This window comes from Oreochromis niloticus, linkage group LG5, assembly GCF_001858045.2.
Source record: "Oreochromis niloticus isolate F11D_XX linkage group LG5, O_niloticus_UMD_NMBU, whole genome shotgun sequence".
Taxonomy (NCBI): Eukaryota; Metazoa; Chordata; class Actinopteri; order Cichliformes; family Cichlidae; genus Oreochromis; species Oreochromis niloticus.
Window position 1 is genome coordinate 34,376,244 of NC_031970.2, and position 51,596 is coordinate 34,427,839.

The 51,596-nt window shown below is 42.5% G+C and overlaps 1 protein-coding gene across 1 annotated transcript; it reads right to left on the reverse strand.

The window, feature by feature from the left end:
- Positions 1–882: 882 nt before the first annotated feature.
- On the reverse strand, positions 883–21,475 carry LOC109194199 (laminin subunit beta-3-like). The gene is given in 26 exon segments (XM_019355209.2): positions 883–972; positions 1,313–1,470; positions 1,473–1,536; positions 2,487–2,663; positions 2,749–2,825; positions 2,828–2,889; positions 3,190–3,313; positions 3,316–3,396; positions 3,560–3,704; positions 3,812–4,018; positions 4,271–4,434; positions 4,437–4,481; positions 4,589–4,740; positions 4,843–5,203; positions 6,354–6,450; positions 6,942–7,135; positions 12,731–12,886; positions 12,988–13,176; positions 13,445–13,565; positions 14,279–14,472; positions 14,563–14,626; positions 15,014–15,205; positions 15,329–15,402; positions 16,210–16,324; positions 19,156–19,310; positions 19,989–21,475. Coding segments are annotated over 26 exon segments (3,483 nt in total). The 5' UTR covers positions 20,014–21,475.
- Positions 21,476–51,596: the final 30,121 nt, after the last annotated feature.

Here is a 51,596-nt window from a genome sequence, read left to right on the forward strand (position 1 = left end):
AAATTAAAGAAACAATTAAATACAGGCATTTAAAACAAGCAACCATTTCCTCACTAAACCTGTTGTGTTCCTGTTTGTTATGCATGAACAACAGATTCAGATCAGTAAATAAGGGAACATTCAGCCTTTATCCACTTTGGAAAAATGTAGTAATGCGGTGTTGCTGTGAACATGAAACTTTGTTGAAACAAATTGCAGATTAGTGATAAATATACAGGCAGCAATGACTCTAGAAACCATGAGACAACCATCAGAGATGTGACTGACACAAATACAGGGTAAGGTTACATTCAAATAGGACCAAAAAAATCAGCTCAAAATTTGGTGTTCATGATGCTGAAATTCATTTTCATTAAAGCTTGTTGTATGTTTCTGATTCGAAGGCAGCTGGTACAGCGCAGTCTGAGTAACCTGTACACGCTAAGTTAATTTGGTGTCTGTGTCACCATCACAGGGTATTTCAGTTAAACAATCAAGTCTTTCATGCTGTTATTCACCTGCGCAGAATTACATTGTCTAAACATAACACATAATTTTAATATGTGAGCTGGTTTTATTGTTTCTATCTATCTGTCTGATTATTTGAGTTTTAATGACAGCCTCCACTTATTTACTCGGAGCTCATAGTTCTTGTGAACAGCCACTAAATATAAATTTATCATTGGAATCAAATCCAGATCTTTCAGCTTTTTAATGAGCAACAAGTCGCATGCAGCCATGAAATGCCTGTCAGAAACTGTCCAATTATCTTGAGTCTTCAATAGAGAGCATGTTAAAAATGGTTGGAATTCCTCAGACAGTGTACAGTTACTACTAACTGCACTGCTACATGTCAACTCAGCCCTGGCAGGCCTGAGGTCGTCGGCTTTTTACGGAGTTGTGTCAGATGTTTTTAAGATCGACATCGAGCTGTTCAGCTTCGTTGACTTCTGAACTATCTCGTCCTGCAGTCTTTGGATGGAGTCGGCTTTCCTAGAGAAAACAACACAAGGAGCGTTACAGGACACACAGTCTGTGTCAGGACCATAGAACTGTACTCCTGATATATTTAGTAATTACAGACTGCCACACAGATGTCCACAGAAGCAAATATTAGACCACCAGTCAGCAGGGTTAGGTCACGGTAGGAGCACGCAACAAAGTTACACAGCCTGTAAAATTCAAACTGAACTGACTGTTGATATGAAAACTTTCATGCTCCAAATCACCCACGTTTACATGCTGAGGCACAAAACAGTGGAATTACAAGTCAGTAGAAGGTTACTTACTAACCTCACAATCACACTTTATGCTTTATGACTAAATGTCCTACTTTCAGATGAACTGAGGATTTATGAGTGAATTTTTTTCTTTTAGTGGAAATGTTTGTTGAATTACCATCTAGAGCCTGCAGCATGTTTTTGGTTATGTTAGCCAGAGCTCCAGCATCCTGCTGCAGTTTGTTCAGTCGATCCCCGCTGGCTCCGTCTCATCATCTGTCCTGGGAACACCTTTCTCTTTAAGACTGTCAAGGTGCTTCTCCAAAGTCAACAGGTCCTACAAGTACACACATAATATAGCACTCAGTTGTGGCCTTCTTATTCTTAATCCATAGGGTTTAATATGATGTTGCCAAACCTTTGCTTCAAGGCTTATAGGAAGACTTTCCAGAAGGTTAAGGAGTGTGTTTCTGGGAATGTTGACCATTCTTCCAGAAGCACATTAGTGAGGTTAAACACTGAAGTTGCACAGAAGACTCATAGTCTGAGTTTTACTCATTCTGCACCAACTAACTCATGCTTGTGTTTATGGACGTTGCTTTGAGTTCTGATGCACAGACCGTCTCCCAAGTGTTCTCACAAAATAGTCTGAAATGCACTGGCACGCTGAAGCAGGAGGAAGTCCTCCCACTAGAATTAAGGGCCGAACACAACTCCTGAAAAATAATGCTACACCATAATTCCCCCAAACCAAACTTTACACTTGGCACAGAGTTCCTCTGGCAGTCACCAAACCCAGACTCATCCATCGCATTGCCTTATGGAGAAGTGTGATATGTCCCTCCAGAGAACTCTTTCCACTGCTTTAGAGCCTTTGTAGCCTCATGCAGTTACAGTTTAATTTGGCCTCCCTGAAACGTGAATTCTTCACTTTATTTAAATTTGTAATTTTAAAATATAAACAAATACTGAGAAGAAAACGTTTTTATTAAATGTTAGCGGCGATCTCTTACCGAAGATATCCACGATGTATTCAGCAGCATGAAGAACAATGACCCACAAAGCCCAGAATCAGTCTGCGACTCAGCGCATTTACCGCTGAGTGCACTGCATAAAGACAGCATGAGTGCTGACACTCATTTTGCTAATATTCATGTTTACAGATGACTGATAAATGCAAATAGAAGGGCACACTGGTTCTTGTTCTTTGAGTCCTTGTTCTTAACAAATGCCTTATTAAAGTCAATGCTTGTCTGTCAGTCTAGTGCAGCTACAGCAGATCTTTACCTGATTTCCAGCAGCTGCTTCTTTGTCAGCTTTTTCTGCATTTTCCCGTGCATCTTCAGCCAGCTGACCTCCATCCTGCAGCAGGTCTTTCAGCTTATCCAGCTGGGGTTTCATTGGCTTTATCAGTGTTGATACATCGTCCAGAGCCTTCTCTGCTGGCACCAGCTGGTCTTTGGCCTGTATGAAGAAAACCCAGCCAAACTCAGCCTATAAGCAGTTTTGATTGTAGTAAATAGACTATTGTTTTATCTACGCTTTCTACCTTAGTAAGGTTGTTATTCAAGGTCTCTATGACATCCATTTTGTCTTGCAATTTGTCTTCCAGCTCAGCAAGGGAAGGCTCACTGAGCTGAAGCCTGCCAGCAGCCCATCAACATCAGCCTTCACACCCAGTGCTGTGTCCCTGCAACCGGAGAAACCATTAGCTTGAAGGATTGATGGGTAAAAATGACAAAAAAAATAAGGACTGGATTAAAATGGCTTGGAAAAACTAATTTCTGATTAAATGTATGGCACTAATACTTTTCATATTCATGAAGACTTTATTAATCCCGCATTAGGGAAATTCCTGTGTTATAGCTGTACAAGCATGTGTTCTGTCTCTAGCTTGGTCTGTACAAACAGTGGGAGCCTGCAAAGCTGATAATTCTCTAAAAAAAGAGCATCTGATTCAACAGTTTGACAGTGAAGTGCGAGCATCAACCTGGCATCCTGAGCATCCTGCAGCAGTTTCTTGGCTGCATCTAACTGTGGCTCAGCTTCCCTCAGCACTGCTGTGCTGTCTGGTAGATTGGCTGTCAGATCCTTCAGCTCCTGCAGCTTCCTTTAAGCCCTGCCAATCTGGGGGGCAGCTTGGCATTCAGGATCCAGTCACTCACCTTCTGGACATGGGTCAGGTTAGCGGATGGGTCTGGACACCAAAATAGGAAAAGCTAGAGTTTAGTACTGGAGCTGGACTTTACACTGTGGTGGTGTTTAAAGGGGTGACTGATCTCAGCATCACCCTCTCTTACATCCAAAGAAGTTTCAGCTTCCATCTCAAAGTGGTTTCACTCATCCTAAAACAGTCATACCTGACAGGAAGTCTTTGAGCTCTTTCACAACGCTGCGTGTCTCATTTAGGTCGTCTTCGAGTTCATCTCTGGCCTGCTGCAGCTTACTGGACAGCTTCTCTGTAGACTGCCTCACCTGATTGGTCATCTCCTGTGTTTTCTGCAGCTGTGCACACATTAACATTGAATAACTACTTGAGATGTGTAAACAGATTAAGAATGACATGTGTGAATAACAAAACTCATTATTTGTATGTAGCTATAAGTGTCTACCTTCTCTGCAGCGTCGGTGATCCTCCCAGAGAGTTTGTCGAGTCCTTCCTTCACATCCTTGGCATCAGCGTCTGCCCTCTTGCTCAGAGGCAGAGCGCCCACACACTTTCCCCCCTTTTCACAGGGTGCATCTCCCACTGGTGTGCACAAATCTCCAATTTCACACTGGAGAGGTGTGCAGGGCTCAGAGTGAACACTGCCACACACCTGAAAAACAGAGTTAGAGGAGGGCAATGACGATTACTAGTCTGAATGATAGAAAATGAACTTTGTCCAGGACAAACAAGAAAGATTATGATTAACGGCCTGGATTATGCTCACACTGAGAAATATGACATATAGTGATGCATATTTAAGATAATAATCTTTCAGTTTTACTCTTGTGCTGCAAGTCTGCTAAACAGTAGATCAAGAAGTTTTTTTTCTGAAACATAAAGCAAGATCAGTCCTGCTAGTTACTTGTCTGGCAACAGGAGTGAGGTTGGGTTGGGAGGCCATGCTGTTGTTCAGTTTGTCCAGATCTCTGGTGTTGGCTGGCTGTACTTTGCTCTGAATGTCCTCAGTCTTTTCTCGGACATCAGTTGATTCCTTTATGGTATTTTTCCCGGCCTCAACTTTTTGGTGGCATCTGTCGAGTTATCGTAGGCGTTGCTGATGGCAGTAATGCCCCTGCAAAGACAGGAAACGTCTACATGAGTGCATTTCGCGCTGTTGTGGTACAAAAATAGTCATCAGTCACATCTGTAGAACTGCAGCGAATTCTTAGTCTTTTCTGACCTATATTGTTGGGACTGATAGAGTTCTCTGTGACAGCTTTCTTGGCATTGTACACCAGAGTGAAGCTTTCCAGCAGGTCCTGCAGTTTGTCCAGCTCAGAGTCCAGACCAGGAGTTTTTGTCAGGGGTGAAAGGTCATTATCAACCTGGTACCTGGAGATGGTATTATCAAAGAAAAAACAGTGTCAGGTGATTTTATTTAAGGGTGATTCGTATTTGTCAAACCTAGAATTAAGTTCTTCAGCAGTTTCCCACCTGAGCTTCTTCAGCTTAGAAAGAGCATCACGTGTATCAGTGATGGGTGAGAGGGACATGGAGTTCTGGATGATTTTCAAACTGGCCTCCAGGTCACTGATGCGGGGCCCAAAGTCAGCAGCGCCTCCAGACTGAGATGATAATCTGGAAGCAAGTCTCAACAGGACCGACCTGAGATTCTTTTGCTGAGTGTTTAGGTTGAAGAAGCAGGAGGGACACATCTCACAGTCAGGGAAGGAGTCGCAGCGGTCAGGACTGCAGGAGTCGCAGCGAGCTCCAGAGACGCCCGGTCGGCACAAACAGACTCCTGACTGCTTGTCACAAACTCCTGGGAGGGTTCCACTGGCATCACAGTCACAGGCTAAGACAGAGGACGGGCAAACAGCTCAGACATGTTGTAGACCTTCAGCCATGCTCAGAGGGCTTAAATCAAAGTCATGGTAAATTTGGGCTTTTAATGATTTCTTTGAACTCTTCATTTTTCTAGGGTGGATTGATTGTGTTTCATTGTCCTGCCGTAACACCCTGTCGTGTCCAAGATTCAACCGTTCGATTGATTTGAAGTTAATTTGAATAACTTTTAGACTTTCATCTACTTTGTACAACCTACCAATACCACTGGCAGCACAGTAGCCCCAGAGTATGATGACAGCCGGTGCAGTGTTCTTTGGTTTGAACATCTCACCCCTACCCCTCCAAACATATGTCATTGTGACCAATCACATGGAGCTCAATCTCAAAATCGTTTCTCCAGAAGGCATTTGTCTTAACCATGTGGGCAGCTACAAATGCCAGTTAAACTTGAGTCCATCTTCAGTGAGAACTTCAGTACATTTCGAGGCAAAGTGGCTTTGCTGTGGACATCGATGACAGTGTACCAGCAGTTTCCAGTTCGCAGCAGGCTTGAGGCTTGGTGGTTCCTGGATTATTACTGAACATCTTAATTTCCTCTCATGTAATCTGGAGTTGTTTAGAAATAAGTCCAGCAGCCCTCCCCAAGTTGTGCAGATCTATCACTCTCCTTATTATGTCTTCACTGAATTCCTGAGACTTTCCTCTTGTTCTTGGTCAGTTCATGATCACTAACCAAAGTCCTGGCCTTGTCAAGTTAAAACACCGTCAGCACCACATATTAAAAGATACGAGTGAATGCATGTAAATATATCTATCAGCCTGTATCATTTTGAGCATACATGGATTTGAGAAAGAACTTGTTTTTTTAAAGGTATTAAAGATGTATACTGTACAATCATTTCATCTTGGAAAAAGAGCAGTTCAAAGAAATCATTGAAAGTCAACAACTACCATACAAATGAGCGGCTGTTCACGTCTTTGTAAGTGAAGACACTTAGAATTTCAGCAGTGAATCATAAATGATCCCTAATCCATGCTGGGAGACAGCAGAGTTTTCTCTCTAACTAGCAATATTTTACCATTACCCTTGTTGTGATCCGCCACTATGTAAATGATACTGAACTGAAAGAAAACTCCCAAACGAGTGGTGGACTTACGTTGGCAGCCTTTCAGAGGGTCTCCGTACGTATTATCAGGGCACTCTGTACACGTTCGGCCTCCAAAGCCTGATCTGCACTGACACTGACCAGTCAGCTGAACAAAAACAAGATCATTTCATTATTTTCCAGAGAAGACAAATGAACTCGATATAATCTGTGATGATGATACAAAGATAGAATATTTGCATCCTCGCTACAATCATATCTCATACCAACACCAGTACTTTCTGTGTCACACCAGGTGTAAACAACTTTTCAACTGTAATTTTCAGGAGTGAAGATAAACATAATATGGTTAGTCTTTGTAGGCTCTCAGTCATCCAGGACTGTGAAAATTCAGTTTTTAGCTACATAAGCAAACAGTTGTAAACGACATTTGAAGGTCATTAATAAATTTACCTTTAACTAATCTTTTATTCAATTACTAACTATTTAGCAAATCTGCCTTTAACTTAATATATTGTAAAACACTTTTGACTGCTCTGGATGGAAAAAGCTGGATACACACATTTTATGTCTTAGGCTACAGCATTACAGCAGCTGATGGATCTCAGGGGTCTGCACTGAAAGGCCTTTGGGTCATACCTGATCGCAGGAATCAGTGGTTGACTTGGTGGCATCACAGCCGCAGGGTTTGCAGGTTTCGGACATGTTTGGCTTCCAGTAGCCTTTTACACACACGTTGCAGGTAATGCCGTGGAAGTGGGGAAGACAGAGACACTGGCCAGTCGACGGATCACAGACGTCTGAAAGGGAGCCGTGCGGAGAACAGGAACACTCTAGAAAAGAGCAGAGTCAGCTGCATACTTCAAACATTAAATTAAACTAGAAAGGGAAAATTTCAGAAGAAATTTTATGTGTGCCTATGCCGCTGGTAATCAGTGTAGTTTGCCATTCATACAGCTACAGAGAGCAAAACTCAGCAGAGCAGCCATTCTCCACCATGAATTATGATAAAAACAAACACCGCTCGCGCCTCACAGATGACAGCTTACAGTTTTGGGTAAAGATGAAGTGACTTTGTACAGCCCCGATTTGCAGACGCTGTGCACACAGGTTCATGAGCAGAAGTCCCATTGTACCACGGCAGACCCAACAATGTTTGCATGAACACGCTTTGAAGCATTATGTTATGGACCACTTTTCACACATGGTTGGTGTACCCACACAGGCAGCTGTAGCTTTTCAACTCATAGCCCAACACACACCCAAAAAACAGCCAAGAGAGCACAGACTTTACACCCGTGGGTCCACCTCCCCTGCAGCGGCACTGCAGACCACGCCCCGACACACACATCAAACACATAAAATAAATATATATGCACTTTTGCATTCACTTTTTGTTTTTTGTTATTTTTACACAGTGTTCTGAATGATGAACAATGGTCTACAGCCAACCTTGTGTATTATTATACAAACTTTGGTTGTAAGATTCGGATAAGCATTTAATAAAAGCTAAATATTTTATATGAGAGTAAGAAAGAAAAGTATATCTTTATGTCCACCTTTCTCTGTTAATGCCCTACCTGGCCCCCTGGCAAAAGCTTTGCTAGATCCGCCCCTGCACAGTTACCAGCTGTCAGCTACACAAAAAAAGGAGCTTGGTGTTTACAGGGAGTGCAGAATTATTAGGCAAATGAGTATTTTATCCACATCATCCTCTTCATGCATGTTGTCTTACTCCAAGCTGTATAGGCTCGAAAGCCTACTACCAATTAAGCATATTAGGTGATGTGCATCTCTGTAATGAGAAGGGGTGTGGTCTAATGACATCAACACCCTATATCAGGTGTGCATAATTATTAGGCAACCTCCTTTCCTTTGGCAAAATGGGTCAAACGAAGGACTTGACAGGCTCAGAAAAGTCAAAAATAGTGAGATATCTTGCAGAGGGATGCAGCAGTCTTAAAACTGCAAAGCTTCTGAAGCGTGATCATCGAACAATCAAGCGTTTCATTCAAAATAGTCAACAGGGTCGCAAGAAGCGTGTGGAAAAACCAAGGGGCAAAATAACTGCCCATGAACTGAGAAAAGTCAAGCGTGCAGCTGCCAAGATGCCACTTGCCACCAGTTTGGCCATATTTCAGAGCTGCAACATCACTGGAGTGCCCAAAAGCACAAGGTGTGCAATACTCAGAGACATGGCCAAGGTAAGAAAGGCTGAAAGACGACCACCACTGAACAAGACACACAAGCTGAAACGTCAAGACTGGGCCAAGAAATATCTCAAGACTGATTTTTCTAAGGTTTTATGGACTGATGAAATGAGAGTGAGTCTTGATGGGCCAGATGGATGGGCCCGTGGCTGGATTGGTAAAGGGCAGAGAGCTCCAGTCCCACTCAGACGCCAGCAAGGTGGAGGTGGAGTACTGGTTTGGGCTGGTATCATCAAAGGTGAGCTTGTGGGGCCTTTTCGGGTTGAGGATGGCGTCAAGCTCAACTCCCAGTCCTACTGCAAGTTTCTGGAAGACACCTTCTTCAAGCAGTGGTACAGGAAGAAGTCTGCATCCTTCAAGAAAAACATGATTTTCATGCAGGACAATGCTCCATCACACGCGTCCAAGTACTCCACAGCGTGGCTGGCAAGAAAGGGTTTAAAAGAAGAAAAACTAATGACATGGCCTCCTTGTTCACCTGATCTGAACCCCATTGAGAACCTGTGGTCCATCATCAAATGTGAGATTTACAAGGAGGGAAAACAGTACACCTCTCTGAACAGTGTCTGGGAGGCTGTGGTTGCTGCTGCACGCAATGTTGATGGTGAACAGATCAAAACACTGACAGAATCCATGGATGGCAGGCTTTTGAGTGTCCTTGCAAAGAAAGGTGGCTATATTGGTCGCTGATTTGTTTTTGTTTTGTTTTTGAATGTCAGAAATGTATATTTGTGAATGTGGAGATGTTATATTGGTTTCACTGGTAAAAATAAATAATTGAAATGGGTATATATTTGTTTTTTGTTAAGTTGCCTAATAATTATGCACAGTAATAGTCACCTGCACACACAGATATCCCCCTAAAATAGCTAAAACTAAACACAAACTAAAAACTACTTCCGAAAACATTCAGCTTTGATATTAATGTGTTTTTTGGGTTCATTGAGAACATGGTTGTTGTTCAATAATAAAATTATTCCTCAAAAATACAACTTGCCTAATAATTCTGCACTCCCTGTATGAGAGTAAGAAAGAAAAGTATATCTTTGTGTCCACCTTTCTCTGTTAATGCCCTACCTGGCCCCCTGGCAAAAGCTTTGCTAGATCCGCCCCTGCACAGTTACCAGCTGTCAGCTAAATAAAAAAAGGAGCTTGGTGTTTATTTCTCTCAGAAACAGTTCATAACTTCCCTTCAACTCATTCATGTCACCTAAAAAAAAAGGTAAACCTGTTTCTCCATCACCAGTTCAGCTCTGATGATTCAGTAAGGTCATCTCCTGGTTTCGACCAGCCGCTTCTACAGCTGTGGCTCCAGCAAACATCAGCTGATACTAGAAATTAAAATCAAATGAATTCTAACAACAGCTGATCAAGCTTAAACGTGCTGCTGTTGTTTAGCGCGATAAACAAACAAGAGAGAAAAGCCGATCACTGATCAGTTTCATGACTGAAGTTTGAACAGGCGAGAGAATGACAGGGGAGGCTGTCATAAAGTTCAACATCAGTAACTTAGCGCGCACACAGCTGTATAGAAACTCCATCGTGCTAGCTACCACGCAGTACGAGTTATTATAACTGATTGTAAAAAGTCAGCACAACGAAAATAAACTACACCTAAACTCGGTTTATATCTGACCCAAATAGAGTGCAGGTCATAACTTCTTACCTGAAATTCAGTTCACCTCACGCTCCGACCGGCAGCCGCCTGCTTCTCCTGCCTTCGGTTTCCCTGATCCACGATCTACCACCGGTCGATCGGCGGTCGCCTCGCCGCCTCGTTCCCCGCATGTTCTTTCTGACACACACCGGTGGATAGCTGCCCTCGGTTGTAGCTCCGCGTCAGCGACTACCAAACAACTCAGTTATTTTTTCCACATCGACCAGCATCTGGACAATCCACCGCCTTTCACTGTTTGTACCGTTACTAAAAAAAAACCCTCATCGGCTCATAAAAACGAAAAATAAGTCCAGCTATGACCCTGAGTCAAAAAGACAGCCAGCTCGGGTTAGCTAGCTACCTGTCTAGCTCTTTGCAGGCACCGAAAACATCAGAGCTAATATGGGATGTCTAGGTAACACGAGCAGATATTTGAAGTTTACATCTGGCCAATCCACCACCTTTCACTGTTTATACCGTTACTAAAATGAATAAATAAATAAATCATCGGTCCATATAAACGAAAAATAAGTCCAGCTAAAACACATACTGTCGGCGAGCGACCGGGTGCTGACACGAGTTTCACCCGCCTCAATATAAGCCAAGCCTGGGTGCTTTTTCACGAAGGGTCGCTAGCGGTGCTAGCTAACTATGCTAGCGGCGCTAGCTAGCTAGCCGGCTATCAGCAACACATAAGAGAACTGCTGCTAAATAAACTACACCTAAACTCGGTTTATATCTGACCCAAATAGAGTGCAGGTCATAACTTCTTACCTGAAATTCAGTTCACCTCACGCTCCTGCCTTCGCTTTCCCTGATCCACGATTGACCTCCGCGTTAGCAAACACCGGTCGATCGCGGTAGCCTCACCGCCTTTTATGTCTCGTTCGCGGCATGTCCTTTCTGTCACACACCGGTGGATAGCTGCCCTCTGTTGTAGCTCCACCACCAAACAACTCAGTTATTTTTTCCACATCGACCAGCATCATCGGCCCATATAAACGAAAAATAAGTCCAGCTAAGACACAGACCCTTGCCGAGCGATCGGGCGATTAAACAAATTTTAGCCACCTCACTATCAGCCAAGCCTGGGTGGTTTTTCACGAAGGGTCGCTAGCCGCGCTAGCTAGCTAAGCTAGCGGCGCTAGCTAGCTAGCCAGCCGGCTATCAGCAACACATAAGAGAACTGTTGCTAAATAAACTACACCTAAACTCGGTTTATATCTGACCCAAATAGAGTGCAGGTCATAACTTCTTACCTGAAATTCAGTTCACCTCACGCTCCTGCCTTCGCTTTTCCTGATCCACGATTGACCTCTGCGTTAGCAAACACCGGACGATCGGCGGTAGCCTCACCGCCTTGTATGTCTCGTTCACGGCATGTCCTTTCTGTCACACACCGGTGGATAGCTGCCCTCTGTTGTAGCTCCACCACCAAACAACTCAGTTATTTTTCCACATCGACCAGCATCATCGGCCCATATAAACGAAAAATAAGTCCAGCTAAGACACAGACCCTTGCCGAGCGATCAGGCGATTAAACAAATTTTAGCCACCTCACTATCAGCCAAGCCTGGGTGGTTTTTCACAAAGGGGCGCTAGCTAGCTAAGCTAGCGGCGCTAGCTAGCTAGCCGGCTATCAGCAACACTTAAGAGAATTGTCGCTAATATGGGATGTCTTGATAAAACGAGCAGATATTTGAAGTTTACACACCTACATTCTCGCCTGAAAATATCTTAAAAGTGTATTTTGTGACCTAGAAACACGAATAAAAGACATATAAAACGAAGTGGTGTCCGCCATTGTTTGACTCGGTAGAGGCATGCTATGAATTGTGGGATATGTAGTTTTCACCAAGCATGGCACCCTTTAGGCCGTACTACTCCCGGTATACCACTAGAGAGAGCCAACACCCCACAAATGAAGTCTGTTTCTATGGTGCCAAAAGCAGAATCTTTCTCAGGAGCCTAGAAATTGGCCTAAATTTGCACTAAAATCTAAATATTTCAAAAACTATAAAAGTTATAAACACCAAAAGTCGCACCATACTAGCCCAGCTCCAGCCGCACAAAATGATGTAACATATGTACCCCTATTGTCAAAACTGTTTGGCAGAGGAGCGCGGGAAAATTTTCACTAAAATATTAATATTTAAAAAACTATAATAGTCATAAACACCAAAAGTCATAGCACACCATTCCAGATCCAGCCGCACAAAATGAGGTAACATATATGAAGCTTTTCTCAAAACTGCGGGGCGTGATACGTGCCGAAATTTAGGCGGAAGATGGAGAATAATAATAATAATAATAATAAGAATAATAAATCCGACGAATAGTAATATGTGTGCCTCTTGGCATAGGCACACATAATAAATATTAACATCGGTATTCTTAGAGTATTGATATAAAGTACTATATGAACATCAGTGTCAAATCTGCATATTTTACAGGCTTTTAATTAGTCTGAGTAAAAGTATAACAATAAAAGAAAAGAGTTCCGTGTTTGCTGTGGTGCAGTACCAAGCTAAGCTTTGATGTGTAGGTGTTAGGTGACTCACTAGTGCAGCCCAGAGGGTTGGAGGAGCTCAGACCGTGGTATCCCATCTTGCAGCGGTCACAGCGGGGACCCTCTACATTCGCTTTGCATTGACAGGATCCTGTGCTGTCATCACACCGGCCGCTGTTCACTGTCCCCTCGGCACTGCAGATACAGCCTGGAGCCAAATACGTCAACACAGTTTATCCACAAACGTTCAGTGTGACCTCTGCAGTCAGAAACTTGGTACACAGAGATGTTAGGAGGGATTTCACTTACGTATGCAGGCATCAGGGCGATCCATTCGACTGCGGGGGTTGGGCTGGTATCCTGGAGCACACTGGTCACACTTTGGCCCTGTGGTGTGGTGCATACAATTTTCACACACACCTCCACTCCTCTGTCCACTGGCCTCGTACACCGCCCAGTCAAACCGACAGCGCTGTGCGTGGTTGTTACACTCACAACCTGAGGACAAGACAAAAGGGTGGGATAATATACCCAGATAATTAAAATGAAGAACTGTACGGATGAATAACTTTATCTATACTTTTTCATAAGCTGGGCTTTGGTCTGTTGGTCTGCGGTGAGCCAGGATGCACATATTCTTATTATTTACCTTTAAATACATCTCACAAATTATTACAGCTAGAGATCACAAGAGAGATTACACACACACACACACACACACACACACACAGACAGTATAGATTAAAGAGTCTGTAGCAGGTCCTACGTTTGCAGGCATGAGTGTTGCCTTCCTCTGCAGGTCTCCAGGGCAGATCATTGTAGAGATCAGCACAGCGCTCACAGTTCACACCTGCTGTGTTATGCTGGCAGTCACACTGTGCGTTCACCTGCCAAGATCAAATGAGCAGATCAACAAACTGGACCAACACTATGTCGTCACGCTAGGAATAAGCTGATGGTCGCTGATCGGCGATAAAAGTCTATTTTCACAAGCACACCCAAATACTTAAATGACCACTACATGCACACATCACCACAAACCAAAGTACGATCAGGAATCCTCACATCCGTCAGCGTGTCCACGGGGGAAACAATCTCCACATTACATATGAGAAACCACACCAAGGAAAACCAAAAGAAGGAACTAGTGTGGCATCATCGAAACATTTTTTATTTTCCCTGCACACGTGCTGATGGATGTCAGGTTTACCCTGAGCTGGATAGGTGGTCGAGAAATGGATGGATGGATGAATTTCCAGTGACACAGTGAATAATTAGGAACGTACATCCAGTTAAAGCAAAAACTTCTCTGTAATATTAAAACTGTTTTAGAGGTTTTCTAGTAAACTGTGTCATCATTTTGGTTGATGTGTGTTTTGTAGCTGTGTTGTTGATGATACAATCCTCACTGTGCAAAACAACCTGCTTCTATCATACAACACAATGGCATCCTGACATAACACAGAGTAACCATTAGGAGCTTACTGCAGGACTTCTGTATTAAGTCAACAAACACAGTGATCTGACTTTATTTGCTTACTGTAAGCCTTTCTAATGACTAACTGGGATCATGAAAGGGTAAAATGCCCTGCATACAGACCTGTATAGTACTGGGCAACAGGCTACTGCTGTATCCTTGTGGCAGACATCGGTTAGCATGTCCATGGCACATACAGCTGCCCATCACCTTCATCTCTTTCAGGGCGTAAAACCTACTGAGACTCCTGCCTGGCAGATGAGGCACATCACCCAGCTCTGTGAATCTCACCCTCAGCCCTGTTAACCCAGACACATCTGTAGACAAAATAAATATGAGTCACTGAACTACACACTTAAACTGGATGCAAAGGCCAGTGTTGATGTTAAGGATGTTATAAAACTTACCTTCAATCTTTTGGCTTTTGGGAGCAGCGACGTAAGCGTATTGATGTAAAGGACTGTACTCAATCTGGGGAAGTGAAATGCACATATATTAATTCTGTACATACATAGAATATCTTACATTGTTGCAATACTGCATTACATTTATTAGAAACCTTTTGTTGATGAATTCCCAATCCAATCAGAAAGATTCAAACAGTCTGCTATGCTATGTATTTGTCTATTTTTAAAGGATGATTCAAATATAAAAATAAGATCTACACGTTTTAAATATAAATGTATAAAAATCAAAACAAGAAGCAGAAATGTTTCTGTTCTGTTTTAGGACTAAATGAGGTATTTAAGGATGTACTTATATATAAATGTATAAAAAAGAAACAAAGAGGAAACATCATCATTTGGCAAAAATGAAGGTGAAGTAATCATTTCGGAACAACAGCAATTTCTCCCTTACTGTGTGATCTTTATATGGATTTGTGTCTGTAGGGGGCAGTGTGTAGCAGTATGTCTGCTCCATGGCAAGAGGAACTCTTGTGGGTACGCTGGGAAATGCTTTTTGACAGTTTGTTGCCATGTAGAGGGTGGGCTGCCATGTTTTGCCGTTGTCCAATGTCCTCTCTATGACCAAGGCACTGGGACGAGGACCCTGCAGAGAACAATCCCCAGCAAAATAAAGCAAAGTAGCGTACACTCTACAAAACGTTTCTGAATCAAATCATATGGATGCATGGAACATTCATTAAGCTAGAAAGGACAGACTGTGTCACACCTTGAAGTTCAGCACCAGGTTGTCAAGCTGGAACAGGTTGTTGAGGTTGAGCTGAAGGGTAACTGGACTCGTCTCTGCAGGAACAGAAAGCAGAGCAGTAATGAAGCTTAAGTTCAATAACAAAGATCTGTAATCAGTCGTCTCCCTGCATTCTTGGGTTTTGGTTGCTTTCCTGTTCTCTACATCACTACCACTTTCCCACACTGTCAGTCCCAATACTGTCATCATTACTGTAGTCCAATCATCTTCCTGCCCACCTTCTTTCACCTCTTTTTGTCTTTTTGTGCTCAATCATCCAGGTAAGGAAATTCCAAAAAAGTTGATTCTGTTCATCTGGACGCAGCGTTTTCAGGTGGAGAAACTTTTTGTAACTCATCCAGGTGACTTCTTCATGAGGAGTATAGTGCACAGAGGTTGCCAAATTGCTGCAGAGTCAATTGCGACAGACCTCCAAACTCTACTAGCCTTCACATTAGCTCAAGAGAGCATAGAAAGCTTAATGGAATGGTTTCCATGGTTGAGCAGTTGCATCCAAGCCTGAAATCACTGAGCACCGGGGAAAGTGTTGGATGCAGTGGTGTCAAGCACCCCACCACTGGATGCTCCAGAGAAGTGTTCTCTGGAGTGACAAACCACGCTTCTGCGTCTGGCAATGCTCCCAACTTTGTGGGAACACTTCGGGGATCCTTTGCCATCATGACTGCTCGTTCACGAAAACATGAACGAGCTAGTTTGGTGCAGAGGAGCTTGACTGGCTTATTTATTAAGAATGGATCAACACGCACACGCATGTGAAGGCAGATTAGTACTTTTGTCAGTATGGTGTATTAGTTGTGTTATGCATTAGTCCTTCTGTATGACTGCTTGCTTTCATCCCCCACCTTTCTGAGACTGCCACCATCTGTCTGGCCCCGAGGTGGACACAACATCCTGGACAGTGTGGGCCAGTTGACTGTTTGGGTTCCTGGAGTCACACGGACAACATTTCATCTTCCTCTGAAAGAATAAAAACACAAAGACATAAAACAAACCTTTGTTTATCCCAGGAGAGATTCAGTGTAATGTGTGATGTAAGGACAGTGTGCCACTGAGCTGACCCTGAACTCGAGACCAGTGACCGCCCTCTGAATTCTCTGCTGTGCCACATAAGCTGGGTCACTGAGCAGGTAACAGTGAATATCTAACAGTTCTAGCACTGAACCTTTGCCCCAGTAAAATCTTAGTAAAACACAACACAGTTTATTTACTAAATTGAATGACATTTTCAGTCATCTGTAGAACCAACCATATATCCAAAGAATGTGGGACTTTGTAAAAGACAAACAAAATCCAGTTGCATTGGTTTGCAAACTGTATATTTTATTTAATATCGAGTATTGGGATTTTTCACAGTTTATGAAAAACCGTGAATGTACTGTTTATAGCTGAACATTTTCTCACTGACAGCTCGGACCACTGATTTCAGCTGTCAGTATTTATTAACACATCTCAGGAGGGACGGTGTCCCTTTACAGGAACTCGCTGAATCTATTCTTTAGAGGCTGCTTGGCTGCTGATTGGCTAATGAAGGTTCAATTCCCTCTAAAGATTTTATGTAGACTTGAGGTCTGGAGATTGGCCGGGCCATGGGACCATGGATTCAGGGGGCGGTGCCAGGGGAGACTGGCTGACACAGCTGGCAGTCAGCACTCTAATGCTGTCTTCTCTATTTAAGCAGCACGCTGGGAGGACAGAGGGAGGAGAGCGAACAGAGTGCAGTGCAAGCAGCCAGCAGAAGGCTGGAAAGCACCGTGCTAATAAACATTCGCTAATCTGCAATGCTGAGTGTACTGGGTCCTTATATTACAATCACCATAATGTTCTTCTTCCTTAGCCACTTGTTAGTGTCCTTCGTCATATGTTTTGGGTCATTGTCACTGGAGGACTGGAGCACGACCTCATCTCCTGTGACCTGGCTGAACATTCAAGATTTTTGCCCCATCCATTGGCCCTCAAAGCAGTGACGTTGTTCTCTCCCATTAGCATAAAAACAGCCCCAACGCATGTTTCCACCTCTGTGCTTGAATGTTGACATGGTAGGTTTTTCTTAGCATTTCTTGTTTTTTCCACACGAGTCGAGTTGATGGCAAAGATTGGTTTCATCTGACCACAGCATCATTTAGATGTTCACTGGCAAACTTAAGATGGACATACGGGAGCAGGAAGGTGAGTGTTAATACTTCATGCACATATCATTTATTTTCAGGAAACCCGTCTTGGAGAAATAGACAGTATCTCTAAGATGGGTTGGGAAGTGTCTTTCATCCTTTTCCAGCAAATTTAAAGATGTTGCTGCCCTTATTCATTCATAGAGATATTCCCTTAATTCACATTAAAACAGCCTTGGACTCTGCTGGCAGCTTTATAATTGTCTGGGGGCACGTTTATGATGCAAAGATGGCTCTTGTAAATGTGTATAGTTAAATATGTCTTTGAACGTTGGTCTCTTCTAATCTTTCAGTGCCCTCTGGGATCAGCACTGCCTAAATGAATGTGTTTCCATGCTTTTCATATGTGTTTCAATTCATCCTGATCTTGCTTCTTCTCACTTTTTTCTAGAGGTAGGCAGTCTTATTTAGGATGTTATTTGGAACAAGAAGCCTCCCAAGGCTGTGCCGCCGAGCCTTAGAGAGGCCCAGGGTTACCTAATCTCTTGTATTTTGGGGCAACAAATATGAGGAGCCTGAGTTATTGAGTTGGATATGAAGAGTTCCCTCGTGGCCTCCTGTCCACACTCTGTCGGGGCTTTTCACAAACCCTAGTTTTTCTCATCCTTCATTAGATAACAGCTTGTCTATTTGGGCTAAATTTGGGGACTTGTATGTTTATTCTGTACTTGCTTGTTTTCAGCAGTTAGTGAACAGAGTTTTGCTTACTAAGCAAAACTTTTTTCGAGCACCTTCAGCTTCGACACTTTTTCTGCAGCTCTTTTTCATTAGATACAAAATTTGACACCTCCAGCAGTAGAGTGGCATTCCTGGCTAGATCGGACTTGTTTTCTCTGATGACGCCGAAGGCTTTCATCGCCATGTGTGCGTCTTTGTGTGAGCTCTGAAGTACAAGGATACATTTAAATGGATGAACAGAGGACCACGCCTAAGACAGTTATCAACTCCCTGAGGCTAATCCAACATTGCCCATACTGTGATCTATGAAGATAAAGTAACATCAACACAATGGCACTCTAAGTCTCTATGTTTTCGATCTTATGTTTATTTGTATACATTTTCTTATCTTTATGCCTGTAGTGCCAGTGTCCTGTGCTGCCTCATCCCCACGCTCTGTTTTGTCTTTTCTTTTTTTCTTAGTTTGTGTGTTTCACTTGGTTTTACTTCCTGTTTTTGTGTTTTTTGATCAGTTGCTGTTGTCTTTCTCTGTCCACATGAATCTCATCTGTCCTCCTGTCTGTCCGTCTGTGACCTCTCCTGTCAGTCAGCAGTTCTGGTTTGCACTGGCTTAGTTTTTGTACATTTCTGTTCCCTGCCTCTGTGCCTGTTTTCTGGAAGCCAAAGACACTTTGAGTGATTTTGTATTTTCCACTTTTGTTCTGTCAATCCGATAAGCTGCTGCTTCTTCTTTGCCATCTTTGTTTTCTCTAACTCAAAAACTAAAACTGAATTTTTGGATATTTTACCTGAAAAGCTCTTAAACTGAAGTATCCTTTAGCTGCAGAGATATGCCTGGAAGTTCTCACTTGTTTGTTAAAGGGTGATATAAATGTAGAGTAGTGGCACAAACTTTCCATTCGCTCAGAGATAAAATGCCCAAACAGGAAAACACGCTCTTACCTGTTGGTATGGGGTACAGAAGATCTCTGAGCCAGTGAGGCCACAGGTAGATGAAGCCTGAAGTTGGTGAGCCCTGCCAAGGAGCAAGTCATCGGTGGGTGGGTAGCAAGCCCCCCATGAGCAGTCATTTTGGGCGTGTGACAGTATGGCCGAGGCTGTCGGGGCACAATGTGCACAGGTATGAACACAACAACACACCTAACTCTAAGCTTTCTGAGGCTCTCAAAAACTTCTTTCTTTATTATTAACTGCTGTGCAAAATACATGTAAAATACTGAGTAACCTACAGTAAAACTGTTAAATGAGCGTCATGCTGCTTTTGAAGCAGTAACAGGTCAGGAGATGTTGCTCTGCAGCTATCGTACTGTTTTAGTCTATTTTCAGGCCAAAGGCCGTAATTCTAAGAGACAAGACAACCCAAAGCTGCTGGTCAGATGGAACCACGAACATGAAGCACATTGATGTTTGATTAAGGTTTACTTAGAATAGGTAAAATTATAAATGCCTCACCACGTTAACCTGGTTATTCTTAAAGATGTACTGCAGCTCTACACAGTACTTCTAGGCTGTGTTTGTATCTTCATACATGATTTCATGACAGATACCAACATGTCTAACATCACATATTTCAGAGACAGCCTGTCATACACCATCGAACCGTTCACTGCGACAGCTACTTCCAACTCTTTAGTTGGTAAATAAAAAGCTGCAGGCTTTCTATTTCAGGGTGTTTAGGAATGCTAACATCTGGCGTGCAAAGCTGAAACTTACATGACAAACTCAATAACCAGGAAATGAAGCAATAAAGCAGCAGTGAAAATGGGAAATCTTACCAGCTAGTAGTAAAAGTATTCTCATGTTGTGTTCCTCCTGTGAAAACCTCCAGAAGAAATAAGAAAACGGAGCAGCTGTCGGCAAACAAAGAGAGCTGGCTGCTGTGCTCGGGAGTTCAGCTCTGCTGTGTAAAGTTGTGCGCTGCTTCGTGTTGCTGCCTTAAAAACTATTTCTCACCTGGATAGTGTGATACAGCGTGTGTCAGAGTCACGCCCTGCACCACCACTCCCTCCACTCATGAATCAGCACACACACTCACAAACAGAGCCAGACACACACTCAATGAAAGTAGTCATTACTCATTTTCATTTCATTTATACATTATTAATAATGATAATCAATATTTATTAATTATCAAGTAATAAATAAAACTGACTTCAGGTGAAAGCTAAAAGTAGCAAGCACATATTGGAGCTGATAGGATGAAATATTAAAACGAATCATTGTTCAGACTCCATTACCTGCATTTCAGTTTTCCAACAGTTTGGTTTTTAATTAATTTAATTAAACATCTGCAAGTTAATTCAGCCACCTCTGCTACTTTGTGTTTAGTTCTCATTTCTGGCTGTAAACATGTAGGCTTGAGTGAAGGGTGATGATGACTAAGGTACCAGGACAGGGTATGGACGTGGACATGGCAGCTTGCAGTCAGTCAGTCCTCCTCTGTGTAGCCAGACAGTTCAAAGCTGAGCAGCCTGGGTTGTGCAGTAGGGTTACCATCCTAAGCAGCGTTTGCATGGCTGTGTGTTAACTGCTATGTGCTCTGTCCTGTGAATCATCACTGTGTAGAAAGAAACAGCAGCCTGAGGCCAGGTGAACATACACCGTGTGCTTTTCTTCATAGCCTCAGACACACTGACTAATGCTAACTGCAGGGTGTGTTTTCTGACAAATCACAGACGCACACTTCAGACAAGCGTCGTCATGCCTGGACAGTTTCTATGGTTCTTTTGTTGGTAACCAAAACGTTTTATATCTACATCAATCCCAGCCTTAGTTACAGCAAGATGTTTCAACAAGTCCTCCGATCCAGACAACAATGTTAGTCTGGAGCGGAGGACTACCCTCACGACCCATCAGGGCATTTCCAAAATGAGCTACATGTGGCAAGAAGCAGTGTAACTGACACTGTGATGTAAACTGCACGACACCTTTGTGATGTTTAAGCTGTTCTTGTGGCATCTAACACATTTAGTCCCCATACACTTCAGTGTAAAAAGATGGCATGCCAACCTTTGATTAATAATACTGCAATAAAACGTATTTACATTAAACAGGTAACACTGACACCACAGGTGTTCAGAGTATTAGTGGTAACACCTTATAATAACAGCACACTCCTAAACACCAGTAAGATAAGTGCTTCCTTAATATGTTATTTATAACTGCAAACACACAACTTTATTCTTAAATAATAGATTCATATATAACATGTTATTTGTATTTAGAAAAGCATTTAGATGTTAATAGAGGTTTTAAAAATACTTATTTCATATTTTAATTGATGGTTAATTCAAGCAAATACTCATTAATTAAGTATTTTGTGTGACCTCGTGTAAAGTGACTATTTTTGCCTTATAAGGCATGTTTACGGTAAATAAAACTGAAAATACCTCACGTCTTCAACAAGTCGAGGCTTCAAAGCAGAAAAATGACTTATAGTGTCAGCGATCTTCACAACAGACAAACCACAGAGAAACACAGTGTTCTTATTTATCGTCTGAAATGTATTTAGGAGCAGAGTTTAAGTTTGTCACAGGAAATTATGGAGGAAAGACACACTGAGCAGCTGGAGCCACTGGATAGTTTAACTTAAATATACCAAAGCTCCTTCAAAATAAAATATGAATTGAGTTTTCACAAAAAATAGGGAATATTTCACAGAGATTCACAAACAAGTGTAAAAACCATAAAATGCCAACTGAATAATGTGCCCCAGATGTTTTAGAAAAGCACCCAAAATGCAGGTGACAGCTGTGATGCGAGTGAGCGTTTATTTACAAGTGACCAAAGTGGCAAAACAGGGAATGAGGAACAAAAAGCTATCAAAACCTACACTGGGAAACTAATGAGCAAACCTGAAAATATAATGAAACAGGATGAAGAGCAGAGAGACGCAGAACCATGAACAAAACACCATCAAACTCAGATGAGCCGACAAAGAACACAGACCAACACCCAGGATGGAAGCACAGCTGATCATAATTCACAAGACGACAGGAAGATACAAACAGAACACAATGGCTGTGTCCCAATTCAGGGTCTGCACGCTTGAAGTACGCATTTTAAGTGCGATTACGTCACCGCCACGCGACGACGGCTGTCCCAATTCGAAGTGTATGTCACTACCCGATTTCCGGTACGGATCGGGTAGCGACAGTGTACTTCAAATGCATACTCCAAATGCGCCGTCGATTTCCCCAAATATCAAGCGTGGTCCGGTGCACGCTTCGTGGTCCCATATATCCCACAATTCATAGCGCGGCGGTGGGTGTGGATAATTTTGCCGTAAAATACGGCAGAAGGGAGCGGCTGAAGAGTGAACTGTCAAAAGTAAGTACTGAATATTATGTCACTTATTTATGTGCGAATGTTTAATAATGAAGAACATTAAAACATTACTGTTGGCCACATGTCGGCAAAGTTATGTGACAATAGCGATGTTTGTACTTTAAGCGATAATTTGGTTTTAAAGCCTCTACTTCTAAATATATATATAGTCGACCTTAATCTTACAGAGAATGTGATGATTTTATGCGTAATTAAAGTCAGTCATATATCCACAAACACAACAAGCTGAAAGTCAGTGATGCTGCTCGGTTTGCAGTCCTGAATATGACGGCACAAGCAGGATTCACTGCACTGTTAATGTTAGCTATGTTATATTGCTGCCTCTGTTCGGTGGTGTCGAGCCAAACGGACTTTAACGTGTGTTTGAACGAGCTGACGGTTCACTCGTTAAGCTGAAAGAAAGATGCTTTAATCACAGGAGTCACACATGTGTCCACTGGACCATCTGGGAACTCTTCTTGTTTAGCACTCGTAATAACACAAACACTAAATCCTCCTTCTCTTGTGCTGTTTTGTAGCAGTGTGTACACCTGAGACTGTCACCTGTCTGTCTGTCCTGCACTCTCTCTCTGTTTCTTTCTCTCTGATTGTGGAATAAAAGTATGAACATGTATTTATAAGTTACACTTGTGTTTGAATCCTGCAGCTTATCACACATTTGATTTCCATGTGTGACAACTGCAAGTGTCCAGAGTGAGGACAGACTGAGGGACCCACTGCTGCACATCATCTGAGGCTTTGCACCCCTGATGATCCACCAGGACAAACTCAGCAGTGTGTGAGGAAGAGGAGGAGGAAGAGCCAGCAGCAGCTGACAGATGGAGAGAATAGACAGACTGTTCCCTGTTTGTGAAGGACTGCTAGGAAAGTTTAACATAACTAATTGTCTGTCCTGAATCAGTCTTATTAGGTAATGTTCAAATAATGTTGTCATCCCAGTGTTTTCAGTGTGGGAGAAAGTACTCAGGGCCTTCAAGTTACACACTATGAAAGGCAGCAACAAGTTTAATATTCAGAAACCTAAAGTATGTATCAGCAGCAGAATGGAGCTAAAAATAAATGTTTGTTTCAGTTCTATGAAGCTTTGAGTATTTTGGATTAGTAGCACTGCTGTGTTTGTTGCATCATATTGCTGTAATTGTTTATATGCTTTATATATTCTGAGCTAAGTTGATCTATAGTGTTACATCATATTCTATAAGGATGTTATGTGTTTGTAGACTTTCTGCCCAGTTTGACCCATTTAGCAGAAGTCAGCCTGTTTAAGGCTCTGATATCTATTCTGTATGACTTAAAGCAGTTATGACATGGTCTGATTTTCTCACCCAATAAAGGAATATTTCATATATCAGTCTGATCTTCATTCTATCAGAAACAGTTATCACAGCTCGTACATTTTCTTTTTACACATATATGTAAGCATTGAGCCAAATTTAGTAATGCCAACATATTGAAAGAACAATGTTTGTCTCTTATATATAATACATCTGTATATACACTGTCAGAGATACTTGTCTTTGAGTGAAGATTTAAGGTGATAGGAAATATAAATAACTGCAACTTGAATCTTTGACCCAGAGTTCAAGCTCACTGCTGTAATATATCCTGTAATATATGTATATATATATATATACCATAATAATCTGACAATACATATAATATTGTCCATATTATATTAACATTACCACAGTGAGATGATTTTAGTCTCATGAACAACATGAGCTAATTGTTATTTACTAACTAATCTTGAAATGACTGTTCAGTACAGAAATGAAGCCCAACTATCATGTTTTACAGTCCTGTGGTCTCAGCCTCAGATACTCAACTAATCAGTGATGTCATGACAAAAATGAATGACCAACAGAACATTTTTTCTCCTTCATTTCTGTCACACAAAGCTGTATGACATGTTTCTCGCGGTTAGTATCATGGTTGCTAGGCAAACTGAACAGCGCAACGAAGGCTAGACCGTCCCATTTCACAAGCCTCTCACTTCCGCACTTCCCGTACTTGTAGTACGCACCGTCCGTAGTACGCGTAGTGTGCGTACTTCAAGCGTGCAGACCCTGAATTGGGACACAGCCAATGACAGACACAGACCTTCAAAGTAAAACAGGAAATTCACAAACACAAACTCAGGGACACGAACAAAGCACCGGGGGGGCGACACAGGAAACAAACCTGGTTCATGGAAAATCACACCTCACAGGCTTAACATATTCCATCCATTTATACCATATTCTGCCTTTCTTTCTGCACTTTGAGAAAGAATGACAATTTTTCTATTGTATAGATCTCCTGTACAGAATATATCCAGTGTTCAGTCGTTGGTGGTTCAGGCTTGAGCCATGTCCTTGTGAGGGCCTTTTTACTCGTGGCCAGTAGGATATACAAAAGTCTTTTATCATTAGACTTCAATTTACACAGAAATACGGTCTCAAACGTTAAAGAAAAAACAAATGAACAAACATTTTGTAGATGTTCATGGATTAGACACCAATATTGGTGAATAATTTGGCAGTCCCAAAAGTAAAAGGACTGATTCTCATAGTACTCAAAGCGCTCGATACAACAAGCCAAACACTGTTATCTGTACTTTCAGTGCTTTCTAACTGTCATTCATACGCATTCACACTCTGATGGATGCATTGGCGAGCAAGTTGGGGTTAGTATCTTGCCCGAGGATATCTGGCATGCAAACTGGGATCGAACCAGCAGTCAGCAGCTGACCTGCTCTACCTCCTGAGCTACAGCCAACACAAAAGATATGGAAATTGTTAGCACCAACTCCCCGACATCTCCAACAGGTATCACCAGTTCCCCGACACCTTTTCTGAGCAGGGGGGATGAAGAATCTCATGATGCTTTTCCAGCAAAATTCACGCCAGACATTTGACCCAGTTGTGGCCCACTGTGTTTCTCATATGTGGCCCCAACACTCCTCTGTAATTGTCAGATTACCTTCTTTTTCCCACTTCACTTTAATATAGACAGTGCTGTGGCTTTTACACCCCAGGATGCTGTTGTATAATCTAGAAATAATTTTACTTTGTGCTCCAGATTCAGTTAATGATAAAAATGTTTCCCCAAATTGTAAATCGTTTAGATTCACTTTTAAGTTTTGATTAAAATAATCTCTGAACTGTAGGTATCTGAAAAAATTGTATGAGCCTAAATCATGTTTTCTCCTTATGGTTCAAAGCTTTGAAATGCCCCCTTGTGGACAAATGAATAAGTTAGGCCTTTTGAAATCCAGTTCTTGAATCTACTATCTGATTCAGGGTCAAGTCTGAATTATATGCGCACCATCTTAAGACTTTAGAGGCATTTTCCAAAACACAAATTTTTATTGCTTCATTCCAAGCAGATATCATTACATTACAATATGGGTTCATCTGCCATGTGTATTTTGTTCTGCAGTGTCCGATATTAAAGCTGTAACTGATATTCCTTTAACAGTTGTTCCTTCAACACTGTAAAATGTAATATTGTGTTTAATTAAAAATATTAAATAGGCTGAACTCAATTTTTATCAATTTGTTATCAGAACTCGATTTAAATACGTTACCAGTACTTTTTATGCAAAAACGCTGATAAACTCCATTTATTTGAGTTGTCTTAACTTAGAAAAACTGAGGCTACGTCCACACGTACCCGGGTATTTTTGAAAACGCAGATTTTTCTATGCGTTTGCACCTTTCGTCCACACGTAAACGGCGTTTTCGGTCACTGAAAACGGAGATTTCTAAAAACGCCTGCCAGGGTGGATATTTTCGAAAACTCCGTTTTTGCATTTACGTGTGGACGAGGAAAACGGAGAAAACGCAGCGTCATAGGTGTGCGCCTTTTTTGACGTCACACTGTGCGCCACGTTATTGTTTCGGTGAAATTAATTTCTACAATACTGTTACTGTTAATTGTACTCTCTGCGGTGTTTAAATGCTTACATATACACACACAGTTACTGTCCCTCCACACATACGACTCGGTTCTGCTTCTATGCCCCATCTTTATTTACTATTTCCCACCGAGGCTTCTAGACTTCTGATTGGCCAACATTTCTACACGGTTAGTAATATATCGCCACCTGCTGCTTTGGCATGTTCCTAGCAGCGTTTTCCTTCATTTCTGCGTTTACGTGTGGACGGGATTATTTTTAAAAACGAAAACGGAAAATCTCCGTTTTCAAAAATACCCGTGTACGTGTGGACGTAGCCTGAGTAAGCTGGAAGTTTTGCTTCTCAGTGCGGAAGGATGAAAGATGTGTTTTGAAAATGCCACGTCACTACCGTCCTCCTCCCTCGCAGATCAGTCCGCATGTTCGTGGCGCCAGCATTTGTTATGGAATATATTGAGCAAACCTGGAGATATTATTGTTGTCATTGCTGTGGATCTTTACTGACTTGGTGAGTAAATGTTTACTCTTATTCAAACTGATTTGTGGTTTCTCTTAGTTTAGCACCAGGTTTAAAATCTTGCTAGCTAGTTAGTGTTAGCCTAGCGTTGCTGCTGCCGCTGGGCTCATCTTACTTAAAAATTAACACCACAGCCTTAAAAACCTTACATAAAACTATGTGGTGAAATTTTCTGTTGATTGTTTGAAATAAATAAGTGAGATAAGAGCCCAGACAAAATTCTTTGGGAGGTGCAGCCGTTAGGGGTGGGGTGTGGGGGGTATTTTCAATCCATAGCCATAACTAACTAACTAACTAAATATATATATATCATGTTTAACCTGAGTAGTAAAAGACCGCAGGAGGGTTGAAAACAATATGCCAGGAGTTGGCTGTGCTCGCGGACTCTATCAAGCCTTGACCTCCATCGCGCTGGTGGATAACAGAACTCTCCGAAAACGTGGAAGCACTTCTGCAAATATGTGATATTTTGATAAATTAAGTAGATATTTGAACTTTACACAACTACATTCTCGCCTGAAAATAGCTTAAAAGGTTATTTTGTGTTTTGTGTTATTTTGTGAAGATATTTTCAGGCGAGAATGTAGCTGTGTAAATTTCAAATATCTGCTCGATTTATCAAGACATCACATATTTGCAAAAATGCTCCGACGTTTTCAGAGACGTCCATTTTTTTTTTTCATGCTTTGTGGCAGCTTTAGAACATCTGTGGCATCTATTAATGTCAAATCTAGCCTTTATTTAGCAACATAAGCAAACTCTATGTTACAATGATTGCACAGCCATTAAGGATCAAATCAGTTTCTGAAAAATGTTCTGTTTTTTCTCCCTCTGCTTGCTTCTTACTGTCTTTGAGGCTCGGGACCAGCACTCCTGCTGTTGGACAGAAAGACATCAGTAAGTATTTTGGTTTTCCAATATATTAGCAACTGTCAGTGACATTTATATTAATCAGGCTGAACTTTAATCATACTTTAGATCAGCCTGTTTTACTTATTGTTTTATTTGTGCTTTGGTTTGGGGAAGTTGTTTCTTTACTGATCTTTTCCTGTCTTCTGTTATTAGACTTGAGATATGACTGCACTATGCTGTTGCTGGTGACCACAGTTAATTCTACAAGACATGCTGTGTAAGTAAACAAACAACAACAGTTTGGTCTGCATTTCTCGAAAGATCACATCCCCCAAACTTAGTTTAGAGGGTCTACACTGTATATAGTGAAGTCTGCAAGTTTTCTAACAGCAAAATCTGTTTTGTGCCCAAATCATTTTGCACATCATTAGAATGAAAGTTATTGGCCATGTTTGCATAGCCCTTTTTAAAATGATGCTTTCATGACATTATTGTGTGTTGGGTGGTGGTCACGGCTATGCAGACTGACAATTTGGGACATTGAATGTCACCTCTCCGGTGGGGAGGGAGCCTGAGATCGTCTAAATTGGAGTCTGTTTTATACCAAATGCAGAAAAAATGTTTTAAGAAAGCAATTAAGTTCATGTTCCAAAAAATATGATTGTTTGCTTGCAGGACACCAGGAGAGATGAGTCCTCCGTCACAGATGGTGTGGTCAGTGAAGATGGTCGCCTGCAGGTTCAAGCTCATTGCATCTCCAACCCACATCCACTGCCACTGTACTGAAGGGAAGTTAAAGACTTTCTTCTGCACCTACATTTGGATCACCTCGATCCATGACAGTCATTCAGGCAGTAATGCCTGGACTGGAAACAAGCATCCTTAAAATAATACAACATTCCAGCTCATGTGTTGGAATGGAAAACAAATGTGTTGTTTAAATTAGAGACTGCACTTGTGACAGAACAACAAATATTTTATTTTGATTATATAAGTAATGTAAGTACAAAACAAACTGTGGTAGGCCTAAACTTATTTTCAGAATAATTAAATCTGAGACTTTGTTTCATTGTAAGATTATAACAGTGATGGCAATATAATTGTTTGTTGTTCAGCAGAACAGTGTCCAGTATGTTGGCTGTTATACTTTGTTGTGTTTGAAAATAAAAGTTGGGCTGATTTTAACATCATTACAAAAAGTGTTGTTAATTATTTTTAATCATATTCAGGTTACCACAAATTGTTTTTTCATTTAGTTGAACTTAACACGTTTGTCAGTAGGTAAACAATTAGTATTGTACAGTAAAAATATCAAGTTATTCTTAATACTGCAGACTTGCAATTAGAGCTGGGCGATAAAACGATAACGATATGTATTGCAAAATAACTTTTTCTTGATAGAAAAATTAAACTATTGTGATAGGCCTCATCTCTCTTGTCCTCTTAAAAAAAAAAAAGAAAAAAAAAGAACAGCCAATCCAAATTAAGTAGTGCAGAGCCGAACCAATCACGGCCGCAGAGTCACGTCACGTGACTTGTTACGTACAGCACAAACGCCAAGGCGCACATGTGTATTTGTTTTTGCAGCCGTGCAGCCCGGGTAATGAAGGAAATGAGTTTGCCGACTAGAGAAAAATCAACCGAGAGCGTGAGCGAAGGTTACCGAAGAAAAAACAGATGATGGTTCCAATTCCGGAGAGCTTGTCGAACGGAAGGGCCACAGAAGTTCCGTAGTGTGAAGGTATTTCGGCTATTTCAAGTCTGACCAAAAACAGAGTAGCGCGCACTGTAAATTGTGCCGAAAGCAAGTCTGGATATACAATAAAGCGGTGCATGCTCAATCTCTGACTGAAAGCGCTGATTCGTCATTCGGCTTTTGTCAGACTAAAGTAACTGTTAAAACTGTTTGAAAAGCTAAGCTATACAACAAGGAGAGATTGAGAATTTCCTTTTAGTTCTCAGTTTATTTGATATTGACAAAAGTTAGTGTGAAGAGGAGAAATATTTTTCTGCTATTATTTGCTGCTATTTCTATAATCATCATTACCATTTCATTATTAATAGTGATGTTGCATTCAGATGCATTCAGATGTTCAAATATATTGGTATTATATTAGTCTTTATTACAGGTCCAGTAAGAACCACTTTAAACTGTTGAGTTGAATCTATAAGTTTAAATGTTTTTCAATGCTCCTATAATCTTAAATGTTTCTGTGTAGACTGCAGGGACAGGAAATATCCTCTGTGTAAAGACAGGAAGTTATATGTTTTTGAAGTTGCATGCTTCTGCAGAAGTGAAACCGAAAGCACAGTCTCAGTGCAAGTAATTCTGAGGAGCAGTTTGGATGATGCTATTATCATCTTTGATGCATTTATCTTTGATTAAGCTTTGATGAAGTTTTAAGTAGTTGTATTAGATTGAAACATTTGTTTTATACATTTTACATATAAGTCAAGATCATTACACACAGGATGGCCTTAGCCTGGTTGCCTAAGTTGAGATCAACTAAGGTGCAGAGAGCAGATGCACACTCTGTGCACGCACAGACACACATACACCCACATACACACACAGTATTAGACTCATTTATATAGGTAAGAGTTTAATTATGTTTTGCTTGCGACTGCAAAACTGCCTGCATGAGTGACAGTTTGTGCAGAATGTGGACCTGATGTTCCAGAAGATAAGCCTGGGCAGGATGGTGACAGGAAGCACCTGGGGTCGAGCCGAAGACAATGTTCTTTGTTAAAAACTGTGTTCAAAGTTAACTGAACGTTTGTGGTTTTGGAGTGACGTATGCTTTGTTTGAGTCTGCCTGGCAACAGGCAGACTGCCAACCCTATAAAGTCTTTGTTCTGACTATTGTAAGATAGTTCAACACTGCAGAGTGTTTGGACTCCGCATGTGTGTACATTAAAATGTCGTCTAATTGCACCAGCCCGGATCAGTTGTTATTTTTGGATTCCTCCTCAATATTTGAACCTTAACATTAGTCAAGTTTGTCTGTTCTTCTGTAAAACGACCTAAGATTTATTTTTAGAATTAATATTTTGTTTCTAAGTGGAATTGACAATTTAGTGGTCTGTTTTGTTTGTTCTATTTTGAAACTTAAACGCTTTAGCGGCTGCCTTTTGTGTAGTTTGCAATATTTGCCTTTATTTATCTGAAACTGAAGTCTCATGTTCCTTAAGTACATCTACCCTGTTGAACTTATTATGGGAAATAAATATTTTAATTAAAACAAGCTGCTGATTATTTCACATTTTACTTGTGAGCAACGGCACATTTAAATCTTACAAATATAGTTATTTGGCTTATATCATGATATATATCGTTATCGCCTGAAATGAAAAAAACATATCGTGATATGAAAAAATCTTATATCGCCCAGCTCTACTTGCAATGTATAAGTTGTCCTAACAGTCATCTTAAGTAAGCTTTACTTAGTTTTTTGGAGGCAACGAGTTTCCTCAATTTTTTTGAGTTCTGGGAACTAACAAGGCTGTACAGTGTACTCAAAATGAGTAAGTTGCCCTAACTTGGTCATCTTACGTAAACTTGATCCAATTTTTTTGAGTTCTGGGGTCCGTTCTTCGTACCTCGCTTACTACATCCAAGATCAAATGACACATCCAAGATCAAATCATCGCGCTAACTTTGAGCTCGCTAATCCGGTTCTCCGAACACACCTGTTGTTGACGATTAGTATAGCTGGATGAAGTAATCTGAGATCACTGGGTGGCTTAAAAGGGGCTACGCATCGATAGTAGAAACATTGATCGGCAACCCTTTGATTGGTCGGCGAAGATGTCGAAGGAGCGCGCTCAGTATTTTTCGGCAGCAGAGCAAGAACTCTTGATTGAGGGATTTCAGGAGTTTCAGAGTTTAATTAAAACGCAAGGGAACACTGCAAAGGCTGCAAAAGCAAGGAGAGAGGGCTGGCAGAAAGTTGCTGACAAATTAAACTCATGAGTAATTTATTATATTATATTACATTATATCCTCTTTCACATTAGAGCCACAACAGGACCCACTAGAACATGGGAACAAGTAAAAGTGAAATATAAGAATATTCCACAGAATGGTAATATTTATCACTTATATTGCTTTTAGTCTCTTGAAAAGAGACCCTGAAATAATCTGTTTGTTTGTTTATAACAGCAACCAAGAAAAGGGCAGAGCAAATAAAGACAGGTGGTGGTCCTGCACCCCCTCGTCACACCCCGGCTTTTTGTACTGTGACATTTATTGACATTGTGGGTTTTTTGTGTGTAGTTTTACATAACACTCCATCACTTTTACCTGTTCCCATGCAAGGGGTGACTGAAGCATGCACAGTAAGTTGGGATATATATATATATATATATATATATATCTATGGAGAGAGAGAGAGAGAGAGAGTGTTAAGTAAATAATACCCTCACGGGAAAATCGATATCTCTCTATGAGCACACCGTCGTGCTGAGCTAAAGGATCCTGTCTATCCCGCAATATACGCTAAATTCTGAAAACTCTCCTTATCAATCTTGCACCTTCCTTGCTCGCGTACAAACGGACAGGACATGGCTGCGACAGACTTCCCAAATCCACCTTCACTTTTATAGCCGTGGTCTCTCATCTTGATTACACGAAGTGTTTTACTATTACTACTCTAAAATATGAATTATATCTGAAATAATCAAATACATGAAATAGAATGATTAATAGTACATTTCCCTTTTTTTAGGAAATGACCTGTATGTATCTGTATGAAATCAATAAAAGAATCAAATACTGCATTATCTTTAGTTACATTGATAATATTTATTTATGGAAAAACAGTGGAGAAATATCGCTGTTGCTTTCGTATGAATGAAGCGGACATACCTGAGTGGCTGCGATCTAATCCTGTTTACATAAAGTAAGCCTGCTCCCGAGCAGGTTTACGCTTACGGATCTGTTGCTATGACAGCAAGTCCCGGATGAGCTTCGGAGAACCGAATGATCCAAGATCACGCGAAATCGTTAACAATCAAATCCAGCTAACTTACTTAGCGAGGTACGAAGAACGGACCCCTGGGAACAAATGAGCTTTTACACAGTACTCAAAATAAATAAGTTGTCCTAACTTAGTCATTTATAGCTAAGCTTTACTCAATTTTTTTGAGGCAACGAGTTTCCTCAATTTTTTTGAGTTCTGGGAACTAATTAGATTTTACAGTGAACATAAGATAAGATAACCTTTATTAGTCCCACATGTGGGAAATTTGTTTGTCACAGCAGGAAGTGGACAGTGCAAAAGTTATGAAGCAAAAATTAGAATAAAATAAAATAAGAATAAATACAGTACACAACTGTACAGAATAGAATAAAATAAAATACTATATACAGTAGAATAAAATAGAATAAAATATACAATAAGATAAAAATAGAATACAAATGCTATATACAACTGAGTAAAAAATACAACGATCCCAGGAAGATTATTGCACATTAGTGTTATTGCACATGTGTGGATGTGTGTGTTTGATCAGTTAAAGTCTTTGTTGTGGAGTCTGACAGCAGTGGGGAGGAAAGACCTGCGAAATCTCTCCGTCCCACACCGTGGGTGCCGCAGTCTCCCACTGAAGGAGCTGCTCAGTGCTGTCACAGTCTCATGCATGGGGTGGGAGATGTTGTCCAACAGGGATGACAGCTTAGCCACCATTCTCCTGTCACTCACCACCTCCACTGGGTCCAGAGGGCATCCTAGAACAGAGCTGGCCCTTCGGATCAGTCTGTTCAGTCTCTTCCTGTCCCCAGCCGAGATGCTGCCACCCCAGCAGACCACACCGTAAAAGATGGCCTAGGCCACCACAGAGTCATAGAAGGTCTTCAGGAGTGGGCCCTCCACTCCAAACGACCTGAGTCTCCGCAGCAGGTACAGTCTGCTCTGCCCTTTCCTGTAGAGGGCGTCTGAGTTATGAGTCCAGTCCAGTTTGTTGTTCAGATGAACACCAAGGTACCTGTAGCTGTCCACAGCCTCGATGTCCATACCTTGGATGTTCAGTGGCTGCAGTGGAGGATGTTTGTGCCTGCGGAAGTCTACCACCAGCTCCTTGGTTTTACTGGCATTGATCTGGAGGTAGTTCAGCTGGCACCAGTCCACAAAGTCCTGAGTCAGTCCTCTGTACTCCTTGTCGTCCCCATCAGTGATGAGGCCGACTATTGCAGAGTCATCAGAGAACTTCTGCAGGAAGCACTGGGTGGAGTTGTGGGAGAAGTCTGCAGTGTAGATGGTGAAGAGGAACGGAGCCAGAACCGTTCCCTGTGGGGCCCCCGTACTGCAGACGACCCTGTCCGACACACAGCCCTGAGTCCTCACATACTGTGGTCGGTTGGTGAGGTAGTCCAAAATCCAGGTAGTGAGGTGATGGTCCACTCCAGAGTTCTCCAGCTTGTCCTTCAGAACCGAGGGAAGAATGGTGTTGAAGGCACTGGAGAAATCAAAGAACATGATTCTCACAGTGCTCCCAGCGGTCTCCAGGTGAGCGAGGGAACGATGTAGGAGGTGAATGATGGCATCATCCGCTCCAATGCCAGGCTGGTAGGCAAACTGAAGTGGGTCCAGTAATGAGCTCACCAGGTGCCGAAGCTGAGCCAGGACCAACCGCTCCAGGGTCTTCATCAGGTGGGATGTCAGAGCCACCGGCCTGTAGCTGTTGAGGTCCTTGGGGCGTGAAGTCTTTGGCACTGGAACAACACAGGAGGTTTTCCAGAGCTGTGGGACTCGTCCCAGCCTCAGGCTCAGGTTGAAGAGGTGCTCCATCACACCACACAGTTGGTCCGCGCAGGACCTGACGACCCTCGAGCTGATGCCATCTGGACCCGCTGCCTTCTTGGCTTTAATCCTCCTCAGTTCCCTCCTAACCTGGGTGGTTGAGAGAGACAGGCTGGAGCCTTGTGTTGAGTGTGTATTGGATGCTGTTGTTGGGGGTGGGGAGGGGTGAGCAGGGTGAATAGAGGAGGTGTGAAGTGTCAGAGGTGGAACAGCAGCAGTGGGGGTGGGTGAGTCTGCAGCCGATGTTGGAGACTGCCTCATGGCTGAATCAAATCTGTTGAAGAAATGATTCAGTTCATTTGCCCACCTCACATCCCTCCCAGGCAGAGAGTTCTGATGTTTGTGGCCTGAGATGGTTCTGAGGCCTCTCCAAACTTCACCAACGTTGTTTTGCTGAAGCTGGTTCTCCATCTTCTGCCTGTAGCTGTCCTTCCCATTCCTTATCAGTCCCCTCAACTCTCTCTGCACCCTTTTCAACTCCTCTTTGTCTTTGGATTTGAAGGCCCTCCTCTTCTGCTTGAGGACAGCTTTAATTTCTGGAGTAATCCAAGGTTTATTGTTGGAGAAACACCGTACAGTCCTGGTAGGTACGGTGTTAGCCACACAGAAATTAATATAGTCAGTAATGCATGTAGTAAGGCTGTCGATGTCCTCTCCGTGGTCGTCACATCTTTCCATCCCATGGTGTAATCTAGACAACAGAGACATATCAGTGGTCTTCACTGAGCTGCACAGTAATACTCTCGTAGACAAGCAAGTCCACGACCTCCTTTATCTTTCTTTAGTTGGAGGGTTTTATATTTAACTGTGGCTTTTTCCATACTTGCCAACCTTGAGACCTCAGAATTAGGGAAACATTGGGGGGGGGTGGGGGGGCTGCAAATATCTAAACCAAATAAAACACTGAAAAAAGTCAAACAGTAACATTTTTAGGTTATCTAAGTGACTTATATATCATGTTTAACCTGAGTAGCGAAAGACCGCGGGGGTTTGAAAACGATGTGCCCAGAGTTTGCTGTTCTCGCCAGCTCAGATATTTGAAGTTCACACAGCTACATTCTCGCCTGAAAATATGCTAAAAGTTTATTTGCGACCCAGAAAGAGTAATAAGAGTAATATTAAAACTAAGTAGCTGCCGCCATTGTTGGAAACTGGAATTGGCTTGGAATTTGGAATTTTTGTTGTCCAGGTGGAAAATCAGGAGAAATTCAGGAGAATGGTGGCTCTGGGAGATTTTTTCGGGAGGGGCACTGAAATTCGGGATTCTCCCCCAAAAATCGGGAGGGTTGGCATGTATGGGCCTCTTCCCCTTTCCAAATGTATTTTGACAGCATTTTATCCCACTCCACAAATTGTTTTTGTGGTATGGGAATCGCACTGAAACAAAGTCCTTACCGATTCAGCATCTAATGGATTCAATCCTAGAGTGTAGGTCCAGAAAAGGAATGCTATTCCATCTTTATATATCAGAGTTTATGGATTCGTTCAGAGGATCATAGTTGGCATCAAACATTTTGGTGAAGTCGCGATGTATTACCACCCCTAGGTATCCTATGCTATCTGCATCCCATTTCCATTTATAGCGATTCTTAATTTCGACTGAAGGATCATAGTTTAGGGTTAGTACCTGTATTTTATTTACATTAACCTTGTATCCCAAAAAAGAGCCAAACTCCGATAGCATTTCCATGATTTTAGGGAGTGGCTGTGTGGGATAGGATATAGTTAATAGTAGGTTGTCGGAGAACAGTGCTAATTTCTGTTCCCCTCCTGCTGTTCTTACTCCATTTATATCCTGTCTCTGCCTGATCATTGGCTTAATGGTTCTGTAAACAATGCAGCAGCCGTGTCGTGTCCTACGGTCTGATATAAATGGTTTGGTGAGGTCTCCATTGAGTTTGATTTTAGTTGTTGGTTTATTGTATAAACCTGAAATTAGACTTGTAGTCAAGACCGCCTAATCCAAGACCAAGACAAGACCAAGTCGAGATGAGACTAGAGCAGGGCAATATGACCAAAAATATTTTTATATCCATATACATTTGAAAATTTGCGATAACGATATAACTGACAATATAACTGACACTAGACAAAATACTTTACAACTCCACAACTTTATTAGTGCAAAAAACCCCATCAATGTATTTTCACTTAAACAAGCAGCTGTTTTTTATGTGCATTAAAGTTCTATAAAAATGTAACAGTGCAAATTCCTCGCTGACAGTTTAACCAAAAGGCATTTCCAGTGGAAATTGGCCGACATATCCTCAGCATAACCATGTATAATATCCACAAAACTTAAAAAGAGGTTATACACACACAATACGGTAATATTATGTTGAAGCACAGTACGTATCACTCCGCCAGATGTACAGTACATTTTATTTGTACTGTATAATCTGCAGATTCTGACAGAAATCTGCAGCTATCCTTTGAAGCACCGCTCCTCTAAAACAGCAATAAGGATAATTATTAGGTTATTTACATTATTATGTAAATAACAAAATAACTTAAAGCAAAAATTGGGAAACGTAAAGTCCGAAGTCTTTATATTAAGGGCCATCAGTCAAACAATATTGTTTGCTCTGGGTCTAAACCAGTGGTTCTTAACCTGGGTTCGATTGAACCCTAGGGGTTCGGTGAGCCAGTCTCAGGGGTTCGGCAGAGCCTCCGCTGTGACATGCATGGCTCATTTTGTGCACCAGTAAAAAACATATCTATGTCTTGAATTTGAAAAAAAATCATATTTTATTTTTCACTAAAGAAGGGTTTAGTGAATGTGCATATGAAACTGGTGGGGTTCGGTACCTCCAACAAGGTTAAGAACCACTGGTCTAAACAGAGCGCGTTGTGTGTGACGTCTTCTTTTGCGCATGCGGGCCGCTTTGATCGTTCACACTAGAGCGCGTTTGCTGTCACATTTTATTTGTAGTGTGAACAAGCAGACAAAAAAATCGAATTTGATCAAAAAATCGGAATTGAGCATTAAGACATACAGTGTGAACGTAGCCTTAGAGATGATGGATGTGAACAACTTATAATCAATAGTTACTACATTCTAGTTTATCCGTTCCTTCTTTTGGGATGATGGAGATTATTGCTTCCCTCCCTTTAGTCTTTTAATTGCCAGATAAAATGCCTTCTTTGGTTATTGTGGATAATAGCATTTTATTGTGTTCCCCTGTCACTGCTGGCAACTCTAGTTCTGACAGGAAGGTATTGACATCCTTATTGTTAGCTATGAGGGGTTGAGAGTGGAGTCTTCTATAACAGTTCTGAAAGCATTGTTGAATTTTTCCCAGTTCAGTTTCTATTTGACCATTAAAAGGTTTCTTTATTCTATGTTGTATCCGCTTGTTGCTTCCTAAGCTTAAGAGAAAGAAGTCTTAATGATTTCCTCCCTACCTCACAGTGCTGTTGTTTCATAAAAAGAAGTTTTTTCTGTATGTCCATGTTTACATCGTCTATTTCTTTTTAAATTTTATTGTATCAGATGTAATATCATCATTCAGCATCGCAGAATGTAGATGTTGCAGCTTTTTCTCTTCTAGTTGATGACGTTTTTTCCAACTTGATTTTTTTTAGCTAAGGTATACTAATTATTTTCCCTCTGATCACTGCCTTCAGTGCGTCCCATTATATTATATACCTGTCACGAAGTTAATATATTGTTAATATATAAAAGAACGGGATTTAATATACCTCCTCATTTAATATACCTCATTTTCTGTCACGGTACTGGGTCGTGTGACCCAGTGTTTGAGTTTTATTGTATTTTGTTTTCTATTCGTGTTCTGCTTTGAGTTTAGTTTACCTTATTAAGTGCTACAATGCCTAGATTGCTGTGTTAGTCCAAGTGAAGTGAAGCAGGGAGTAAGGATGTGATGTGAGCTCTGACTATGCGCTCAAAGCACTTCATGGCAATGGAGGTGATATATAAACAGTGGTACAGAATACTGCTATAAACCCACTGGGCAGATAAAAGGGTCGGCATCTGATCATAAGGTGTTCAAGATCAGGAGAGCACCCCGACAAAACTGTCTGTACATCAGTACACCACCGTTTGTTGGTCATTACGCACACGCCACCTCCCCTACATTTACCCGAGTCCTTTGTTCTGTCCTGGCGGTGATTGGAGAGCTCCTCAGAGACAATGACCGTGTCAGGAACGGAGGGGTCCAGCCATGTCCCTTTGAAAACACAGATGTTGTAGTTCTTAATGTTCCTTTGGAAAGTTATCCTGGCCCTTAGTTCATCCACGTTTGTTAGAAGAATGCTGGGAAGCGGGGTGCGATGTTGTCTGTTTCTCAGCCAGAATCCCGGCTCTTTTTCCCCTTTTTCTCCCGCATTTCTTCTGCCCAGGTAGCTAAGGTGAGTAACCATCATTCACAAAAAGTCGGTTCATGAAGGTCCGGAGTGCAAGTTTTGACGAATGTCCAGGAGAGTTTGTCCATCATGGATGATAAAAGCATTACAGGTTGCAAAGAAACTAAGAAATAACACAGCGAACATATGAAAAACCAAAGTTGAGGAGGACACCGAGTGACAGCAACCATCCTCACCTGTGCCATCTTTATTTGCAAGGCAGCCCCTGCAGGTAAAACTGGTATAAATCTATCTTGGGACTAAAGCTAACTAACATAAAAAGCAAACAAAGGTATAATTCATAATTAAAATGGTTATTTCATTAAGGAAGGCAGAAATAAACTATTTATTAAAAGAGGAGCAAATGTTATGTCAAGTTCACCTGCAAGCAACAACAAAAAACAATCATATGACCCCCTATGAGCAAGCACTTTGGCGACAGTGGGAAGGAAAAACTCCCTTTTAACAGGAAGAAACCTCCGGCAGATCCAGGCTCAGGGAGGGGCGGGGCCATCTGCTGTGATTGGTTGGGGTGAGAGAAGGAAGACAGGATAAAGACATGCTGTGGAAGAGAGACAGAGATTAATAACAAGTATGATTAAATGCAGAGAGGTCTATTAACACATGTTGAGTGAAGAAGAAACACCCAGTTCATCATGCGAGTCCCCCAGCAGCCTACATCTACTGCAGCACTTACTGCACGGCATCTACTTCAGGGGCACCTGGTCCAGCCCTAACTATATGCTTTAGCAAAAAGGAAAGTTTGAAGCCTAATCTTGAAAGTAGAGATAGTGTCTGTCTCCTGAATCCAAACTGGAAGCTGGTTCCACAGAAGAGGGGCCTGAAAACTGAAGGCTCTGCCTCCCATTCTACTTTTAAATACTCTAGGAACAACAAGTAGGCCTGCAGTGTGAGAGCGAAGTGCTCTAATAGGGTGATATGGTACTACAAGGTCATTAAGATAAGATGGGGCCTGATTATTTAAGACCTTGTATGTGAGGAGCAGGATTTTGAATTCTGGATTTAACAGGAAGCCAATGAAGGGAAGCCAAAACAGGAGAAATCTGCTCTCTCTTTCTAGTCCCTGTCAGGACTCTTGCTGCAGCATTTTGGATTAACTGAATTCATGTTTGCGTGTTCCGTGTCCTATTGTCAAGCTTGCATGTCTTTGTATGGTTCTCACAGTTCGTGTCACTTCCCGTCTTACTTTGAAGGTACCTCGTCTTTGCTTCCTTTGTCTTGTCGTGTCTGATTGGCATCAGCTGTCCCTCCGTTTCTCTTTTTCCTTGTGTATTTAAGCCCTCGGTTTCCCTCTGTCCATTGTCGCTGTGTTTTTCCCATGTGTTTAGGGTTGAGTTTTCTTCAAGTTTAGTTGTGTACTATTTTTCCTTCCAACAGTAAAGCATGTTTTGTGTTACAGTCCTGTCTGCTTCACAGCCAGTTCATGACAGTGTCTTTGGGAACTAGAGTTAAAAAAAAAAGAAAAAAAGAGGAGTTTATCAAAAAGGTGAGGGCATTTTTGCACACAGTTTTCTTGAATGGAGTGACTTGAGACAGACATCCCTTTAGCGGGGCCGGCTGCCTGTTGCCTGTGGTCCTCTCAGCCCTTGGCAGCAGTCGCTACGTCGAGGGCCTCCCTCCTTCTCCTGTTGCACTGGCGTGCAGGTATTGCAGAGATGTGTGGCCTTAGATCTTCAGCACTGTTGGGGGTCACGGATGGCCTGGTTCTCCCAGATCCTTCTCTTTGTGCTTCTGGCTTCTGGGGGGCGTTATTGGAGCTTCCCACACTCATTTTCAAGTACATTTTGTGACAAAAACACACAGACACTCTCTCACACACTCACACACCCCACAAGAAGACCGTTGATTTTTGTACTTGTGCATTTTTGAATTTTTGTGTTCCAGGTGCTGTATGTTTCTCCTTCTTACAGGTGCATTTGTGACTGTGCATTAATCGCACCAGGGGATGTGTACATTTCTATTTGTACTCTCTTATACCACCTAAAACTCAACAGAAATGACAAATATAATTGAAGAAATAAACAGAAAAACCCTAAACAAGAGGAGCCTATAGAGAATTTATAGAGCTGATCTTAGAAAATGAACCGTTGTGTTTGGTGCAACAGTTCATTCAGATCATAAATCTGATGCTAAAAGCTGTCAGACCGGATTAAAGAACATAAAAAAGGAAACCTTGGCTTTATATTTTTATTCAAGGCAGTTCAGTGTTACAGTTTATTTATATGAACTAACACTGTCATATGTAAGTGTGTACATTTACTGTGCCACCTAAAAACAATGTTGTGGTTTCATAAACACACTCGTATCTTTACACCAACTGTTAGTCAAAGAAGAAACCTCTTTGTTTTTTCACTAACAGCACTCCTGATATCTTCTACGAATAACTGTACTGATCCTGTCATGGTACTGGGTCTGTGACCCACACTGCCAACAGGCATGAAATATAGGGAGGACAGGAAACAGCAGAAACAGGGCTACTCCTGCTAACTTTTGAATAGTAACACCCAACACGATGATAATGGACTACAACAGAAGAATAATGTAAACATGGAAAAGGATATACCATTTAAAAATATTGAGCAGGTGTGATAAGGCTTCTTAGCAGGAGCTTAAATGACAGAACGTAGTAGAAGTTGCACAGGATGAAAAGTCTAAAGAAATGCACATGACTGAAGAAGGTAAAACTACTAAGACAAGAGACTGAGATGGCCAAGCGGGGAAGGCAGCTAATGTTTAATAGGTTGGGAGCCAGAAGCAGCATTCGATTATCTAAGATGCCTGAAGTGCCCAGAAACTTTACAGCATGTGCACAAATTGATTTCTCATCTGAGAGGACAAAGTTACAGGTTGAGATGAGTGAAAAGCCTGAGTGTGAGGGAAGAAGTGAGATGAGGGAATGCTGAGCGCATACAGTTCACTCTGCAGATGAGAGGATGACTTTTATAACTGTGGCTAGAGTTCATTATTAGTGAATATCTGTAAGGTCTGAATACAAAAGGCTTGAGCCTGTTTTAACATTTTAGGCTGGTTACTCAGAACGTGACTGCACTGAAACGACGAACATCGCCTTCTGATTACAGAGCAAAGTATGAGAAAACAAACTTTGAATTTCCTAACTTTGGATGTGTTGCTGCAATGCTGCGAGCTTAGGAGGGTTAAACGCAATCATTTTTGCTAGAATCCTGCAGTTGATTTGGTCATGTGGGATTAAATAGCACAGGAGACGATTAACATGCATGATTGGGCTGCTGAAATAAACTGGCTGAGAGACTGGACTGGGAATCTCAGCTCGTTAACATGACCGGCAGGGAGAGGCAAGTATGAAGTTTACACTATTGAGCCTGCTCTCAAAAACAGACACAGATGTAACTCTGTCTGTCAAGCTGGATTAAAAAAAAAAAAAAAAGGTGCTGTTGGGATTGAAAATGTTTGATTTCTTTTAATAAGTGGTTATAATGATTTTCATGCATTTACTGCCAATATGCTCATAATGAGTTGGCACTCAGTCTTCTGAAGGTCATAAGCTTCGTTCGGCGTGACTGTCTGGACTGATATATTGTGGGAAACTACTTAGAGTGCAGAGGGGTAACTGCAAACACGCTTACACACAGATTATGTTTAGAATAAGTCTCTGGGTCAGAGAGTTCCGAATATATTATTCTAAACCAACTTTGAATCACTAGAAGAACAATGGATAACAACATTAGATTATCAAGGCTAGGCAGAGAGGTGTTTCGCTTTTCTGTCTCTTGCAGAGGAGAGAGCAGATATCAGACGAGGTCACGGAGATACGAAGATGCTTCGGAGCAGACACCAAGACTGCCACGTCCGTGCTGGAGGAAAATAGCTGCTACAATCTATGTTTTTGTCTCACTGTATAATGTTGTACAGCCCGTTTGAGGGTCACCCTTTTTGTGAAACATGCTGTTGGTTCACATAGAGGTCCACAGTGCTGTGTAAACTTGTAATTCAACTGCCAAAAGCAAAGTAAATCCCTTTTAACCCTAGAACACTATCGCTATAAATAGTAACACAATCACTAATGCTGGGTGATTTTTACCCGATATAATATAACCAATAAAAAGTAATCAAATATATCAAAATATGACAACACATGACAAATTAGAGTGGTCGTCTTTTACTTTCAACTGTGCCGTGTCTAACAAAATGAAAAAAAACAAAAAAACAACCTAAAACAAAATAATGACTCTGGAAAGCTGGTCTTTGGTCCACCCATTCCTGGGACATTTGAGACTTCCCTGGTGAAGGCACAGGCTCCTCAACATGCAAACAGCTGCAGGAGAGAGAAATCATGTAAATGTATTTGCTCGGGTGTAAATCACCCGGCGATAGTGTTCTAGGGTTAAAAAGGAAAAGGGATAGAAATCTTGATATAAATTAAACAATAACAAAGAAAACCTAAAAAAGCGTAATGGCGAACATTTCACCGGGGATAGAGAGTTTGGGTCAATTAGAAAAATATGTTAACGACTGGATGCTGGATGGTATAGAAGATAAGAAAGCAAGATCTAAAATGGTGAACAAATTGAACAAGAGATGGAATCAGTGGAAAAAGGAAGGCTACATATCATCTTGTCTTGGGGGGGGGGGGGCTGAACTTGAACTCAGTGATAATGGACGTCACACCTAAAAGACAACCTGATGCAGAGAAAAACAACAGGATGCTGGGGAACAGAGTGCAAAGGAGAAGCTATCGAGAGATTGGTCCGATATGACTACCAGAGAGGATCCAGCCAAGCTAACTCAAACTGCACAGATGTCAGACAACAAAAATCACATGGAGGCTGTGGCCCTGCTCTGAAGGAGATCCCCCCTGTTCTTCCTATAACCCCCTCCAAAACCCCTTCCTTCCAGCAGACAAGCTACAAAGAGATTCCACACTGATTCCTCCAACAACAACAACTCAGGAAATTCAAGGAGGAGAACAGCAAACTGGAAGAAAGGAGAGGATGAGTGACTCAGATACTGACAATCAAAAAGAAAACACTGACAACGATCATGAGGAGGACACTGCGGCTCTCAGTAAGACACAGGCCAGGAAAACAGAGGAGTTACCAGTCCAAGGAGAAATCAAAACTGACCAAACAAATAAAAAAGACAGACTGGCTTGCTGAATGCTGAAATGATGCCACGAACGGAAGAAGAGGACGCAACGGGATCAGAATGGGAGCTGGGAGAAACACATGGTTCACCAGCAACATCAAGGAACCAGGAGAATGGAAATGACGAAGATGATTATCGAGAAATACCTGCATCTATCAGCAGAGACAGCCGTGTCTGCTGGACCAGACTGGAGCCAAGAAAGCAACATCAACGACTTGCTATTGTAGCTGAGATATAATATACTGAGTGTGAACATTCTCAAAACTGTATTGTATATAGTTTATTTTTTTTTATTGTGTAAATTTAATTTTTGTAAAACTAAGGTTCCACATGTCACTGTTGAAGTGGGGCATTAATCAGTGTGACGCCACTTGTAAACATGCTGCATGTGTGGGGGTTCCCAGCCAGAGCTGCATGGACTCCACACTGGTGAGGCACACTCTGTAGCTCCTCTCCCTGTATTAAATTACACATTTAAATTTGGTGTATTTTTCTTTACTAAGTATTAGTTCTTATGGCTAAAGGCCCCAAAGTGTTTTTGATTACTTTGAACGAGGAAAATAGTAACTGGAACTGCCTTTTATCTGTTACACCATCCGTTTGTGTTCCTTACTTGTGCTAAACAGGGATGAGGAGAGACCTGCTGTTGCTATGTGACGCTGATTTTGCTGCTGCACTGTGTGTAAATGTATAGGTTGTGTTTTCTGTGTATAATGAGTTCATGATCTGAGGCTGCACACTGAATAGTATTTTCAGCCATGTTGGGAAAAGTTAAAGTTGTTTGAATATATATATTGTGTAATTGATCCATCTTAGTGGGGATTTAAATATTGCAAGTTATTATTAGTGGCTTATTTTTGGCTACACCTTGCTTCATATTTGTCTCAGTTTTACCCCACTATAACATTTGATTTTAAAGTGGCTGTTGAGGGAAACCACACCATTGTTTTGATAGATTGTATTTTCTTTTATATATTGTGAGCCAGAGCTGCATGGACTCCACACTGGGATGAGGAGAGACCTGCTGTTGCTGTGTGACGGTGATTTTGCTGCTGCACTTTGTCTTTTAGAAATAAATCCAGTTTCCAGCCAGTCTGTGTCTGTCGTCACAACGCAGTCAACCGTTTGAAATCTGCTACACTATGCCAGTTCACGCAACAACAACAGGAGAACCAGTCTTTCTTAAAGATATAGAAGGACTGGTGAATACATTATCACTGTTATGTATGGACCAAGAGTTATTGTGTGCTATGCAAGCCATCGCCAGTAGGGGGCACCACGCCCAGTTATGTGTGTGTGTTACGTCTGTGTTAAGCAATAAAGAAGAAGTCAACTTGTAAACAAACTATCGCGTGTGCAGTCTGACTTGGCATAAGCTCGTACAGTGTACTGACACTACAGTGGGATTATAACATAAATTGGCGACGAGTTGTGACGTCTAGAAGACTTGGCCGTCTACTGAGCATGTACTGACTGCGTGGCCGAGTTTGGACGTAAAACTGATGATCGCGTGGCGAATTAGCATCGGAGCTAGCTGCTAGCTGCTTTTTCTCCGACGAGTCAGAAACGACAGTGTTGGCTGTGGACAGCGGATACATCATGGCTGGAATGATTGGGCAGATGGACCCCTTTGATGATGCTGGTGAGCAATGGGCAACGTATATTGAACGTTTTGAGCATTTCATCCTTGCTAAAGACATTCAGCCTGAGAAACGAGTCCCGGTGCTGCTGAGTGTGATGGGTCCCAAGACGTACGGTCTTCTGCGTGATCTGGTGGCTCCAGGCAAACCTGGGACAATGCAGTATGACAACATTGTGGGTGTTTATCAAGCTCATTTTGCTCCCAAACCGCTGGTAATAGCTGAGCGGTTCCAGTTCCATAAGAGGAATCAGGGGGAAGAAGAAATGGTCGCACAGTATGTGGTGGTGCTGAAAAGACTGTCAGAACATTGCGAGTTTGGTGTGTATCTGGAAGATGCTCTTCGCGACAGATTTGTGTATGGATTAAAGTGTGAAACTGTGCAGAAGCGTCTTTTGACTGAAAAGGATCTCACGTTTCGCAAAGCAGTTGATTATGCCGTGTCGGCAGAGACAGCAACACGTGAAGTGCAGCAGTTAAGTGGTTCCCTTAAAGTGAATGCGGTGCTGTCGCAAAAAGGTGATAAGTGCCGCCGCTGTGGGAAAATGAATCATACTGATGATGACTGCTGGTACAAAGACCGTGACTGTCACCAGTGTGGGAGGAAGGGCCACACGAAACGCATGTGTAAAGGTAGAACCAGAAGCAGCCAAGATTGGAACAGCAAAGAGAAAGGGAAAACCTGACCTGAAAGGCAATGCAGTTAAAAACAGAGCAAAGGACAAAAAGAGGAGAATTCATCATGTTGCTGCAGAGGAAAGTGGAAGTGAAGGAACCAGACCCGACACTGATAGTGAGTTGGAGCTATATTCTTTGTCTCGAAAAGAGAAATATTCACGTATCTCCCTAATGCCTGTAGTTAACGGGAAGAAAATTGAGATGGAGCTGGATACAGGGGCTGCTGTGTCTTTGATCCCATGGGAACAGTACAAAAGTATGCTGAGTCAGTTGCCGCTGCAACCCACTGACATTATGCTGAAAACATACACTGGGGAGCCGCTGGCACCAGAAGGGGTCATCAAGGTGCAAGTTGAGCTGAATAAGCAGCGTGCTACACTACCCTTGTACGTGGTAAAGGTGGATGCTCCACCACTGTTTGGTAGGGAGTGGCTGAGAGTTATCAAGCTGAACTGGAAAGACAAAGATGGTTCAGGCCAGAGAACAAAGCGGGAATGACAATCTGGAGGCTTTGTTAAAGAAGCACTCGGCCGTTTTCTCTAAGGAGCTGGGCACAATGAAAGGAATTAAAGCCAGATTGACTCTTAGGCCTGATAGTGTCCCCAAATTCTGTCCACCACGTAACGTGCCTTATGCTCTCCGCCCTCGGGTGGAGGCGGAACTGAAACGCCTGACTGAGCTTGGGGTGATCACACCAGTGGAGCATAGTGATTGGGCTACGCCCGTGGTCCCTGTCAACAAGAAGGATGGCTCGGTGAGACTCTGCGGTGATTTCAAGGTCACTCTTAATTCGCAGCTCTGTGTGGATAAGTACCCACTTCCACGAATTGAGGACCTGTTTGCTTCTCTAGCATGAGGTCAGCATTTCAGTAAGCTAGACTTAGCAAATGCCTATCTACAGATGGAGGTAGAAGAGGAGCCTAAGAAGCTGCTGACTATTTCGACTCAAAAAGGGCTGTTCCGTTTCAATCGCTTACCTTTTGGAGTGGCGTCGTCACCTGCATTATTTCAGAAGGCTATGGATCAAGTGCTTCTCGGCCTGCCATACACCCATTGTTATCTGGATGACATCCTCGTCAGTGGTCCTGACAAACAGACACACCTGAGAACCCTTGAGGCAGTTTTGAGCAGGCTGGAGGACTATGGCCTGCATCTCAAACAGGAGAAGTGCCTGTTTTTCCAGGAATCAGTGGAATACCTGGGCCACATAATTGATGCGGCAGGGTTACACAAATCACCAGAAAAGGTGCGTGCCGTTATGGAAGCTCCAACACCAGCTGATGTCAGCCAGTTGCGTTCTTTTCTGGGAATGCTCAACTATTATGGACGTTTCATACCTGATTTAGCTACGGTCCTGAAGCCGCTGAATGAGCTACTCAGTAAAGAGAAGAAATGGCAGTGGACACCAACCTGTGAGTCAGCTTTCCAGAAAGCTAAAGAACATCTGGCCTCACCAGAAATACTCACCCACTACAATCCTGAACCGCCTCTCCGTTTGGCATGTGACGCTTCACCATATGGAGTTGGAGCCGTGCTCTCACATGTCATGCCTGATGGCCAAGAACGGCCAATTGCTTATGCTTCACGAACTCAGGAAAGCAGAACGAAACTATGCTCAGATCGAGAGGGAGGCGTTGGCAATTGTTTTTGGAGTGCGCAAGTTTCACCAGTATCTCCATGGTAACAAGTTCACCTTGCTCACTGATCATCGCCCACTGACCTCCATTCTGAGTCCAGTGAAAGGTACACCATCAATGGCAGCTGCACGAATGCAGCGTTGGGCGCTCCTTCTGTCAGCACATAATTACACCTTGCAGTATCGGAAGGGGGCACATCATGCCAATGCGGACGGACTGTCGCGTTTGCCCCTGCCCCTTGCACAGAAAGAGAAACAGGGAGCGGTGGAGGTATTCTACGCATCTCAACTGGACACATTACCAGTCAGTGTTGCTGAGATCAGACGTGACACCTTGTCTGATGTCACATTGTCTCGTGTCCTGGAAATGGTAACCATTGGACGCTTTCCAGCAGCAAAGGACACTGATCAAGAGCTGTCACCCTATCTGATGCGCAGACATGAACTCACAATACAGCAGGGATGCCTCATGTGGGGCGTGAGGGTGGTTGTGCCACCTAAACTGCGCTCTCATGTCCTGAAAGAGCTCCACACTGCACATCCAGGGATGGTGAGGATGAAGAGCTTAGCTCGCAGCTATGTTTGGTGGCCTGGGATTGATTCTCAAATTGAGCTTCAAGCCAAAGCCTGTCACTCTTGTCAGCGTGTGCAAAAAGAGCCTGGGTTAGCACCTTTGCACCCTTGGCTGTGGCCTTCCTGTCCGTGGGAACGGATCCATGTGGATTTTGCGGGTCCATTTGAAGGTCACATGTACCTGGTAGTGGTAGATGCACATTCCAAGTGGCCTGAAGTGCATATTATGGATAGCGCCACAGCTGGTAAAACCATACAAGTGCTGCGGGGTCTCTTTAGTCGCCATGGCATTCCTCACGTCCTGGTGAGTGATAACGGACCGCAGTTCTGTTCTGAGGAATTCAGGGTGTTCCTGAAAGTTAATGGAGTTAAACACATCCGCTCCGCGCCGCACCATCCTGCCACTAATGGTTTGGCTGAGCGGTTTGTGCAGACATTCAAGCATGCACTGAAAGCTTCCAGGGGTACAGCACCTGTGCAACAACGCCTTGACACGTTCCTTTTGACATATCGCAACACTCCCCATGCAACAACTAGAGAAACGCCAGCCATATTGTTCCTTGGACGCAAGCTACGCTCTCGACTGGATTTTCTGAAGCCCAGTGTGGCCGGAGCAGTGCGTCGGTCACAAGATGCTCAACAACAATGCTGACAGCAACACTCCAGGGACAGACGGTTCACTGTGGGCGAGCCTGTCCTGGTGCGTGATTATAGGAAGGGAGAGGACAAGTGGACGCACGATGTCGTACTGGAGAAGACTGGGCCAGTGTCATACAGGTGAATGTGGGAGCCCAAGGAGTGTGGAAACGCCATGTGGATCAGATGCTGTCGCGACCGGAGTCAGTATCTCAGCAGGTCACAGTGGATCCTCCGACAAGCTCTCAGATGTCACCAGCCCAGAGTGGTAGTGACACCATGCTTCACCCTTGTACATCTCTGCAGGAAGAGACTGTTGAACAAGTTCTGGGGACCACCTCACCTCCAGAAACACCCCAGTCTCTTAAACCATCACCGACTGACTGTACACAGGTTACAGAGTCTGTAAGACGTTACCCAGTGAGAGTCACTAAGCCACCCGCTCGTTATCGTGATGGGTGAGCGTATTAAGTAGTTCAGTGAGAATGTTGGCGGTCAGATATTGTTCTCAAATACAAAGAAATTCATACAGAAAGAAACATTAGTTCCAGTTTTCATGTATGTTATAATAATAATAATAATAAAAAAAAATAATAAAAAAAAAAGGCACTACTTTGGTTATGGAAATGTTTCTGTGGGTGGTGCCACGGTCGCATAGCTTAGTGGGGAGGAGATGTTATGTATGGACCAAGAGTTATTGTGTGCTATGCAAGCCATCGCCAGTAGGGGGCACCACGCCCAGTTATGTGTGTGTTACGTCTGTGTTAAGCAATAAAGAAGAAGTCAACTTGTAAACAAACTATCGCGTGTGCAGTCTGACTTGGCATAAGCTCGTACAGTGTACTGACACTACAGCGGGATTATAACAACCACCTTTATCTGCTGGAGCATCAGCATGGATTTCGACTTTTGAAGACAACACAGCAGGAGAGACACTTGCCATTGGAGACATTCGTGCTTTGCTTTTTCGAACCGAAGGGGTGCAAGGGGCATGGAGACTCTTGGAAGGAATTGGGATTGGATAGTGATCGCTTTGATCTCTACAGAAACGCCCTGTGGGAACATATGAGAACCCTGTACCCAGGAGTGAAAGATCTAAAAGCTTTTATATGTTTCCCTAACATAATAAAATAACCTTTCCTTTTGTGGCCCTGCAGATCAGCATTTGGCCCCCAGCGTATTTGGACTGTGACCCAGGAGGATCAACATTGGGTACCAGACGTGTTTGGAGAAGGACTGTGCTTGGAGTTTGAAGATCAGTACATTTGCATAATGACTGAAACCAGCCCACTGAAGGAACAATGGGCTCAGTTCCTTAATCTTAATTATGGAAATTCTCATGACCATTGATCAACAACCACTGACCAAAACCCACTGATCAATGGCCATGAGTACCATTCACAGAGAGTTGGGGAACGGCTGCAATCACAGCATTGTAAGATGGTGAATAAATTTTACTTACCTACAAGTCATCACACAGGATGACTGCAGAGAGAAAGGACAGCAGTGGCTGTTATTCTTTCATACAGGAGGACCTCCAGAGAAAAACTGAGAAAATTGTGTGAAGCTTTGGGGATTTTTCAAGGTAGAAGAAAGATGTTGGAAAACTGGATTTAATGATATTATGAAGAAATTATTTTTGTCGTCCGATCAAATCTGGATCGGCACAAAACCAAGCTGAACCAGGGGAAACCAGTCAGACTGGCCCAGCACTGCAGAGGCAGAAAACAAAGCCAAGGACAGAGGCTGAGCAGCTCCAGCAGGTAAGTTATGAGCCAATTTCACCAGCTGGAGCTGGTGAGCCACTTGGCCTGACTGTGATCTCAGGGGCAAGACCCCTACGCTGACCCTGAGCAAAATGATGGGTGTACAACATGCTCCACTCCTTTCATCCAACTGCTGCAGAAAGAAAGAGAGGAGTGAAAAAGCACCCTCCTCCAGCAGAGTGTGCCAAGACTGACCGAAGTGGTGTGCAAGGTGAGAGCCTGTGTCACCTAGGAGTGATCAGCAATGGAAGACAGATGAAGGGGGCCGGGATATGACTTCAAGGAGGGCGTGTTGTGTGACCAGGGGTAGAAAGAGATTAACCCCCCCCCCCCCCCATCCCCCCATGGTCACCTTTATGTCACAGCTAAGAGAGGGTAAAAGGTCTTAATATCCAGCCTTATGTGATTAAAATGATCAGAGGGCTAAAACGGAGCTTTCTCTGACTCCTAATAATGAAGCACTTATAAACACTGAAAGCCTGTCCTTGGAGTGTGTGGGTGCATGGCGCAGGATGGGGGTGAAAGCGACAC